Source organism: Bos taurus, chromosome 19 (genome assembly GCF_002263795.3).
Source record: "Bos taurus isolate L1 Dominette 01449 registration number 42190680 breed Hereford chromosome 19, ARS-UCD2.0, whole genome shotgun sequence".
Classification (NCBI taxonomy): domain Eukaryota; kingdom Metazoa; phylum Chordata; class Mammalia; order Artiodactyla; family Bovidae; genus Bos; species Bos taurus.
In genome coordinates, this window is record NC_037346.1 from 57,567,068 (window position 1) to 57,637,965 (window position 70,898).

Consider the following 70,898-nt stretch of genomic DNA (forward strand, 5'->3'; position numbering starts at 1 on the left):
GGCATTACTGACTCAGAGGACGTGAGTGTGAGCAAACTGGGAGATGGTGACGGACAGGGAAGCCTGGCATGCTGCAGTCCACAGGGTCGCAAAGAATCGGACACGACTGAGCGACTGAACAATGACAGCACTCTCAAGGTGGTTGAGAGGCTTACTTGGGCCCATGCATGTAAAACAGTGTGTCTCACACATTAACAAGCAGTGAATAAACGGATGGGTTCTGTGATCACAGCTCAGGTCCGCAGATGGTAGGGAGTGTCCACGTGCTGGGGAGAAGGGGCGGCTTTAGCTTTGGGTCTTTTCAAACGTGTGACAGGCGGAAGTACAGGAGATCTCTCCACCACCACGGAAGCTGGAGCTCTCCCAAGGCTCCTCCCTCGAGACCAGTGGCTTCCTCTGATCATTCCTAGAACCATGACCTTGGTTCCGGAAGTGGGAAGCTTAGGGTTATTAGAGGCCCTTCAGGAGCAGCTTCTGTAGGGGATGCCCTGAAACCCCACCTTCTGCGGCTGGTCTACTCCCCACCCCACCCCACAATCACCTCCAGAAGCTCCCCTTCCTGGTCAACACTAAAGGAATCAATACACACCAGCACATAAGACACAGCTCAGCCAGCCAGGAAGCCCTTATTTCCAGATGTGTGTCTTTGGAGAGCCATAGGGAGGTGGACCATATGTGGATCCAGCAGAGGAAGGGCTTCACTCAGTGATCCTCTATTCCAGTGCTGTCTGACGGGGTAGCCTAGGCCACAGGTGGCTACTGAGCGGTTGACCTTGAGCTGGGGATGTACCCCCATAGGGTCACAAAGAGTCAGACACGGCTGAAGTGACTTAGCACAGGGATGCACGCTACGTGTCAATTACACACCAGATTTCCATCACAGTCTAAAGCAGAGAATGCAAAAGAGCTCATGAATAATGCCTTCATAGTTATTACGCATCGGCACGATACTATGGTGCATATGTTCGGTAAAATAAAGCGTGCTATTAGACTTAATCTCACCTGCTTGTTTGTTGTTCACTTTTTCCATGCGGCTGGTGGGAAATTTTCAGCCACGTCGTTCTCCCCATCCCGAGTTTCTGACTTGATTAACGTTGTCCCTTCAGAAGCTGGGGACAGCTGGCTTCAGCAAAAATGACAGTGACATCGGTAAAGTCGTTCAGTCGTGTCCGACTCTTTGTGACCCGTGGATTGTAGCCCTCCAGGCTCCTCTGTCCGTGGGATTCTCCAGGCAAGAATACTGGACTGGGTTGCCATTCCCTTCTCCAGGGGATCTTCTTGGCCCACGGATTGAACCCGGGCCTCCTGCATTAGAGGCGGATTCTTTACTGTCTGAGTGACCAGGGAAGCCCTCAACTGAAATAGTTCCCCGCATTTAGCGATCCCACGGACAAGGCAGCTGAGCAGACGTTCTTGCCTGCCCACTGCTCAGGATCCAGGGTTCAGCCTTGCATATTTATAGGAGTCTCCCCAAAGTTGGCCAGAACTCCCCAGGACACCATGCCTCCAGTGCCAGACAGCCCCCTCCAGTCTTACTGTCACACTTCCGTGGTTCTGCTTAACCTGGAGCCCCTACCGAGAAGTTTTGCCCCTTATCTCCTCTCATGTGTGTCTTATTTCACCCTTGAAAATCTAGGTCAGAAGTCACCTCCTCCATGAAGCCTTCCCAGACTGCTTCAATGAATGAATCACACTGGACCATCGTAGAACCTTAGATAGAAAGCCCTATGTGGCAGGCCCACTTCTATCCATATCAATTCCCAGAAAAACCTTAGGAGGTAGCTACTCTGTTTTCTTTGTTAGGAAACTGAGGCACAGAGAGATGAGCATCTTGCCCCAGATGGCAGAGTTTATAGTAAAAGAAGCAGAATTCCAACCTAATTCCCTGGTTACACTCTGTCTAACATGCTTGATGGTCCTTATCACCATGAGCATAATTGCTGGTACCCCGAAAGACAGAGGGCCTTAAGAGCCAGAACCCCAGTTTATCCAACACTGTAATCTCCATGGCAACAAGCCAGGTCCTGATACGCAGTAGATGCCCGATAAATGTGGGCTGAATGAGATCAGCCTTGAGTTTAGCCTTTAAAGTCCCTGCCTAACTCGCTTTGAAATGGGGCTCCAGCTCCCACAGCTGCCGGGACCAGCCCACTGCCTCCCACCCCTCACCCCACCCCGCTCTGCCCCTCCCCAGCCCTGGCTGCCTCTTCCCTGCTTCCCTAGGGTCTTCTCCACCTGTTTAAAACTCAGCGACTGTCGCGTGACCTCTGTCAGCCGGGAATTAATTCCCCAGGTTACCACTGCATAAAAACTAAACTCTCCTTTTATGGTCTCTACACGCTGTGCCCTTTCCTTTTATACAGGTCCCTCTGCACTTCTGGGGAATAAATAAATACAGTGGAGCTTTTCTCAGCCTTGATCCGCTGTAACCCTCAGGGCTGGGTGAGGTCTGAGCTGCCTGGATCCCCAGACTCAGGCAGACGGAGGCTGGAAAGGTAGGTGCATCGGGACCACTCCGTGCCCGTGTTGTTCAGTCGCTCAGTCGTGTCCGACTCTTTGCAAGCCCATGGCCTTCAGCAGTCAGGCTCCCCTGTCCTTCACCATCTCCCAGAGCTTGCTCAAACTCATGTCCATTGAGTCAGTGATGCCACCCAGCCATTTCATCCTCTGTCGCCCCCTTCTCCTCCTGCCCTCCATCTTTCCCAGCATCACGGTCTTGTCCAGTGAGTTGACCCTTCGCATCAGGTGACCAAAGTACTGGAACTTCAGTATCAGTCCTTCCAACGAATATTCAGGTTGATTTCCCTTAGGATTGACTGCTCTTGATCTCCGTGCAGTCCAAGGGACTCTCAAGAGTCTTCCCCCGCACTAATTCAATTCAATCATCTGCAGCACCAATTCAAAAGCATCAGTTGAACCTGATGCATTTCACTCTGGGCTCCCTGGGTCTTCACCCCCAAGGCATGGCCCCCCTTGGTGGTCCTCAGCTTCCCCGCCTGCCACATGCTCCACTGGGAAGTGACTGGGGATCCACAACCATACCCTTCCTCGCAATCCTCCAACAAACCCCTCAACTGTGAAGCAGCAAGGAGCGGCTCAAAGGAACGCCTGCTACATCTCCGTCGTCGGTCGAGCCCAGTGCCAATGCAGGCCAGGCCAACGGTACCGGGTCTGTGGTCACCCTGGAGGATGAGGGTCCCTCCCGAGTTCAAGCCGGCACTAGGCAGACCCAGCACAATCTCCATCATGCTCATGCCCGCCAACCTGGGCGTCCCCAGGCAGGACCTGACTGGACTCCTGCGCCTGATAGCTTGGAACCAAAGGCCTGTAGTCACTGGTGATGCTCTTCCACTGGAAAAACAAAGTCTCTGCTTTCTTGTTTCCCGTGGAAAGATCTGTATGAGGGTCCAGTCAATAATCTGTTGGAAGGGGAGATGGGTCCTGTCCACCCTGTTTCTCAAAGAAACACCTCTCTCAACAGTAGACTTAAAAAAATTTTTTTTCAACTATAGTAAATGATTTGGAGAAGGAAATGGCAACCCACTCCAGTATTCTTACCTGGGCAATCCCATGGAGAGAGATGCCTGGCGGGCTACAGTCCATGGGGTTGCAAAGAGATGGATATGACTAAGCAACTGAGCATGCGTGCAAATGATTACCCTTCCCCCAAAAAGCAAAGGCCTTTCCCCCCTTCATTTCTGGCTTTCTTCTATCTCTGTGTGTCTGTTAGTTGCTCATTCATGTCCTACACTTTGCGACCACGTTGACTGTAGCCCGCCAGGCTCCTCTGTCCATGGAATTCTCCAGGCAAGAATATTGCAGTGGGTTGCCATGGCCTCCTCCAGGGGACCTTCCTGACCCAGAGATCCTGGGTTGTGTGGAGGAGTATGGTGTGGGGGTCCCCAGTTGATCCCCAGGGGTCGAACCCAGATCTCCTGCATCTCAGGCAGATTTTTCACTATCTGAGCCACCAGGGAAGCCCTCTTCTATCTTACTCCAAGGCAAAAAGCCACTTTAATGGGTTGCCTAGCACACACACCCACCTCAACCTGATGAACAAGGAACTCTCTGGTTTTCTGTACCTCCCTCAGAGCTAGAAATTTCTAGATCTCCAGCCTGGATCCCTTGGGTTGTCTGGGTTGGATCTGGTGACTGACAGGGGACAAATGATCATTTGCTTACATGGAAATTGTGGGGAGAAGGTAGTTAGAGCATGGACCCTGGACAAAGAGGCCAGATTAGGCAAATAAAACTAGTCATGTCTGACTCTTTGCGACCCCATGGACTGTAGCCCACCAGGCTCCTCTGTCAATGGGATTTTCCAGGCAATAGTACTGGCTGCTGCTGCTGCTAAGTTGCTTCAGTCGTGTCCGACTCTGTGCAACCCCAGAGACGGCAGCCCACCAGGCTTCCCCATCCCTGGGATTCTGATTTCCTTTAGGATGGACTGGTTGGATCCCCTTGCAGTCCAAGGAACCCTCAAGTGTGGGTTGCCATTTCCTTCTCCAATGCATGAAAGTGAAAAGTGAAAGTGAAGTCGCTCAGTTGTGTCTGACTCTTAGCGACCCCATGGACTGCAGCCTACGAGGCTCCTCCGTCCATGGGATTCTCCAGGCAAGAGTACTGGAGTGGGGTGCCATTGCCTTCTCCAGTGGATCTTCCCGACCCAGGGATCAAACCCAGGTCTCCTGCATTGTAGACAGACACTTTACCATCTGAGCCATCAGGGAAGTCCTAATAAAACTACAGAATGGAAAAAAAGAAAGCAAACTACAGAATGCCTTGTTAGATGAAACAACACAACTGAATTAAACAACAAACAGGCCTTTGGCTTAAGTATTTTGTTGTTATTGTTGTTTAGTCACTCAGTTGTATCTGACCCTTTGTGACCCCATAGGCTATAGCCCACCAGGCTCCTCTGTCCATGGGATTTCCCAGGCAAGAATACTGGAGTGGGGAGTCATTTCCTCCTCCAGGGGATCTTCCTGACCCAGGGATTGAATCTGTGTCTCCTGCTTTGGCAGGCGACTTCTTTACCACTGAGCCACCAGGAAATCAGGAAAGGAGTACATCAAGGCTGTATATTGTCACCCTGCTTATTTAACTTATATGCAGAGTGCATCATGAGAAATGCTAGACAGGATGAAGCACAAACTGGAATCAAGATTGCTGGGAGAAATATCATTAACCTCATATATGCAGATGATGCCACACTTACGGCAGAAAGTAAAGAAGAACTAAAGAGCCTCTTGATGAAAGTGAAAGCGGAGAGTGAAAAAACTGGCTTAAAACTCAACATTCAGAAAACTAAGATCATGGGATCTGGTTCCATCCCTTCATGGCAAATAGATAGGGAAACAGTGGAAACAGTGGCTGACTTTATTTTGGGGGTCTCCAAAATCACTGCAGATGGTGACTACAGCCATGAAATTAAAAGATGCTTGCTCCGTGGAACAAAACCTATGACCAACCTAGACAGCATATTAAAAAGCAGAGACATTACTTTGCCAACAAAGGTCAAAGCTTTGGTTTTTCCAGTGGTCACATATGGATGTGAGAGTTGGACTATAAAGAAAACAAAGTGCTGAAGAATTGATGCTTTTGAACTGTGGTGTTGGAGAAGATGCTTGAGGGTTCCTTGGACTGCAAGGGGATCCAACCAGTCCATCCTAAAGGAAATCAGTCCTAAATATTCATTGGAAGGACTGATGCTGAAGCTGAAACTCCAATACTTTGGCCACCTGATGCGAAGAACTGACTCATTTGAAAAGACCCTGATGCTGGGAAAGATGCAAGGCAAAAGGAGAAGAGGGCGGCAGAGGATTAGATGGTTGGATGGCATCACCGACTCGATGGACATGAGTGTGAGTAAGCTCCGGGAGTTGGTGATGGACAGGGAAGCCTGGCGTGCTGCAGTCCATGGGGTCACAGAATCAGACATGACTGAGCAATGGGACTGAACGGAACTGAAGTGAGCCACCAGGGAAGCCCCCTTGGAATAAGTATGCTGGAACCTCCTTCCATTACGCCCTTTTCCATCCTTTATGTGAAAGTCCAGTGCACTGGGGCATCCTGTCTTTGGGGCCATCCTAGCCTTAGCCTGCAGGCTCAGCTTCCAGAGTTGGTTGGGGGAATCTATGGATTGTCTGCCTGGAGGAGTGTTGAGCCCATAACTACTCCCGCCTGTGACTGTGTGAAGTCTTTGCAGGAAGACAGGGTAGCCTCATGTTCCAGGACTGGCTCTTCTGGGTGGTCCAACCTGCCCTCCCAACATAAGGATAGAGCCCCCCCACCACCCCCGCAACTCCCCCTTTCTGGCCTCTAAGCCTGCATGCTCGCCCTTGCCAACTTAAAAGGAGCTGTCCCCGCCCTAAATCCAGCTCTTCTTTCCCAGAGACCTTGGTGGGCTCAGATCTCCTGTGAAGAGTTAGTTGCCATGTGTGTGCTTGGCTTGGGCTGGCAGCGCTTGGGGAGGGTCGGCGTGTCACTTTCCAGCCTTTGAAGTCCGCTCCGCTCTCCCTCCACCGCCATCTCCATCAGCTCTGCTCGGCATGGCAGCTCACAGTCAGGGCATTTCTATATCTGGGTCTTCCCAAATGCTACACCTCCATCTCGCTCCTCCCCACCCTCCACAAAAAAAGTTCCTCGAGATGGGAGCAGCTTTATCCCAGATAATTGCTTAATTAGGAGAAAATGACTTAAATGGGTGTGGCGGCGGCGGCGGCAGCAGCAGCAGCCGCGGTTCCATTCCAACTATAAAAGCCTGTAACCCGGCTCCCTTGGAGAGGAGCTCGCTGCCCACACAGCACCCACGCCCGCTCTTCCGGCGCTGGGTGTCACCGACGCCGTCGGGGCCACGCGCACACTCATGGGCACGCATGCACGCCTACATACACATCGCTCTCAGCATCGTCTCAGCTGGGCTCTGCGAGACTCAGGCAGCTGGTGGTTTCATCGAAGGTGGAGGGCTGACACACCCTTCTGCCCAGGGTCACAGAGTAAAGCTTGCAGGTATGATGGGCCATATGGTCCCTGTTGCAACGTTTCAAGCCGGCCTTGGAGGGAGGAAGCAGGCAGGGGTCGTGCCTAAATGAATGGGTGGAAGCCCATATTCCAGTACAACTTCATACAAAAACAGGCGGCAAGGCAGATTTGGCTGTAGGCCAGCCCGCCAAAGGCTAACTGTTGGGGACACAGCTGGTGTGACAGGCTTAGGTGATGCTTGGTGCTGCGGGGCAAGGAGCCCACACCTCCCAGCCACCTGGGGCGCATTGAGTTCGATTCGGCTCAGCTGCTGGGCTGGCAGAGTCGCTCATGTGGGTTTTGAGACGGGACACCCCCATCTCCAGTCTTTGCTGGGTGATCGTGGGTCAGATACTTAGCTCTGAGTTTCCATTTTCTCATCTCCAGGATGATAACGATAACGATTTTTCCTCCCAGGGTCATGAGAACTCGGATGATGCATGTGAATCCGAGTTAGGTCTGGAGTAAGTGCTGAGTGGGTGTCAGCTTCTAGGGGTGGTGATCGTAGGGTGAGTTTCCGCCTTGGTGTTTTGGCTCTCAGAGGAGAGTCCTTGCCGGAGAGTTTTGGGATTTTTGTCCCTTTCCCCTGCAAAAAACCTTGTCATCTTTCTACCTTCCCTTCTAATTGTGTTTCTAGGGGCCCACTGAGCTCTTTGAAAGCTTCAAAGATGGACTTCCCTGGCGGTCCAGTGGTTAGGACTCAGCATTTCCTCTGCAGGAGGCCCAGGTTTGATCCCTGGTCAGGGAACTAAATAAGATCCCGCATGCCGCACGGTGCAGCCAATAACATAAAAAAAAATGTTAAAGAGAAACAAGTAGGAAGGCACAGGGTGGGCTCTGCAGAATGGCAGCCCCTCTACCCACTGCCAGCGGGACAGTGGGCTTCTAGAGCTCACTGCCACCCCCTGACGGCTTCCCTTGCCTTGCTGACCTGCCCCACTGGCCCCACACCTGTAACAGGCATCGTCCCATCAGTGGGGCTCCCCCCGTGGCTCAGCAGTAGAGAATCTGCCTGCATTGCAGGAGAGGCAGGACATGCGGGTTCAATCTCTGGATTGGGAAGGTCCCCTGGAGAAGAAAATGGCAACCCGCTCCACTATTCTTGTCGGGATAATTCCATGGACAGAGGAGGCTGGCAGGCTACAGTCCGTGGGGTCACAGAGAGTCAGACACAACTCGGGACAGAGGCCTGGGAACCAGACAGTTGGTGGAGCTGTGTGCTTGGGCCCCCTCAGCTGATGACTGCGAGCCACACCTTCCTGGGGTCTGTCTGCCCACCCACTCCCCGATGCAGCCCTCTTGTCTGCCCTGGGGCTGCTGGCAAAGACAATGGGAGGGACTGTGTGCTGCTCTGCCTGGCCCAGATTCCCCACCGGCCCCAGGAGACGCTTCCTCTTTGGCGCTGGGTCTGAGCAGGGCCCGTGTCCCTGGGGCTCTGGTCTCAGATGGAGGCTGTGTGCTTTGATGTTCTTGGGTCAGGGCTGCAGGTCAGGGCCCAGCAGCAGGAGCTTTCCCTGGGCTGCAGCCTCAGGGCATGCAGGCAATCAGGTTTTCTCCCACCTGTGCTATTTCTGGAGAAAGAACAGCAACCCACTCCAGTATTCTTGCCTGGAGAATCCCAGGGGCAGAGGAGCCTGGTGGGCTGCCATCTATGGGGTCGCACAGAGTCAGACACGACTGAAGCGACTTGGCAGCAGCAGCAGCGGCAGCAGTGCTATTTCCAGGCCTGATCTGCTTGGTCCTCTGCCCTTGCATCCTCCTGACCTTCAAATCCAGGCTCACCTGCAGCTGCAGCTACCTCCCAGACCCGAAGTCTGCCTGAAGGCAGAGGGGTTGAATGAGGCCCCCACTCAGTAATCTGGGCTGGCACTCTGACCTCGGCCCCTGTACCTGGCTTCTGCCGGGCACCAAGCCTCACATCCCGCCCCTGGCTTCCCTGCTCTGTATGTCTTTGCCTTTGTCCATCACCTGCTGCTTCAGCCAATTCAAGACTGTATCGCTATTCCGCCACCCACTCTCCACATCTGGGCCCTGCGTCTCCCTCCCCAGCGGGTAAGGCTACCCACCAATCCCTTCATCACCTTTCATTTGGTTACCATCTCTTTCCCCGGCCTCCTGGCTCTCTCTACCACAGAGCTTCTCCCAACATACCTCCTGGGCCAGCAGCACTGCCATCACTCCTTAGAAATGCAAATTCTCCAGACCCGTTGGACAGGGAGGGGAGCTCTGGGGGCATGGCCCGGCATCCTCTGTTCAGCAAGCCCCCAGATGATTCCCAGGGGCTCAGGTGGGAACCCCCGTGTCTAGCACGTCCTCCCTGCAGCTTCCAGGGTGTTCTTTCTGAAATCCAGACCACGTCCTCTCATTTTGCTGCTCAGCACCAGTGGCTAAGCTGTCCCGCGCCTTCAGAATTAATTTCCAATTAACTTGTTAAACACAGATTTCGAGACCCCTCGCCATCTTCCCCAAATTTCCCTTTCCATCCTTCCCCGCCCCTCAGCCCAGGCCTTACAGTACTGCTGCTCCCTTCGAGGGAGCCTTCTCAGGTGCTTCAGTGGGTAAAGAATCCACCTGCAATGCAGGAGACGCAGGAAAATGCAGGTTCGATTCCTGGCTCAGGAAGATCCCCTGGAGGGGGACATGGCAACCCACTCCAGGATTCTTGCCTGGAGAATCCTATAAACACAGGAGCCTAGCAGGCTACAGTCCACGGGGTCGCAAAGAGTCGAATGCAACTGAAGCGACTGAGCACAACACGGTCCTTTGAGGACCGAAAGGCTCAGATGCCGCCTCGGTGAAGCTCTGCCTGCCCTCCTCGTCCTCCTCAGTGCTCTGAGGCCCTGCCCACCGCTCTATCCTGGTGATAGCTCTCACGCGCTCTAAGTTCCTGGGGATGCTCGCTCTTCCCTACACACTGTGAGCCTCTGGGAGCATCAGTTACAGTCTCTTTCGACACCGTATTTCCAATGCCAGGCACCGGGCTGGAGATACATATGTATGGATGCCCGGTATGAATCTAACCCCTCCTGGGGTCTACCAGAGCCCCACCCACCACCCCCAGCCAGTCCCACCCACCCCACCATCTTGATCCATTGCCCACCCACCTGGACTCTCTGACCTCCTGGGACCTCGCCTGATCCCTCCTGTTCTCCTATGGGTCCATCTGGGTCAAGTCACTTCCAACCCAGTCATCCTGCCACCAATCAGGATGTAGGAAGAGCGAAGCCTCTTCCGGCGAGGGGAGGGGCCGTTGGACTACTATGGAGTCTGTTTCCCATCCTGGTGGGTGGGATGGAGGGGCGTCCACCTGCTGCTGCTGCTCAGGTCCTCAGTTGCATTTGCGACCCAGTGGTCTGTACCCCTCCAGGCTCCTCTGTTCGTGGGATTCTCCAGGCAAGAGTACTGGAGTGGGTTGCCATGCCCTCCACCAGGGGATCTTGCCGACCCAGGGATCGAACCTGGGTCTCCTACATTGCAGGCAGATTCTTTACCACTGAGCCATCAGGGAAGCCCCTTATCTATCTGAGATCACTTCACACGGTACAGTCAACCCTAACAGATGGAGGAATGTCAAGTCATGGGTGTCCCAGACCCGCAGCCCACCCTCTTGTTACTTGATGGAAGGACGGGGTTGGAGTGGTATTTATTTATTTAGCCTGAGTGTATTTTTCCACTAGATTTACCTTCCTAATTATGCCCGCTTACACCAATATTAAAATGTGCTTATAGTCCCTGTACACACAGCAACTCACATAATGGCTGGGAGGTCCAGAGGAAGGGTGGGTGGTTGAAAAATATGGAAATTAAGGCTCTGCCTCAACCTGCAAAATGAACAGTCCCCAGGTAGGCAGTGTGTGTAGTTGCAGTGGTTTTTCCTGTGGGGCCTCCTGGGGGAGATTTCCACCTGTCAGCGGAGACTCCGTCTTTACGTGCCTTTGGTGAATGGATGGGGTCAGACACCACGCGGGGGACTCTTGCCGGGGGCTCAGGCCCGGGTTGGGAGCCCCAGTGCATTTATGGTGGGGAAACTGCGGGCTACCTGGTTCCCTGGGCGGACCTGCCGTTTCAGAACTTGGTCCAGGCCCCGCTGAGCCCCAAAGCCCCTCCCGGGAGCATCACAGCCTGGCAGTCCCTCTCGCGCCCTTCAGAGCCCCGCATCCAGGATCCTTGGAGAAGAGAAGGTCCTGTCCTCTCTCTGTGACCTCCTTGGCTCAGTTGTGTTGCATTAAATCTCCATTATGATTAAGCACAGCCATGCCAAACCCAGGATGATAAACAGGAAAACAGAGCCGGCCTGGGTCCCCTCTGTAGGTGAGAGCAGTCTGTCTGGACTCAGAGTCCATTGCACGGACCTTGGGACACACCCAGGCTGCCTTCTCTGAGGTGGTGGAGACACCCCAGACCCCTTCCACTATGATGTGATGGAGACTAGCTGGGTCCTCTCTCCCTGAACCTGCACTCAGGTCGCCTAGCAACCTAGATGGGTGGTCAGCCTGGCCAATCACCTGTGGCTGCTGACATCCACCTGCTTCCCGAGGCTGGAGCAGCTGGAAACCAAGCATACGCCAGCCCCGCCCCCCCAGCCCCGTCCACTACCTCTCAAGGCCACCCACCCCTTCGAGGCCCCTCGAGAGGCAAGCACGGTGACCAGTCTTTCTCACCTCACCCTCTGCTCTTCACCCGAGGCCCATTCTGCGGCTTAATCTGTGACATTTAACATAAATAGTTTTCTATTCCCAGCTGACCTTTAATGGCTTTTATCATCAGCTGTGGTTCCTGGCAGCCGTACAAGCGCTGCCGCCTCGGCCTATTCTAGCAGAATGCCCGAGGAGGCCCCACAGTTTTCTCCATGTGAAGCCGGGGGGCCCCTCTAGATGTCCGCCCAGACTTGAGCCTGCCACTCTCTGCCTGGAAATACGGTCCCGTGTTTCAATTAGAATTAGCGGGGAAGTCAGTTATTAAGTGGTTAGTTATTATGATAATGGAGATGCCCCACATTAGTTGTGCAGGCCTCTCGTGTGCTTTCCCCTCGTGGCCACTTTTTAACCCCCAGCCCTGCCCTGATGCTCCTCCCTGGGAGGGAGGAGGCCAGGCAAGGCAGGGACTACATCCTGCCCACCCCTACACCCCTACTTACCCCCACCCCCTGCAACAGACGCCATCCCCAGGAAGTGACACGGGCAGTGACATTAATAAAACTGCCCCTCCCCCCAAATCACAAGTCACATCCTCAGGCCACCAGAAGCAGAGGCCATGGTCAAAACCAGTGTCCACCACCCACCACCACCCCGCCCTCAGCATCTTTCCTTCTGCTCATAAATGGATGTGCCGTCATCAGAGGACCCCTTCAGTAGAGGGCTGGGTTTGAGCCAAGGCCCCACAGACACTGAGGGTTCAGAGGAATGCCAAACGAGCCTTAGGCTGGAGGGCAGGGCAGCCGGATTCTAGTCTCATCCAGGTGATCCTGAGCAAGTCACAAGATTCGTCAGACCCCACCCCTCCATGTGTAATGAAAGTATGGGTCAGGAGTTTCTGACCATTGCCCTGCTCCAGCATACCTGAAAGATGTGCCATTCCCTGATCAGGGGTGATGGTCTGCTATGGACTGAATTGTGTCCCCCAAGATTCATGTTGAACTCCTAACCCTCAGTGTGACAGGATTTGGAGATGGGGCCTTTGGGAGGTAAGGGCTTCCCTGGTGGCTTAATGGTAAAGAATCTGCTTGTATTGCAGGAGGCCCAGATTTGATCCCTGGGTTGAGAAGATGCCCTGGAGAAGGAAGGGGCAACCAACTCCAGTATTCTTGCCTGGAGAATCCCACAGACAGAGGAACCTGGTGGGTTACAGTCCATGGAGTTACAGAAGAGTCAGACACAGCTAAACAACAGACAACAATCACCTTTAGGAGGTAACTGAGTTAGATGAGATCATGGGGGTGGGGCCTCCATGATGAGATTAGTGCCCTTTCGTGAAGAGATCCCAGGTCTCTCTTCCCTCAAAATGCTCCCTATCCCCACACATGGCTTCACAAATAAGAGGTCATGTGAGCACACAGTAAGAGGGTGGCCACCTGCACGCCCAGAGAAGAGGCCTCAGTAGGAAACTATGTTGCTGTCACCTTGATAATGGACTTCCAGCCTCCAGAACAGTGGAAAATAAATGTCTATCATTCAAGCTGCCAGTCTATGGTATTTTCTGACGGTAGCCTGAGCTGGCTAAGCTAGGACCCATTGCAGCAGAAATTCTCTACATCAGGCAGGCATATATGAGAGCTTGGCGGGGAGTAGGGGGACAGAGTCCTGCCACCCTGGCCCTTCCTCCTCTCCTGATGCCTGGTCCTCTCTGTCTGGAGAAGATGCTCTCAGAGTTGTCTTCCAGGCTTGCTCCCAAAATTCTTTCCTAACCATGTCTTCCTCCTCCATTCCCCAGGGAAGAGTATGGGCGGCAGGTCTGTAGCCAACTTTGCAGTCAGCAACTGAGCTCATAATCCTGGTCCCCGCCCTTCCCATCCGTGTGACCTGTGGCAAGTCACCACCGAGCCACCGAGCATCAGTTTTCTTATCTGATAACATCTGGTGAGGATAAACTAGCTCACACGAGAGAAGAGCTCCATGCGGGGACTTACAAGATGTGAGTGCTCAGGAAGAGGTCGTTATTATCAGTGTTATGCTTCCAAAAACCGGGGGACCGGTGGGGGGAGTCAGGGAGAAAAAAAGGAAAAACAAAAAGCACACAATGGTTTCTTTTTCTCCTTGAGATCTGGTGGGTATTTAAGGAGGGAGAAGAAAAGAAAGTCGGGGACCAAACAGGAGATGAGAAGGGGCAGAATGAAGTGAAGATAGAGAGAAAGGAACGTGGGGAAGAACCTCAAATAATGGGAGAAAACGAACTGGAGGAGAGAAAGTTTTCTGATCAGGAAGGGCTGTGCACAGCGAGGTCGGGAGGCAGTGGAGGGTGGTGGGGCATGGTGGGGTGATGGGGTCGTGGAGGCAGGGGTGCTTAAAGTGTTTTCTTCTGCTCAGCTGTGCCAACAAGAAAGAAAATGAATCTGAGGAGCCCAGGCAAGGCTGCCCAGATGCAGTACTGACACACAGCTGGTGAAGGCGGCCGCGGCAGGCACGGGCCCCTTGAAAATTCTCTTGCTAACCACTACCTTGGTATCCTGAGCGCCTCCACACAACGTCTGTCTTGTTCTTGGGGGAGGGACTGCTGAAGAGCCACTTGGCTTGATTTCTTTAATCTTCTGACACTGCCTGTCGCAGAGGAGAGTGTAATTGGGACGCACTGTACCTTCCCAGCAGCCAAGCCACGGAGAGCCTTGCAAGATGAGAGCCGGTGATGCCCCGGCTGCCGGAATGGGCCAGGCTCTTAATTGGCTTATTTGCTTTTCTTGGAATCTGCCTTGTTTTTTTTTTCTAGGGATGCAGCTAATGCCTGGATCTCTGTTGGGATTCTCTCTCTAGAAAGGACTAGGGACCCTGGAGCCGTGATGCTGCTCTGGGGGTAGGGTTGCAGGTGAAACCATCAGCAGCCCAAAACCTCAGCTGGAGAACTGTCTACTTGCCAAGAATGCACCCACCTGCTCCTTAGAGCTCCATCCTTGACCTCAAAGACCTGGCCTCTTGCAAGTCTGAGCTCCCATCCCAGGACCTGCCACTTGCTATAAAGAGTCGATTGAGGAGCGAGGTTCTATTTTTTTAAGAGGGAGGCGGGAGTCAGCCTCTTGCTTCCCATGCTAGGCTGGCCAAAGGGATGCAGCAGGGAGGGTAGGAGGATTTGGGAAGGGAGAGGGGCTTGGGGGTACATGTCTGCAGAGAGGAGGCAGAGAGAAACAGGGCTGTCTTTCTTTGGGTTGCGGCCACAGAATGCCATAGGCTGGGAGATGAAACTACAAACGTTGGCTCCTCACAGTTTTGGAGGCTGGGAAGCCCAAGGTCAAGGCCCAGACAGAGCCGGTGTCTGGTGAAGGGCCACTTCCTCGATTGCAGAAGGCTCTCTTCTTGCTGTGTCCTCACAGAGCAGGGAGCAGAGAAGGGAACAAGCTCTCTGTCTCTTCTTACAAGGGCACTAATCCCCACATGAGGACAGCACCCATGTGACCTAATGACCCCAAAGGTCCCCACCTCCTAATACCATAATACCACCACACTGAGGTTTAGGGTTCCAACACACGAAGCGTGAAGAGGACACAGTCAGTTCATAACACCTGCCCTGCCTCTCCCAGGGTCTGGAGGCCCCAGGGGCTCCTTGGCTTGTAGTTGCATCACTCCAGTCTCTGCCTGAAACTTCACACGGCCTCCTTCTCTGTGTCTGAATCTCAAAGCTGCCTCTCTTACAACATCTGTCATGGGATTTAGGGCCTGCCCTGAATCCTAATTTTGAGATCTCATTTTGAGATCTTTAGCTTAGTTATACCTTCAAAGGGGATTCCCAGGTGGTGCTAGTGGTAAAGATCCTGTCTGCCAATGCAGGAGACATAAGGAGATGCGGGTTCGATCCCTGGGTTGGGAAGATTGGCTGGAGGAGGAAATGACAACCCACTGAAGTATTCTTATCTGGAGAATCCCATGGACAAAGGAGCCTGGTGGGCTATAGCCCATGGAGTCACGAAGAGTTGGAAATGACTGAAGAAACTTAGCACATAGCTTCAAAGACCCTTTTCCAAATAAGATCTACAGATTCCAGGAGTTAGGATGTGAGTGAATCTTTTGAGGGCTATCATTCAAGCCATTAGTCTTTCCTGGTAGCTCAGAGGTTAAAGTGTCTGCCTGAAATGCGGAGACCTAGGTTTGATCCCTGGGTTGGGAAGATTCCCTGGAGAAGGAAATGGCAACCCACTCCAGTACTCTTGCCTGGAGAATTCCATGGACGGAGGAGCCTGGTGGGCTACAGTCCGCAGTGTCGAAAAGAGTCGGACACGACGAAGCGACTTCACTTTCACTTTCTTTCTTTCATTCAAGCCATTGCAATATCCGCTCAAATATTTAAAGACATGGTCTCGATGCATCTCCTCTTCTCCAGGTAAGATCTCATCCTGGCGTCCTCCAACATGTCTTCAGTGTAACCTGCCCGAAGCCCAGGTGACCCCACTGGGCAGAGGTCAGTCTTCTCCTGGGCAGCTTCTACCTCCCCTTCAATCGGACCTTCACAGTGACCTTGACATTCACTCTTTAGCCCCATTTAAGACGATGACCTTGGGACTGGCCTCGCAGTCCAGTGGTTAAGACTGCACTTTCAGGCAGTGTGGATTTGATATCAGGTCAGAGAACTAAGGTGCCACTTGGCCAGTAAAAAATAATAAAATAAAATGGTGAGCTTGTGGTTCAGGGAAAGTCCACCTGCCCAGGCTCCTCAGCTCAGAACTGGGGGCTCGGCCTAGAATTCCCGTCTATGCCTCCAAACAACCCTGCGCCTCCTTTGTCAAGCATGTTGGACTAATGTCCCCAGCCAGCGTGCCTGGTGAGTTGGTGGGGGTGGGGACAGTGAGCCACGAGCACTTTGTCCAGGTACCAGGAAGAAGAATCAATGAAAAACAGGCCTGGCGGGAAACTTGCCAAGAGGCTCGAGGAGACAAATAGCAGGTTCGCTGGCCACGACGGGCCAGGACAGCACGAGTCTGCTGGCTCCCGGGCGCTGCTAAATCACCGCCCTCCCCTGCGGCACACCTGCCATCTCCCTGCTCCCACCCCCTGAGTTTCTCTTTCCTGGGGGATGCTAACCATAGGTGCCCCATGTCTCAGTCTCCATGAACTCAGGCCTGGTGTAGCTCTGTGTTCTGTCTTCTCTAACCTGGTCTGGTCCATGCAACAGCCAAGAACTCTCTGGCTTACTCTTCCTGGCGGGCTCCCGGCTCTAATGGCTAGGTGCCTAGAGCATCCGGCAGGACAGGCTCATCTGAAACCCCTTGAGAAGCTCCAGGACAGCTCTCCATCCAAGCTGGCAAAGAGAATGTGGACCCCAGCATGTGCCAGCCTCATCAAAATTAATGCCACCTATGGTGCTTCCCAGGTGAGGCCAGTGGTAAAGAACCGGCCTGCCAATGCAGGAGATGCAAGAGACACAGCTTCGATTCCTGGGTGGGGAAGATTCCCTTGGAGGAGAGCTTGGCAACCCCTCCAGTATTCTTGCCTGGAGAATCCCACGGACAGAAGGGCCTTTCAGGCTACAGTCCATGCGGTCACACGGAGTCGGACATGCCTGAAACGACTTATCACGCACGTGGGTGCTCGGGCTCAGGGGTGGCAGGGCCTCTGAGCTGCTCTGAGATGGCGCTTGCCTCTGCTGCTAGCTGCAGCCATATCCATCTCAGGGCACAGGGGAGACCCAGCTGACCCTGGTCCTCACATCTGGTTCTTTAAGCCCATCTGGGCTCCTCCACTCCACTGTTTTCTGGCTGACCTCAAACCAGTGACAGAACCTCTGTGAGCACAGATGTCTTCTTCTGTTCAGTGGTAATAATAATGGGACCTCCATCCAGGCTTCCCTGGTGGCTCAGATGGTAAAGAATCTGCCTGCAATGCGGGAGACCCACGTTCGATTCCTAAGTTGGGAAGATCCCCTGGAGAAGGGAATGGCTACCCACTCCAGTATTCTTGCCTGGAGAATGCTATGGACAGAGGAGCCTGGTGGGTTACAGTCCATGGGGTCGCGAAGAGTCAGACACGACTGAGTGACTAACACTCTCCCTTTCTTAAAGGACAGTGTATCTGTTAGTGCCTCACACAAGCAGCTACTGTCAACGTCACTGCTGTGTGTTAGAAGGCGTAAGTGGGATGGCACCAGTCCCTTCTGCCAGGGCACCCACCTCTCTCCCCTACCCCCTTCAGTATTCCATCAATGACCAAGTTTCTGGTCCTAATGCCGAGATCCATTGCCATTGTTATGAGATGAATGGTGCCCCCCAACTTTGCATGGTGGAGTCCTAACCCCCAGGACCCCAGAATGTCACTGCATCTGGAGATAGGACCTTCAAGAGGTAACTGAGTCAAAACAAGGTCATACGGATGGGCCCTGACCCAGTAGGACTAGGGTCCTTTTCAGAAGAGGACATACCGACACACTCACACGGGGACAGACAGAAGGCGATCATCCACAAGCCAAGTGACAGACCTCTGAGAAGGAGGCAACTCTGCCTTCATCTTGGTCTCAGTTGTCCGGCCTCCAGAATTGTAAGAAAATACGTTTCTGCTGCCTAAGCTGCCCATCCCGGGGTTCTGGGAGCTACTGGACTGGCCACAAAGCTTGTCTGGGTTTTTCTGTGTCATCTCATATCCTGTGAAAAGCCCAAACGAGCTTTTTGGCCAACCCAATAATAAGGCTGGGGCTTCCCTGGTGGCTGAATGGTAAAGAATCTCCCTGCCAATGTAGGACATGCCGGTTCAATCCCTGGATCAGGAAGATCCCCTGGAGGAGGAAAAGGCAATCCGCTTCAGTATTCTTGCCTGGAGAATCCCATTAACAGAGGAGCCTGGTGGGCTACAGTCCATGGGGTCACAAAGAGGCAGATACAACGTAGCGACTGAACAACAACCACGATACGGCTGTGACCGCTGTGGGTTCCGGGAACGCTGATTCCGCAGAATGTCCTTTGGGGGCTGTGTCAACACGGGGCTCATTGTCAAACACATTGGGAACCATTGGGTTGAGTCAAACTACGTGTTTTTTGTTTTTTTTGTTTTTTTAAATGAGAGACTCCTTGCAGCTCTGACCATGCTCGGAGCCGCTGTGACTCTGTGTCACACAGGGGACAGGTTAGGTGGCATTTCCTAACTTACAGGACTGTCTTGAACATGAAACTCTCTCCTGCAAAGCAGCCAGGAGATCTGTGTTCTGTAGACCATCCGGACATTCTGTAAACTTCTGTCTTCAAGGATTATTCTGCATCAAGGGCTCTACTCGCTGCTCCCTCCTTCCCCTCCCCACCTTCACCCGCTGGGGGTTTGTCGGGGGGAAAGTCTCAAAGCCTGGACCAGCAGGGTAGGGGGTGGGGTAGGAGACCCTGGCCCCACACTCTCTGCCTGCTGCTGAGAGAGTCGCTTTCCAGATCAGACAAGCGACAGGGCCAGCCAGAGCTCCGTGTTTTATGACCCTATCGTGTGTGAGATCTTGCCCATTAGGGAGAAGCTGTCAACGCAAAACATGGATTTCAAGACATACTTTCTACTCCAGGATTATGAATAACCCCTCCGATCATTACAACCGGAACATTTTTTAAAAATCCAATTTGTTTCCCGCCTCAAAAACCATTTACTTTGCTCCCTGCTTTCCGTGTCCAGAAGGGAGGCTGGATCCTGGAGCTTCCCAGAATCCTGGCTCTGAAAACCTTGTACCCCCAGAAAGAGTGCAAGCCCCTCATCTGAAACCTGCATCTCCCCTAGAATTATCTGCCATCTATTTCCCGCAGCGCAGCTGTGTGTTTCCAAGGGAAGGCATCCTCTCTATAATCAGACAGAGCTGGCGAGAGCCCTGTGTGTGGATGGGGCCAGCATCCTCGAGGAAGGATGGAGTGGGACCCGGGGGGGCAAGAGTGGGACCACAGCATTGGGGAGAGGACATTCCCTCTTCCCAAAAGGGAGATTGGGAAAGGGGCTGATTTTGATTTGGCAAGTCCCAAAGCGAGGCATAAATCCAAGATTAGAAGAAAGTGAAAATATTAAGCAGGCAGAAGGGCATGAAAAATCTCCGTTTCTGGCTCTCCCTCCTCACCAGCCACTCCAGCCGGGGCTTCCAGAAGAAATGATGCCTCCTCCGCCTCCCCTGCTTCGCACGGCCTCACTGCTCTGCAGTAAAATCTGACACGAGAGATTCATCGGAACATGTGCCCCCGTCCGCCTCCCATCAGCCCGCCGTAGGGACAGGAGCTGTTCATCTTCCTTCAGGCTCAGCCTGCAGCATGGTGAGGGGCACCTTGCCCAGCTCTGTGATCAGAGGGGGCACTGAGGTCCCTCCCCACAGCTGGGCACCCTCCAGAGTCGTGGTTTGTCCACTGTCTCAGTCCAGGCTGGAGTGGTGTCTTCTCAGCAGGTCAGACAAACCTCCTGGGAGGCTGGAAATGGGGGTGGGGTCTGGACCATCCGGCTCATCACTCCCCAGACCTTCTTCCTGCCTGCCTAGCCCTGCAGCGTGCTCTGGAAATGGCCCTGCCCTGGAGAGAGTCAGTGTCTTGGGGGGAGAGGGACATGGCAGTAGCTGTTTACAAGGCCACTAGAGCGATCAGAGTGGGGACAGGCATGGCCGGGGGCCTAGAGGAGGTGGGGACTGACCACTGGAGGCCTCAGGGAAACATCCCAATAGAGGGCCCTTGAGCTGGACCCACAAGGATTGCAAGGAGATCAACCAGCAAGAAAGGACTGGCTTTCCCTGCGGGACTCACTGCTCCCTGAAAGGACCTCATTTGCGCCCTCTGACTTGTGGGTTGTCCTTCCATCCCCCTGGGTGTGTGTGCATGTTGAGGCTCTCCAGTCGTGTCCAGCTCTTTGCAACCCTACGGACTGTAGCCCTTCAGGCTCCTCTGTCCATGGGATTCTCCAGGCAAAAATGCTGGAGTGGGTGGTCATGCCTTTCTCCAGGGGATATTCCCGACCCAGGGATCGCACTCACATCTCTTACATCTCCTGCATTGGCAGGTGGGTTCTTTACTAAAATGCCTGAAATCTCCATCCTCGTAAAATAAACCCAGTGGAACCAAGGCCTTTGTCTATTTGGTTCCTCTGTGTGTGTGTGCTTAGCTCAGGGCCTGGCACATAGCAAGCCTTCAACAAATGTATCAATTGCTCTGGAACTCAGGCAGAGGAGACCTAAGGTGCTTGGCGAGGGGGCAGGCTGAAAGAGTCTGGTGGGGTGCCAAGTCCCCGCTCTGCGCCCCACCCCCCGTCCCCATCGATGCAGGTACCAGGTGGGCGTTGCCAAGGACTGTCTCCCTTCATGACTCCCAGACACACTGGTGCTGCCACGAGGGCCCCAGGCGAGGTCTGCCTTCCCGGCCAGATCGGGGCGGGGAGGGGGAACCCTGACTACCCCCACCCGCACCCTCTCCAACACCCATGTCATCCAGCCCAGCATCTCGGGTGCCTCTGGGCTTCCATTTCTGCCTCTATTGAGCCGCGGTCCCATTTAGCTCTCATTTGTAAGTGGGCCTCAGCCCAAGCAAAAGATTCAGCAGGAATCCGGCCGGGTTCCCAGACGCTTAATTGGAGCCGGGCTCTTCATTACCTGCACACCTGTTTCCCAGCGCCATATGGTCTGAGGTAAATAGACTGTAATTGTTTATCCAGAGTCGGTTCTGCCGCGAGGGAGGGAGCGGGTGCGGGGCCCGCAGCCCCCAGCCCTCCCGCCTCACCATCCTTCCCGCTGCCACCCCCTCCCTGGGCCGCTGAAGGACAGAGCCCCCCCAGCACAAGGTGAGATGTCTGCAGCCCTGGGAGCAGAGCCCCGTCCACATCCTGGCCCACTCGGGAGGGGCTTCTCCTCCGACTCCCAGGGCAGGGCCCCGCCCGGCCGCGTCAGCTGCCAGGAGCTTGGCCGCCGTGCCTCTCTGCCCTTGCCACGAGGCTGGGCAGGCGGGCACCTCTCAAGGCCTGGGCTCATTTATCTCTTTTCCCCGCGGAGGCTGAAGGATGTCTGAGAGGCCTGGGCCGGATCTCAGCCTGCCAGCCTTTAACTCAATGGCCTTGTGAGAGCCTGAATATTTCAGAGCCCCGGCTACCTTCAGCAGGAATAAAGGCAGTGAGTTCTACATCACAGGGGTGCTGATAACGGATGGAGCTCCCATTTAAGGGGTGTGTCCACGTGTCGGGACAGCTGCCAGGAGCTTTAGACATAGGACCTCGTTTAATCTTTGGAGCGGGGAATGTTATTAGTCACCCTTTACAGATGAACACGGGCTTCCCAGGTGGCTCAGTGCTGAAGAACCTGCCTGCCAATGCAGGAGACGCAGGTTCGATCCCAGGGTCGGGAAGATCCCCTGGAGAAGGAAATGGCAACCCACGCCAGTATTCTTGCCTGGGAAATCCCATGGACAGAGGAGCCTGGCAGGAGTCTGAAAGTCAGACACGACTTAGTGACTAAACAATAGCCGCAGGTGAGCACATTGCGGCTTAGGTGGGGTAAACCACTAACCCAGGGCCGCCCAGGCAGAGACCAGGGAGCTAGAATTCTACCCCAGCTCTGTCGACTCACCAGCTCCAGCCCCTGAGCATGAGGAGATGCTAGACTCACATGAGGAGATGACGCATGAAAGGGGCCTGGCCTGGAGGCGGGAGCACAGAGGGGCATCCACAAATGCCCACTCCCTCCTCTCTGCCCTTCCTTTCCTGAGCAGAGCTCTCCCCCAGCCCCGCTCCGCCTGCCCAGTGCAGCGCCCAGCTTCAGGCTGCTCACATGCCCTCCTCCAAAGAACGGTGTACGTAGGGTATCCCTGCCTCCTCCTCCCCAGCCAGCCCGCCAGGGAGAGGTGGTCCTCCCCCAAGGTACAGCTGAGCCCTGGTTGCTGGTGATGTGGGAAGGGCAGACGAAGGAGGCAGATGGCTGACAGGGCCCCAGACGGAGCCCGGCTCCGGACCTTGGAAGGAGTAGGAAGTTGATCTTAAGAAAGAACCGGGGCTGGCACTTCCCTGGCGGTCCAGCGGCTGGAACTCAGCATTCCCGATGCAGAGGGGCCCAGGTTCCATCCCTGGTCTGGGAACTGGATCCCACATGCCACAGCGAATTGTTTGTGCACTGCAGCGAAGACTGGAGGTCCCGTGTGCCGCAACTTAAGATGAAAGAACCAGGGCCCCTGAGCATCTGAGGGACTCTGGCTGAGGAGATGGCCTCAGGCAGGAAACCCGGTGCTGAGCATCTGGCAGGGGACCAGAGCAGAGCCACACCCACCGGGCCTCATTTCCAGGCACAACCCCACGAGGCTCCCTGAGTCCTTTCCCTTCCCTGCCCAGAGCTCCACCACTTGCCCCCCGCCCAGAGGCTCCAGGAGGATGGATGGTTTCCCCAAGCCCAAGAGAAAGGATGCTGTGTCCTCTTAATCTGCACTGAATTGCTCTTTAATATGATGAAGGGCTGCCAGCCCCTTCAGCCCTGATGGATCCCTTCTGCTTCAGAGACACCGGCTCCTGCCTGGAGCCTGCCTGGAGCCTGCCTGGGCTGGGGAGGCAGCTTCGTGGTGGGCTCAGATTCGGCTTCACCCGCCTGGTCAGTGGGCAGCAGCGGCCCCTGCCCCCAGGCCTTGGATCCATCGGGTCCCGCAGGAGGATCAGAGGAAGCATGGGGCCCGATTCCCGTCCTCCAAGACCCTCTCATCTCTCTGGAGAGATAGATGTCAATTTCCCCACTACACACACACTTTTCAGACCTTAAAAGCAACCCCCCCACCCCCGCAAGTCAAACATATGGCCGCCAGAAGCCTGCAAACCAGAGAGGCAGAAGAGAAGGCAGAGAAGGGATGCTGGAGGCGGGGAGATAATTAGGGAAGACTTCCTGCAGGAGGTGCCCCCAGGCAGCAGGAGATGTCTGGTTCCCTGAGGCTCCCTGATTGCTCTGTGGAAGCTAGGGGTTGAGACAGCAGCAAGAATTCTGTGAAGGAGAAAAAATATGTAAGAAAAAAATAAAAAGCTTTTCCTAGCAAGTTTTCCACCTGCCTATGGGGGATGCCCTTTGAAGAAGAACCTCAAGCCCCGAGCAGTAGTGCCTGACTCCCACATCTGCAGGAAAGGGAAGGAGTTTTAGAAAGATATTTACATTTTTGCATCCATTGGCCCCTCAGGGGATGCCCTGCGGCTCTGCCCTGGCCTGGTGAGTACAGGGATGTTTTCAACCACAGGCATCAGGCAGGAGGCTGTCTGAGGATCCAGTAAGGGGGGTGTCCTGCCTTCTGCATGGAAAGCGTGGAAAGTGTCCTGGAGGTGGGGAGTCCTTCACCCACTCCAGCAAATGTGAGCATCGGAAGAAATTCTTGTAAGTCATAATATTCCAAACAGGAAGTGAGGTCCTGGGTGGGGATGGGGGCAAGCGGTCAAGAGGGAGGGAAATGGACTTGTGCTGGTCTTCCCAGGTGGCGAGAGTGGCAAATGAACCCTCCTGCCAATGCAGGAGACATAAGAGATTCGAGTTTGATCCCTGGGTTGGGAAGATCCCCTGGAGGAGGGCATGGCAACCCATTCCAGTATTCTTGCCTGGAGAATCCCATGGACAGAGGAGCCTGGCGGGCTGAAGTCTATGGGGTCACGAAGAACTGGACACGACTGAAGTGACTTAGCATGCATGCATGCAACCCTTTGGAGAAGGAAATGGCAACCCACTCCAGTATTCTTGCCTGGGAAATCCCACAGATAGAGGAGTCTGGTGGGCTGCATTCCACGGGGTCACAAAGAATCGGACAGGACTGAGGCAACTTAGAACGCATGGAGTCTTGTGGCGGGAATAGGACCAGGCGCTCTGTGGACAGTACCTTATTCATCCTCAAAAATAATCATGCAGGGAGGTGCTGCCCCCACCTCATAGGTCAGGACACCGAGGGTCGCAGACAGTAAGCCACTTGCCAGGGTTTTACCTCCAGAGGCGCCAGGACTGGCATTTGAACCTAAACCACTCTCTACCTTTGCTTGAACCCGCCACTTGTGGCAGGATCCGGAAAGGGGCAGCAGCTGGGTGGGGGCCCTGGTATAGCACCGGCTACCACGATATCGGGTCAGGATCAACCTATAGCCTCACGGGGACCGTCACGGCTGGCAGGAGAGGAGGAGGGAAGAAGGCCCCTCTCCTGGGCCTTCGATCAAACTCCTTTCTCCAGACCCCGAAGCCCATCCATCAAGCCCTGCCAGCACCCTGCCATCTCCTGGGTACCCACTGGACCAGCATCTTTGAGTCCGCAGCTGGGGATTCTCTTAGCACACGCAGGATCCAAGGTCAAACGGCTGGGAGCTAATGCCCTTGGGAGTAGCCCAGCCAATATCAGCTCGGAATCCGAGGACAGAAGTTCTAGCTCCCTCGATCCTTGGGGCGGAATGACTTTGGGGTGCTCCTCACCATCTCCTCACTTCCGCCGTGGAGTTGAACGCCCTTTGTTCATGGCAGTGACCTTCCCGACAGCATAGCACCCAGTATCGGCTCCCGCCCCTCCTGGTCCTGGGGTCACCTCCCAGAGACGCTCCTCGAACTGAGTGTCCTGTCCCAGGCCAGCTTCTGGGCGACCCGCGCTAAGATCTCCCCTGAGTGTGTCCTTCCCCACCCCCAGCCTCCCGCCCACCCGGCTCCCATTTATCAGGAGAAAGAGGATTGGTTTTCTCCTTGAGGAGACATAACTAATAACCAGACACACAGACCAAAGACACAGGCATCAAATATTACACAGGCCCGAGCGAGATCCTTATCTGTATCGAAGCCCCGTGCTTTATCGTTCCGGCTACGGCCGCCCGGCCCTCTCATTGATGAAGTGCGTTATAAGTGCTAAGTAATAATAATACCGTAAAATGCCTGGGTGCTCAAGCATGGGCTCTGGGCTCCAGATAAAATGCCAGACAGATAGATTAGCAGGCGGAGGAAATGCTCTGGGAGCCGTCTCCCCACAGCTCCCCGGGCCTAATAGATGGGTCCAATCAGACCACTTCAATTACCACTTGGGGACTAATAGCCGAGAGTCTGATTGCATCCCCTGTCCGGGCGCGGTGTGACTGTGCCGAGCCGGTGACGGCGGGTGGTGGGGGGTTGTGGGGAGAGCCTGAGCGCCTGGAGGCTGGGAGGTGTGCTACCCTGTGGGCCGGGGGCGGAGTGGGAGCATCCTCTGGTTTGATCCGGGAGCACCCTCTTCCCAGATCCCGAAGCCCCCATCTGGTCCTTTCTGAGGACCCAAGGCCAGAGCACCACCAGCATCCTCTGCTGGCCTCCCTGGTCTCCTCCTCTCCGTGGGGCTCCGGGGGGAAAGGCAGGAAACCCTTTCAACCTCTTTGAAACTTTCCGTCAAGGGAGATGGGAGTTTCTGTCACCTCTAATGAAGGGAGAAGGCAGGGGCCTGGCCAGGGTCAGGCAGAACCAGGAGGACAAGCGGTTTGCTTCCCTGGGGAGGACAGTTTAGGAGAAGGTGGTGGCTTTGTCTCTGTGGAGAGCCACTGGAGCCACATCCAGGTGGAGGGGCACCCAGGGGGTGAGCTCGGAGCTGAGTCAGGAGGAGGGGGTGTGTGCCAGCAGGGTCAGAGGTCAGAGAAGGGCCCAGTGGGGTTTGGGCTCCAGGGGCCAGGACCTGGGCCCGGGCCGCGGGCTATGAATGGGCGGGAGGGCTCTGACTCGCGGGGACAGAGGGACAAGTGGAGATGCCCTAGGGAGTCCAGGGGGCCCAGGGCCTGGGTCCGAGCTCCTCCACCACCCTCTTCCTCTGCCCTGCCCCCTTCCCTGCAGGAAACATCGGAATGACCGCAACTGCACGTGTTTGAGAAACAGATGGGAACCTATAGTCTGTTTGTTGAACTGGAGACTCTCTTTTCCATATGAGGCCACTGACCTTCAGAATATCAGAAAAGAGAAGGAGCAGGAGGAGGAGAGGAAGGAAGACGGGGAGGCTCAGGGAGAGAAGGGAGGGGAGAAGGAGGACGAGGAGGAGGAAGCGGCGAAAACAATTTACACAAAATTTATGTTCGAGAGAGAAAATAAGAAAATGTTTGATTCCTTCCCAGTCCTGCAGAGAACAGAGCGGGGAATGTTGCTGAACACGTTTTTTTGTTGTTTTTTTTTTAAATAAATGAGAAACAGAATCGAAAATCTCATCCAGTCCACATAAGGACTAATATTGAAGTGCTCCCAACTGGGTTGTTGATCCTAAGAGACAGGCCGGGAGGAGACAGGAGTAGGAGGAGACGGGAAGGGTGCCCCATAGACCCCATCAAGGAGCACCAGGCTCCACGCACAACCGAGCCGGAAGAACTCGCCCCGAGTCCCCACGTGCAGGAGGAAGACGGGCACATTCCCCTGGAAGGAGACAGAACTCCTACACTCGCTTGTGAGTCAGAGATGAACCGATGGGAGACAGACTCACCAGGGGACCAGGGGACGTGACATGTCAGGGATGTGGATGGTGTGGAAGGTGTGGATGAGCTGGACGGGCTGGACGAGATGAGGGGACAGGCTCGAGCTGGAAGAGGACGCTGAGGGAAGGAGGAACCAGAGCTGGGTTGGCAAAGGCCAGGGGTACGGATGGAGAACGGGCATCTGGAGGAGGCGCTGTCTAGGAAAGAGACCGGCAGAGCCAGACAGCTAGCCCCTCAAGATGGACATGGAAGAAACGGGAAGGAAAGGTTTTACTCCCTCCTCCTTCCAGAGGGTCTGAGAGAGGGGAAGGGAGGTGTGGTGGGCTGGGCTGAGCAGACCCTTCCTGGCAGGGTGAACCTAGGCAGGGTGCGGGCTCTGGCATCACACGACAGTTTTCCAGCTCCTGCAGACCCTGCCCAAGTCCTAATTCCCCACCAGTCCTCTTCCGGTTTTCATTCCGACCCCAGGAGGAACCAAACTGGCATCTTGCTAGGAGGGCGGGCCGTCCCCTCTCCCCACCTGCCCTACTCTTCTCTCTCCACCCACTTGTTGCAGCCCACCAGCCCAGCCAGCTGTTGAGACGCTGGGGTTGATAACGGCTGCCCTGACAAAGCACCACGGGCTGGGCCACCTAAGACACCCTTCCTGTCCCCTCCTACTCCTGTCTCCTCCCAGCCTGTCTCTTAGGATCAACAACCCAGTTGGGAGCGCTTCAATATTAGTCCTTATGTGGACTGGATGAGATTTTCAATTCTCTGTTTCTCATTTATTTAAAAAAAAATGCATTGTAAGAAATGCATTTTCTCACAGTTCTGGAGGCTGGATGTCTAAGATCAAGGCGTCAGCAGCGCTGGTTTCCTCGAGGTCTCTGTCCTTGGCTTCTCCTTGTGTTTTCACAAGGTCTTCCCTAGCCCGCCAGGCTTCTCTGTCCATGGAACTGCCCAGGCAAGAATACTGGAGTGGGCTGCCGTTCCCTTTTCCAGGGGATCTTCCTGACCGCCCAGGGATTGAACCCATGTCCCTCGTGTTGGCAGGTGGGTTCTTTCCCACTGAGCCGCCTGGAAAGCCTCAAGGAGCCAGGACTGGGTGCAAACTCAGGCCACTCAGCCCTGACCTGGGGAGCCACTGCCCTCGGAAGCGATGCCCTGTGGGATGGCTGGGAACAAAGTTCTTAAATCGGAACCAGGATGTGACTGGGGTCTGCCAGGGTCTCTTGCCTCCTCTAGAAGGGGCTCCCAGGGCGCTGCTGGCTGGGGGAGCACTCACAGGGGCCCATCTGCATCCAGGGTAATGGTCATGACGGGAGGACCTGAGCCAGATGTCTGGTTCACTGTGTGACCTTCACCATGGGACTCAACTCACCTGTGGCTTGGTTTTCTCCTCTGCAAAATGGGGCAAGGAGAGCGCCGTGTCACCGAGAGGACCAAATGGGTCCCTACGTGAAAATCCCGCACAACCGCGCCTGGCCGGCGGCAGGACAGCTGCCTGCATGTTAACTATTAGATTGTACGGCAAGAGGGGTGCTGTCTCATTCTCTGAGCAGTTGGCGGAAGAGTCCTCTTAGAGACCTGCCTCTGTCAGGCTGCTCGAGATAGAAGCTGGGTCCTGGGAGCCTGGTGGGGGAATGGCCGCCTCGTAGAGACACAGGAGGAGCAGTCGGCTGCAAGGATGGAGGAGAAAGGCAGAGCCGGGGTCAGCGGGGTGGCATGACCGTGGGAGCCTGGAAGCTCAAGAGGCGCCCCTACAACCCCTCAAGTCTCACTAAACTCACAAGATGCCTGACGCCAGTGGATTGGGTTTAATATCCATTTCTGCGCAGATTATGTCCCCAGGGATGGCTGCAGGCACAACACTGAAGGTTTGAGCCAGCGTTTTCAGAATCTCTGAGGGGTTGGGGGTGAGGTATTCACCGTGGCGGCTTCCCCGGGACCTGTCCCCCGAGGGATGGCTCACATCTCAATTACACAGAAGAGACTCCAGCCCTGAGGGCCTGGCCTCCTGGGCTACTGCAAGGCCCACCGAAATTGCAAATGGAAAAGACAATTGGGTGTCAGAGATGGTTTGAGTCTCTGCTCAGACCCAGACAGGTGACTTTTACGGAATTCTGGTGCGAGAACCCCCGGGCTCCAGGACCGTTTCCCCAGAGGCAGTGCACTCCTCCCTACATGCCCCTCGCCTCCCCAGTCTGCCAGGCGATTGAAACCAGCCTGTGTCTCCGGGGCCCGGAATGGAATTTTATCAGGGATCCCTGGAACTGGAAAGCTTATTTGCAGCCTCCCGCCGGCGGCTCCAGATAAAGAATGCAGCCTCTGTGCTGCGGTGTCGAAAGCCGTGCCTGGTCCCCATCCATCATGCTGTCACAGCATCACCCCGGACAGCTCTGCTTCAAGCAGAATCAGGTGGAGGACTTTCTGCCCAAGAATAACAAACAGCAGCAAAGTCAGGTGAGGCAGTCTTTGCTCCCACCATCCCTGCACTACAGGGGAACGAACGTTATGGTTTCCCCGTGTCATCCCCCCAGCACCCCCCTCGCTCCACATCCCCAGAGGCTGGGTGGCAGGAGTCATCAACCCTCATCTGGTTCTAGAAGCCTCTAAATATCACTGTGGGTTTCTATCTTAGCGGGTAGGAGACAGAGATTGGGACAATGGAAATGCTTTGCATGCAGAGAGCTTTTGTAAAATTCATCCACGTGCCTTCTCCCATTGATCTTTTATGGCCACCCTTAATGGGGAGGTATTTTTTTTTAATCCTTTCACTTTCAGTGGCATAGCATGTGGGATCTTCCCCAGCCAAGAATTGAACCCATGCCTCCTACAGTGGAAGCATGGAGCCTTAACCACGGGACCTCCAGGGAAGTCCCTCAGGGAGGCACTGTGATTTGCCAGTTGACAGATGAGGCAAATGAAGCTCAGAGAAGATAAGTGACTTTTCCAAGGTCACACAGAGAGTCCCCAGGTGGGGAGGGGAGAGGTGGAGCTTGAATCCCATCCTTTTGACTTCAGATCACGTGCTCTTTACACTCTTTATGCTACAGCTGTCCTTTCCTCAATCCCGGTCTCTCTCATGCTGCCCTTGTTGCTGTTTGTCCTGCCAAACCTAGTCCCCAGACGTGGAGTGAGGTTCGCCCTCCCGGGTAGGGACACTAATCTGCAGCCCACCTGCCCTCCCTGCTCTGAGGCACACCTGGCTGGAACCAGGGAGGCAGGGGCCACGGAGCCAGCGGGGTAGGGGACAGTGGTCCAGTAACTCTCTTTGATCTGATGGATCCAGGAGCCCAAGCCAGCACTGTTTCCTTCTTGATGAACAGGCAGGGAGACTAGGAGGCTGGGACCTGGCTCCCGGCCCTCTTCCCACAGCGGGGATGTCATCACCCCCGACCAGGAGACTCAACACCTGAGGAAACTGTGACTCATCCATTTGAAATGGTACCAGCTGCTCCAATGGGAATCCTTTTGGTGGAGTGATGGGATGGACCCGGTTCCACACTTCATTCCAATGACAAGGAGCATCGTTTTTAAACCCAGATGGTACCATGGACCCCAACATGAGGGAGAAGAGGAGGAAAGAAGGAAACAGGAGCACCCCAGCATCCATCTATCATCACTGAGCAAGAGAGGGTACCAGACACATCACCTCCGAGAAGCACCCGTCTCATAACATCCGTACGGGGCCAAAGGGGCAACGGCAGGCAGCTGGAGCATGGAAAGGGAGGGAAGGACGGCAGAGAGGGAGGCCTGGAGCCCCTGGAGGAGAGTTAAAACACAGAGAGAAGCCACCTAGGAGTAAGAATAAGGAGCCTACACAGTGGCAGCTGCCTGGAACAGAAGAGTTAGTCTGTCGAGGAGGAGATGAGCACACAGAAGCTGAGCAGCTCCTGGGCACTTGGTGCCAGGCTGCAATGGTGGAGCCTGAGCCAGTTGGGAAATGGAGACACAGCGCAGAGAAGCCTTTCATTCACTCACTCACTCATTTATTCATGCATCCAGTGAAACAGTCGCAGAGTCCGACTCTGAAAGACGTGGGGCTGAACTCTGGAGATGTGCAGCTTAAGAGGTTCCATGGGGAACTGGGCCAGGGAGCAATGAGGGGTAGATCCTGATGCCATCAGCCTGCACGCTATTGCAGAGGAAGAGGATGTGGCTGAGGTTCCCCAGGGGCAGGTGTCGTTCAGTTACTCAGGTGTGTCCGACTCTCTGCGACCCCATGGACTACAGGACGCCAGGCTTCCATGCCCCTCAGTATCTCTCAGAGTTTGCTCTAACTCATGTCCATTGAGTCGGTGATGCCACCCAACCATCTGATCCTCTGTTGTCCTGCCTTCAATCTTTCCCAGCATCAGGATCTTTTCCAATCAATCAGCTCTTCACATCTGGTGGCCAAAGTATTGGAGCTTCAGCATCAGTCCTTCCAATAAATATTCAGGGTTGATTTCCTTTAGGATTGACTGGTTTGATCTCCTTGCAGTCCAAGGGACTCTCAAGAGTCTTCTGTAGCACCACAGTTCAAAAGCATCAAATCTTTGGGGCTCAGGTGGACTATGAGAAAAATAGAGAGCTCAGGCAGAATCCCAAGGAAATGCCACTTAAGGACAAGCATGAAAAGATGTCTTCCAAAAGGCGACCATCCACTTCCAAAAGGCGACATCATGAATGAATGAGCGAATGGAGAAACTAGGGCCAGACTGTATCCCAGGACCTGTGGAAGGAGAAAATAAAATCCAGCAAAAACCCAAAAACCCCTCTCATCCCAGACTGGCCCTGTATGAGGCTGGGCTCCTGGGGGAGCCCAAGGGGCATAATCATGGTATCCACCTCCAAGGAGATCACAAGAGGGCAGGAAGCCACAGGGTAAACAAGCAAAATTTAAATGACCCCCAAAGAGTTAGGGGCTTCCCTGGTGGTTCAGACTAGGTAAGGAATCCACCTGCAATGTGGGAGACCTGGGTTTGATCCCTGGGTTGGAAAGATTCCCCTGGACGAGGGCATGGCAACCCACTCCAGTATTCTTGCCTGGAGAATCCCTGTGGACAGAGGAGCCTGGCGGGCTGCAGTCCATGGGGTCGCAAAAAGTCAGACATGACTGAGTGACTAAGCCCAGCACACACAGCAAAGAGTTAACTCTCAGTGCAAGGCTAGAAGAGAGAAAAAAAAAAAAACAATGTCTCAAGGCTGCACAGTGCATGATTAATTAACAAATGAACTGCACAGGCTAAAATTGCATCAAAGTTCAGAGGAAAGAGGACGTGCTTAGGGCTTCAAATGTCAAGGTTGGATTTGCTGAGAGGTCAGATTTGACCTGGGTTTTGAAGGAGGGGTGGAATTTGTGCAAGAAAGGATGCCAGCTGAGGGCTGGTGAGGATCTCCCAGGCCACACGGGAAGTGTGGGAGAAGACCAGAGCTCAGCGTGCGCTTGAGGGGGTCACGGGGTGAGCGGTGGTGCTCAGGGGTATGGGCCTCACAGGCTGTGGTTGAAAGGGCTGCTCAAGGGCCTGGGGTCTGGCCAACACTCTTGGACTTGGGGTTCCTACTGGTGCTTTTGGACAAATGGAAAATTTCTAACCAAGAAGTGATCTAGGGAGGCAAGATCCATCATAAATCCACTGAGATCACTGGAAGGGGAGGTGAGGCGCTGTATGCAAATGGGGTGCTGGCAGCAGGAATGCAAAAGACGGGGGTGGATGGAAAGAAGATTCTGGGGGAGACGTGGATGCAGAGAAGGACCAGCAGTGCCCGCTGGATTCTGCTGGCTCTAGAACTAAGGCTGTCATAGAGAGCACCCCAAACGCTGCCCACACCTGTGGGGCACTTTGTTTGCTTTTATTTCATTTCATTTTACCTTATCTTTGATTTTTGGGCTTCCCCGGTGGCTCAGCGATAAAGAATCTGCCTGCCAGTGTAGGAGACGTCGGTTCAATCACTGGGTCGGAAGATCCCCTAGAGAAGGAAATGGCAACCCACTCCAGTATTCTTGCCTGGAGAATCCCACGGACAGAGGAGCCTGGCAGGCTACAGACAATGGGGTCGCAAAATGTCAAACATGACTTAGTGACTAAACAACAAAAACAAATCTTTGATTTCTGCCCCGGTGTGAACCATCAGGGCTGGTTCAGAGTTCTGCTCAGTAGCTGGGATCCGGGATGCTCTGGGGAGAGGCTCCAAGCCTCAGGAGCTTCATGAAGAAGGCTGGCACCCAGGGCCAGGTGGTTCCCATCCCCAACCTCTCCAGGTGACCCCCACGGAACCACCTCCGCTCAGAGCCCGCAGGGCACGAGCCTCCCACTCCTTATCACCACAGCACTTTTTGCACTAACCATACCGGAGCAGGGACGGAAAGAAATTTCATTCTCGTTTTCTCTCCCCACTCAAAGCAGTATCTTGCCCACAGCCCGATTTCCCAATCTCTCTTCTGGTGCCTTTTAATATTTATAGCTATGTGGACAGAATGTGGAGTGAGAGCCAGCTGGCCCCGGGAGCAGAGATTTAGGAGAGCCATCCCCCACCCGAGGACCCACAAATCCCCAGAAGCTGCCCTCAGGGCCGTTCCTAGGGGCCCACGTGAGAGGGTGCCTGGCAGGATCCAATCATTCATCCAAGGTCCCCCTCCATTCTCTCCACTTCCTGCAACTCCACCAGCCTACTCACTGCACTGCTTGATTGCCAGGACCAATTTGCCTTCCTTCATTAATCTTTTTCCCCTGTGGAAATATTGTTCAGTTGCTAAGTCATGTCTGACTCTTTGCAACCCCATGGACTGCAGCATGCCAGGCTTCCCTATCCTCTACTATCTCCTAGAATTTGCTTAAATTCATATCCATTGAGTCAGTGATGCCATCCAACCTCTTCATCCTCTGTCATCCCCTTTTCCTCCTGCCCTCAATCTTTCCCAGAATCAGGGTCTTTTCCAATGAGTCAGCTCTTCACATCAGGTGGCCAAAGCATCCGAGTTTCAGGAATGAATTCCAATGAATATTCAGGACTGATTTCCTTCAGGATTGACTGGTTTGATCTCCTTGCAGTCCAGGGGAAATCTCATGAGTATTCTCCAACATCACAGCTGGAGAAGGCTTCAACTGTGGCGCTTGAGTCTTCATGGACGATAAAGATGGACATATTCATTATCTATTGATGCATTTTACAAATGCCCCCAACTTAATTTTTAAACCAGCGCATTTCTCTGGGTCAGGGTGCGACTTAACTGGATCCTCTGTCTCTGGGTCTCACAAGGCTGTGGTCAAAGTGTCAGCCAGGGCTGGGGTCTTGGCTGGAGCAGGAGCCACCTCCAAGCTCACTCTGTGGCTGGCAGCAGGAATCAGCGGATGCAAGTTCTCAGGTTCTGAGAAGGGGCGTCTTGCACGGCCGCCCAGCCCCCAGCCCCACACATGCCCTCCTCCTGGTAAAGCCCCCACACCGTCTGACTGTCTCACTAGCAAACGAATGGATCACTGGGCTTGGGGTCCAAAACCCAACTGTAGGTCTGGCTGCTGCCCCTCAATCCAGCTTCCAGGTCTTACTCTAGTAGACGGGGTGGGGAAGCTCGGTGTGGGGTGGGGTTTGAGCTAAATGACTTCTAAATGCCCCCTGTGTTTCTCACCATAACTAACTCCAGCTTTGACTTTGCACCAGATGTTCTTCTGCAGCTGCTTCCTGAAGCCTCTGCTTCCCTCCCCCATGCTCTCACCCCCCACCCCGTCCCAAGTTCCCACACATTTGTCACTTGCACGTTGGCCATACATGCCACCCTCCCTGCCACCCAGAGAGGGAAGCTGCCATTCAGTGAGAGCAGGGCTGGGTGGGGCACCCATCACCTGCGGCCACCCAATGACCACTGCGCCCACACTGCCCCGTAGAATGTTCCATGATGATGGAACTGTTCACTCTGCAATCGCCACTGGCCACCTGTGGCTGCTGACCACTGAGACCCCTGAGACATGCCTTTGTCACTGAGTCACTGTATTTTGTCTCCACTGGTTTGTGCTGTTGCTGTTCAGTCACTCAGTCGCGTCCGACTCTTTGCAACCCTGTGGACTGCAGCATGCCAGGCTTCCCTGTCCTTCACCACCTGGTTTGTATTTAACTTTGAAAAATTTTTTTTCTTTCTGTATTTTTTTGGTTGCACTGGGTCTCACCGCTGGGCGTGGTCTTTCTCTAGTTGTGGCGAGCAGGGGCCATTCTACAGTTGGCATGTGCGGGCTTCTCACTGTGATGGCTTCTCTTGTTGCGGAGCGGAGGTTCTAGGGTCACAGGCTTCAGTAGCTGTGGCTCACGGGCTTAGCTGCTCTGCAGTGTGTGGGATCTTCCCAGACCAGGAACCCGCATTCCCTGCACTGGCAGGCAGATTCTTAATCTCTGGACCACCAGGGAAGTCCAGCCTTTAGCTTTAATGTTAATAGCCCTGGGCAGCTAGTGGCTGCTGCCTGCATGGGACAACGCAGCCCTCAAAGGTGGGGGCTAGAGCTTAGCCATCTGACTTGCACCTGAGATTCTGTCTCTCTTGAGTTCTGAAACCTCCATAGAAACTCTACACAGCCAGAGGAAACCGGAACCTCCCCAGGCCGAAGAGGACCAGGCCAAAGCAGCTTCTCAAACATGAATGTGGAAATGATCCATTAAAGCAGATTCCGATACATAGTCTGGGGCAGGCCTGGGGGGTCTGCGTTCCTAACAAGGTTTCCCGAATTGGATAGCCAAGCTCGAAGGTCTCCCCCTTTACAGCAGTCAAACAACCCACCTCCTTCAATCAGTCCACCTGCCAAACCACCTCCTTCTGCATTTTCCCGTGTCTCCCTTTTAAAGAAGAGAAGCCCAAACCCTCAGCACTCCACCCCTGGAGGCCTTGACCCAGGCGGAAACAGCTGGAGAAAGACCTCCAGGTCATGTATCCCTGGCTTGGCTCAGATTGGCAGCGTCAGCCGGGCTGTTTAATAACAGTGCCGGGTGGCCTCACCAGCTCAGCGTCAGCCAGGTGGTCCCACGGGGTCTCTGTCTTGCTTGCAGTCCTGGCTGTGAGAAGGAGTGTTCACAGGAGAGTGCTAGAGATTTCCATGGAAAGGTTTATCCAAAGTTTCCCAGCACACGGCTGTGGGCTCTGGAAACCACTGGCCTGGCTGCTGGATTGAATCCAACGGTCCCAGAGGCCAACCCCAGATCTTCCTGCAGCACACCAAGTGGCCACCTCTAGCATGTCACCAACATGTCTCAGCCTCACCACACCCTGTGCTTTGGGCACCGCCATCAGCTCCTCTTACAAACACAGAAGCCAAGGCACAGAGAGGCTGAGCGTCTGGCCTGAAGTCACACAGCAGAGCCCTGCTTCCATCCCACGCAGCTTGGCCCCAGAGGAGGCCAGTGTACCTGCTATGTGGTACCTCACCTGTTGAAAGGAGATCCGCAGGGTAACAGCCTGACTGCTGCCCAGGAAGATGGGGAAGATCCAAGGACACGCGACATGGAAAGCCTTGTGGTGTAGAAGCACTAAGGAAATCCTGGTACTGCTGGGCAGGCCTTGTTAGGCTCTGCAGGTTAGATGTTCCCAGGGAACAAGGGGACTCCCATCCCCCGACACCCACTGCCTCCCATATGATGCCCTCCAGAGGCGGCACCGCTGTGCTCTCTCTGAACAAATCCTCCAGCGTCTGCCTGTCCACACCTGTGTATTCCCCTCCCTCCCTCGGCCCCGGGGGCACCAGCGTCCAGACACACCTCTGTCCAAGAACTGCCCACGCTCTCCCTCCGGGTTCACCCGGTCCCAGTTGACGTGCAGGAATGGTTCCTTGGGCCACCCACATCCAATCTTGGGTCTTGGGCACCATCACCCTTCCCCCATCCCGTCTCACACAGGACTGATCCCACCTCCAGCTTCAGGAAGTTGCACACAGTGGACACAGGCTTTCTTCCTGAGTCACCATGTAACTCAATTCAGGCCAAAGACAATCAGGCTCGGAACTTGTCTTTTCTTGGTGGAGGAGAAAAAACTTTTTTCCCAAGGTGGGGAGCTGGGAGCCACCATCTTGCCTCAATTCCCTGAGCCAACACAGAAAGAAACAGAGCTAAGAAACGGGGACACACCAGCATGATATCATCCTGGTGACAGCATCCAGGTTCAGGTCTGGGTGTTTTAGTGAGAGGAACCAGGAAAAGACATCCCGTTCCCTCTCTTCTGGTTTCTCTTAAGTCCCAGTTTGGACCATAAAGTTGGACCATAAAGAAGGTTGGATCATAAAGAAGGCTGAGTGCAAAGAATGGATGCCTTTGAATTGTCCCTTGGACTGCAAGGAGATCCAACCAGTCCATCCTAAAGGAAACCAACCCTGAATATTCATTGGAAGGACTGATGCTGAAGCTGAAGCTCCGATACTTTGGCCACCTGATGTGAAGAGCTGACTCACTGGAAAAGAGCCTGATGCTGGGAAAGATTGAGGGCAGGAGGGGAAGATGGTGGCAGAGGATGAGATAGCTGGATGGTATCACAGACTCAATGGACATGAGTCTGAGCAAACTCTGGGAGATAGTGAAGGACAGGGAGGGCTTGGTGTGCTGCAGTTCATGGGGTCGGAAAGAGCTGGACATGACATAGCGACTGAACAAGTCCCAGGCAGCGCAGTGGTAAAGAACCCACCTACCAATGCAGGAGATGCAGGAGACAGGGGTTTGATTCCTGCGTAGGAAATGGCTCCCCACTCCAGTATTCTTGCCTGGGAAACTCCACGGACAGAGGAGCTTGGCAGGCTACAGTTCATGGAGTTGCAAAGAGTCGGACAGGACCGAGCAGCGCAGAACAACAAGCCATTACTAGGAGGGTTTCCTGTCACGTCTGATCAAGTTGTCTGATAGAACCTCTTTCTCCTCTCCCTGCTCTTCTGCCAGCTCCCACTCCCAGCCCCATGCCCAGCCGCCCACCCGCTTCTGCTGACCGGGGCTCCGTGGAGGGAGGCCTGAGCCAGCAGAGTTTGCCATAGTTCAACGGGCACTGAAAACGTGGGGCCCCAGGAGCTGCCCGCTGCCCTGCTGCTGTCCACTTGCTCTAGCCAGGTTCAGCCACTCGCCACCAGAAAGCTGATTTTGCACTTCTCTGCGGAAAAAAAAGCATGATGCCTGCCCTCTGCACAGATGCATGCCGCCCACCTGGCCAGCTCCCTTGTGCCCAATGCCCTGGCCTGCTGCATCTGGTCAGAGAGCAGTAACCCCAGAGGCCCTGGGCACCAAGCAGGTTAGTTCTTTCCTCTTGCTGGGACCTTAATGAAGGCAGAGCTGCTATACTGATCCAGCGATTGGACAGCTACCAAAAACCCTCGGGCTGGGAGTCAGGAGCCTGCTGTGTTCTGTGTCCGCGTGGTCGGAAAGACAAAGACCTGCCATGCTGCCGTGTACCCCAAGGCCCACCCTGCCTCCTCTCGACCTGGAAAATGAAGAACAGCCCCGGGTAAGGAAATCCACCCTCGCAGCAGCTTTCTTAGCTTCTTCAGTGCCGAAAACCCACTCATCAGGAAGTTTGTCTCTGCCCAAGGGTAACAGGTCCGGGGAGCCCCAAAGGCAGACAGTAGCCTTCAATCTTCATGTGTTACTTACCCACTGAGGACCTTATGAATTAACCTCTCTGTCCTCAGTGTTCGCATCTATAGAATGGGGCCATAGTAGCAGCTGCTCAGTAGGAGTGACTGCAAGACAGACCAAGGGGAAGGAAGGCAGCGTTGGGCCTCCTCCACGGGCAGGAGGAAGACGAGGGCTGTAATTTGTACGGTTATCAGGCATCCTCGTCTTCACGGTTGTCACTGGGCTGGACCTCCGTTTCACCCGCCTCCCATCTGAGTGCACGTGACTGTGGAGCCAGGCGGGTTTGGGAGGGAAAATCTGTTGAAAATTGGAATCCTAACGCGTTCCAGAGTATTGGCCGTCTGGGCAGAACAGCACGACCGCCGCCCGGCGCGGGTCAGGGCAGACTGGGGCACAGGTGTTCCGTGTTGGACGCTGGCTGCACGTGGATCTGTTGCAGAATCAGCACCCAGCGTCTCAGTTAAGAGGCAGCTTTAAGGGTACTGAGTTACCGGGGGCTCCTCCGGGGGCTGCCTGAGGGCGGCCTGACCCCCACCCAGTGCCTGAGCCCTGCCCCCCCGAGGGCTTTCCAGTGATCAGTTTCCATGCAGTGGCCCCCAGATTCCATGGGCTACACTCACTTGGTTCTGAGAGTCTTGGCTTTTCAACACGGCTTTAAGCTCTGCCATTGCTGGTGGAGCCCGTCCCTCTGTCCTGGATCTGGCCCTCTGTCCTGGGGGCCCCCTGCCAGCAGCAACAGCATCTGGGTCTCTTCTATCCGTGGTGACATTTTCCAGGATCAGAGCTGGAGCTGACCAGAGGGCTGCCCTTCTACCTCCCCTCACAGGAAACCTTCTCCCCTAGGAACTTCAGTTGAGCTCAAAGCTCTCCAGAGTCCCTTCCATTTGCAGCTGTTTGAATTTCATTAGCGCAGAAGATCTGAAAGTGGGCATATCCGGGAAGAAGCCGCTGGACGGAAGCGTCCCTGGGGATGGCTCAGAATCGGGGACTTTTGCTGAATGGACCAGCATTAGCAACTTGCCAGCCCTCCTCTCCCAGTGCTGAGCAGAATCTTGACTTTGAGAGAAGAAATAGAGCTACTCACTCAAGTGGCAATTGAAAAGCCCTTAAAGAGGCCCGAGGTTGTGCTCAGAGCCGGGCAAGGCTCAGTTAACTGCTCCAGCCTCCGGGAGCCTTGTCAGTTCAGCCAGGGTTTGCATCCATCTGTATCCATCCATCTGTCTCACACCTGAGAGCTGGCAAGAGGAGCCAGAGGGCACAGGGCAGCTGGGGGAGGCTGGGCTTTCTCTTATTGCCCCGGGGCACATGCAGCTATCTGGAGTAGGAACCTGCAACCCACTCCAGTATTCTTGCCTGGAAAATTCCAGGGACAGAGGAATCTGGTAGGCTGCAAAGAGTCGGACGTGACTGAGCGCTCATGCACATCCATGCATCACACACACACACACACACACACACACACACACAAATATGCATTTCCATACAATAGTATAGGACCTAAGGGCATGGCCGTCTCTGTTTGCTGGGACACCTTGCCTTTATAGCTTTCATTCACTGATGACTATGTGTCTTGGTGTGTGGTTCTGGTGCGATTATTAATAGTGGTCCCTCCCAGTCTGGATTTCCTGGTGGCTCAGATGATAAAAAGTCTGCCCACAATGCGGGAGACCTGAGTTCGATCCCTGGGTCCGGAAGATCCCCTGGAGAAGGAAACGGCAACCCACTCCATTATTCTTGCCTGGAAAATCCCATGGAGACAGAGGAGCCTGGTGAGCTATAGTCCACGGGGTCACAAAGAATCAAACATGACTAAGCGACTTCACTTTCACTCCCCGTTCAGATGACAACTTACAGGGTCACTCTCCAAAGTGGAGCTCAGGAGAGAAATAGAAGGAGGAGGAGCAGACTGGAGAGATGCTACTGAGAACCGAGACACGGGTCTCATCTTCTTCACTCTCTTTCCAGAACTTATAAGCTGGGTGGGGAGCCCAGGACCCCTTGGGGCGGGGCTGGCAAAACTTGCTTCTAGACCCTCCCAGCTGACTCAAGGATGGGGACGTCCCTGCCGGCCCAGTGGCTAAAGAATCCGCCTGCCGGTGCAGGGGACACGGGTTCAGTCTCTTGTCTGAGGAGATTCCACGTGCCAAGCTGCAGGGCATCTAAGGCCGTGTGCCGCAACTGCCGAAGTCCGTGCCCTAGAGCCCAGGGTCGGCGGAGGAGAAGCCGCTGCAGTGAGAAGCCGCTCACCGCAAAAGAGTAGCGCCCCTCGCCACAACTAGCGAAGGCCCGCGTGCAGCCATAAGACCCCGCTCAGCCAAAAATAAAAAAGGAAGAATGGACCTCGGGTCAGATTTGAGGTGGATCATGTGCTACTCTGACATAAAGCCTCGTGGTGTGGCGCAAACCCTCACCTTTTAAGCAAGCTGAGCGATCGATTCTGCTTTTATGATCATTAAGCATTTCTTATCAAAGTATCTGCATACCTTTATAAGTTCATCTGAGTCAGCAAACGGGTTTTTTTTTTTTTTAAGGGTAAGGATTTATTTATTTATTCTTGTTTCTTTACAGCTGCACAGTTTATTCTGCTGAATGAGTTTTAAACTGACACGGAAAATGAGTTTCATCTTCAGTGCCAGCTCTGGGCCTTAGCGTTAGTCCTGGCCCAGGTCGTAGTGTGAAGAAGAATTCTGAGGTCACATCCCAGGTGAAGGTCGGAATACCACAAGCTACACCCACTCGGGACACGGGAGATGGAGTGGCGACATCCCGTCTGCTATCAGCCACTCCTGTCTCAGAGAGTGTCAGGGGTCTCGGGGGCTCTTTCTGTACAGACGCTGAAGGATAATGGAGATTCTTTGAAAGGCCTACAGGAAGGCCTTCCTCCCCTCTTCTCTCTCCAACCTCAGTAAAGCCTTATTGCAAACAGACCGCGATGTCAGCTGCTTCTCCTGGGGAAGAAAACCGGACAAGTCCGGGACCAGGAGACCACTGCGTTAGGCAAGACGCTTTCTCAGATCAGCGTCAGGCCTTGGAGAAACTTCCTCCCTGAGCCCATCGCCATCGTGGCAGCGAGGCATCCTGGGCCTGGACATCTTGCGCATCCCTGTTTCCTCTAGGTCCCTCCAGACCTCCGCTGCCGCGCCCCTAAGGCAGGTCCCCAGGGAGCCTGGCAGGGGGCGGGGCTTCCCTCTCAGGGACTCTTACAGGCGGCCCACTCCTTAAAGGAACCGCACCCTTAGACAAAGAGGCAGCCACGCACGCCAATGCTTTCTGGGCTCTGCACACGGAGGTTGCTGCTCTTATGACAGGTGTTCTTGGAGGTCTGTTCGGCCCCTTGTGTCACAGCCACCCACCCAAGACAGGATGTTGTGTGTTTAGGGGGGAATCTAAGGAAGTATATTTGCCAACAGGCCCATCTGCTCAAACGAGAACCAGGCTCCCCTCCATGCCTTTCAAGGCCGGAGGCCCAAGGGATCAAAAGCGGATTCTAAACGGTTTCTCATGTGTCCTTTCAACCAGCTGCACGCGCGTCTCAGATGGGTTTGCACTATTGTGAGCCCTCTTTTGGATCACGGGGGTCCTGTCACTTGGCCTGGAATGGGGTGGCCCTCCGTGTTGGCGTGAGACAGAGTATTTCCTGCTGTGTCAGTAAACAAGCATGTCACAGCCCTCAGGGATTCCGGCCCTCCACATGTGAATTTCAGAGCCCAGGAAGAGCAATACCTGCTTCCCGGCTGCCACTGAGCTGCTGCCATCCCCACCGGTGAGCAAGGAACTAAGGATGTGAAAAATCAAATCTCAGGATGCTGACCCCAGAGAGCTGAGGTGCGTATGAAAGGAGTGACTTCAGTTGAGCCCAGACTCGCTTTTTCCCATAGAAAAAGCACTGAATTCCTTGAGATATCTGGTCTCCCCTAATTAACAATAATCTTCTGATGTTCAGACTCCCTGCCCCTTGTTGCAAGCTTCTGTATAACCCGACTCCTCCCCACACCCCCGCCTCCTCCAAACAGTTCGCTCAGGGTCACTTGAGATGCTGTCTTCGGGGCTTGAAGTCCTAAAAATTTGCATCAAATAAAACATAACTCTCAACTTTTCGGTTGTGAGTACTTTTTGAAAGTCAGCATTGGCCATCCCTGATAAACTCCATAAAGGATGTGGAGACAGGCTGTGAGGACGGAAGTAAATTATAAATACTTGCGAAGCTCATTCATAAGGGAAAATGAGAGCAGGGTGGGCCTTGAGGGTGTAGGAGAGCGTCACTGAGGCTCAGTTCTCCTATTTGTAAAATAAAAAGATTGATTCTGGAATCACACTATGGTCAATGTCAACATTACCCAGGACGCAACCCCATCACCTGAATTATGAGGCTACGGGGTGCTGGGGGCTTTCTGGTAGCTCAGTCAGTAAAGAATCCTGCAGTGCAGGAGACCCGAGTTTGATCCCTGGGTCAGGAAGATCCCCTGGAGAAGGAAACAGCAAACCACTCCAGCATCCTTGCCTAGAAAAATCCCATGGACAGAGGGTCCTGGTGGGCTACAGTCCATGGGGTCACAAAGAGTCAGGCATGACTGAGCGACTAACCCGTTCGCTTTCTTTCATGGGGTTCTGGACATCAAAAGTCCCACTTCACTAAAGGCAGCAGCCAAAGAATGACCCCCTTGCCATCTGGCTGATATGAAACCCGTCACTTTCTCTTAATACCATGCTGTGCGTGCTAAGTCACTTCCATCGTGTCTGACTCTTTGTGACCCTCTGGACTGTGGCCCGCCAGGCTCCTCTGTCCATGGGATTCTCCAGGCAAGAATCCTGGAGTGGGTTGCCATGCCCTCCTCCAGGGGATCTTCCCGACCCAGGGATCAAACCCACATCTCTTCTGTCTCCAGCACTGGCAGGCATCACCTGGGAAGCCCCATGCAATGTTACACCATGTCAAAATGAACCAGTTAAACCCAGCCCAAACGTCTGACTCAGAGAACAGAGGTCTACATGGCTTGGAGTCTCAACAGGGAGGCATGATCATGCTTTTGTGGGAGATGGAGAAGAGGGAGGAACTCTTTCCTGCGATGGTGGAGTCATGCCATGTAAAGGGCTGGTTTTATGAGCCTGGCTGGGTTTCAATCACATCACAGCTGGGCTGAGGGAATCCTGCTTACAGTGTGCTCACCCCAGCCCCAGGGCATCTCTCCCCTCTTCTGAGGCCCCAGAACATCCACAGACTCTTGGTGCCTCTTCGAACTGTCTTAAAAACAATCTGTAGGGCTTCCCTGACGGCTCAGTGGTAAGGAATCTGCCTGCCATTGAAGGAGAAGCAGCTTCCATCCCTGGGTTGGGAAGATCCCACAAGCCTCAGGACAACTAAGCCCGTCGCCACGACTGTTGAGCCTGTGCTCTAGAGCCCGCGCTCTGCAGCAAGAGAAGCCACCGCAGTTAAAACCTGCACGCTGCACATACAGAGTAGACCTGATCGTCAAAAGCAGAGGAAAGCCCGCACAGCAATGAAGACCCAGCCAGCCAAAAATAAATAAACAAGCACTAAGGCCCCCTCCCCTAGCCCTTGGCACTCATCGGTCTACTTTAAAAACAGAAAAGAAAAACCGTAAGGCCACAGATGCTGACACTTGCCATCACTGGTCTCAGTTTGGGTTCACCCAAGAGCTGCTCCTGAGAGGCAGATCTGGTACACCTATAGGTAGAGTGGGGGGTGGGCAGAGGGAGGGGAGCAGGGAGATGATACAGGGGAGGAGGGAGGGGAGGAGAGGAGGGAGGTGATACAGGGGAGGAGGGAGGGGGAGGGAGGGGATGCAGGGGAGGAGGGAGGGGAGGAGGGAGATGATTCAGGGGAGGAGGGAGGGGAGGAGGGAGGGGAGGGGAGGCGAGGAGGGGAGGGGAGGGGAGGAGGGAGGTGATACAGGGGAGGAGGGAGGGGAGGAGAGGAGGGAGGTGATACAGGGGAGGAGGGAGGGGGAGGGAGGGGATGCAGGGGAGGAGGGAGGGGAGGAGGGAGATGATTCAGGGGAGGAGGGAGGGGAGGAGGGAGGGGAGGGGAGGCGAGGAGGGGAGGGGAGGCGAGGAGGGGAGGGGAGGGGAGGAGGGAGGTGATACAGGGGAGGAGGGAGGGGGAGGGAGGGGATGCAGGGGAGGAGGGAGGGGAGGAGGGAGATGATTCAGGGGAGGAGGGAGGGGAGGAGGGAGGGGAGGAAGGAGGAGGTGTAGGGGAGGGCAGGAGGGAGGGGAGGCAGGGGAGGAGGGAGGGAGGAGAGGAGGGAGGTGATACAGGGGAGGAGGAAGGGGATGCAGAAGAAGGGATGAGGGAGGGGAGGAGGGAGATGATTTAGGGGAGGAGGGAGAGGATGCAGAGGAGGAGGGAGGGGATGCAGGGGAGGGGAGGAGGAAGAGGAGGGAAAGGGAGGAGGGAGGGGAGGGGAAGGGAGGAGGGAGGTGATTCATGGGAGGGGAGGGAAGTGGAGGGGTTGGGAGCCCACCAGAGGAGCAGGTCATCACAATTGCTCCTCCGGGGGCAACTGGAACTTCTCCTGGGCAGATCTCCAGGAGACCTGTAAGGGTGGACGCCTCCGAGTCACCCCCGCCCAGGGGCAAGGCAACTGGTCACTTCTACATTCCCTCCTCTCGGCCGCTGCTGCTGCTGCTGCTGCTAAGTCGCTTCAGTCGTGTCCGACTCTGTGCGACCCCATAGACAGCAGCCCACCAGGCTCCCCTGTCCCTGGGATTCTCCAGGCTAGAACTGGAGTGGGTTGCCATTCCCTTCTCCAATGTGTGAAAGTGAAGTCGCTCAGTCATGTCTGACTCTTAGCGACCCCATGGACTACAGCCCACCAGGCTCCCCTGTCCATGGGATTTTCCAGGCAAGAGTACCGGAGTGGGGTGCCATTGCCTTCTTCTGGCAAAGCAAGCTTTCAGGACGTCAGGAAAAGCCTGTGAGCAAAGAGATGGCCCTCCTGGGGGACAGACGGTAGCAGGAGACCCTGGAAGCAGTGAGGCCAAGGGGTCCACTGGGCACCTGCCGTGTCACCTCACCTTCTCCCGTGGGTGTCTGTCCGTTTCCCAGGGACACCGGGGACCGAAGATTTGCTTCAGTCCTCTTGTTCCACCCTGGAGCCTCTGCACCCACTTCTTCCTGCCGCCACCTGGACCATAGAGCCCATAACCTGCCGCTAGAAACAACTTGAATGTCCTTAAATCCAGAGCCCAGAGGCGAGAGCCCCTGGGGCTGGAGACAGTTAGGAGTGATTACAAAAGGGCTGCTGTCTCCGCTTTCTGGAGGCAGATGTTTCGGTCACGCGGTCTGATGAGTCCAGATGTGTTTGCTCAGGAAGCAGAGCCAGGGTTCCCTGGGGATGGGGGATGAAAGAGCAGAGACCCAGCAGCTGGTCCACACCAGAGGCTGGTGCAGCCATGCTGGGGGCCCCGGGGGTTTCTGTGGAGGAAGAGCCCGAGCTGCAGGGCGAGGCAATAAGGCAGCAGTGCCCGCAGGTGCCCGGACCCCACCATGGGGTCCGGGCAGCAGGACCAGAAGGTCACCTCGGGCTCTGGGCTGGAGCCCACTATCCTGGGGTTCACAGCAGATGGAGGTGTCGGGAGAGGGGAGCAAGAGAATAGCGATTCAGCGTGCGTGTGCGCTCACTCGGTCATGTCCGACTCCATGCGGCCCTATGGACTGTAACCTGCCAGGCTCCTCTGCCCATGGCCTTCTCCAGAGCATTCTGCAAATGATGCCTCAACCAGGGAAGGCAGGCAGATTCAGGAGGTTGACCAAAAAGACAAAGTGATGCATCAGAGCCCTGGGTCAGGGGGCTGGCACATGGGGAGCCACTGGGACGGAGCTGTGGATTAGAAGAGACATTTCCCCAGAGGTTCTCCTCCAGCTTCCTCCACCTCAGTAAACAGCAACTGTGCCCCACCCTGCCCTCAGTACCTAAGAAAGAAACAGGGAAGCAGCCTGCACACCTCTCGTTTCCCCCCACCCCTCATCCTGAATGCTCTGCTTTCAAGGTGCCTCCATGACAACGTCCTCTGTTGTCACCCCGGTCCATGCTGCCATCAACATAGCCCCTGCTCAGTATCGCCAAATGAATGAATGAATGAGTGAATGAAGAAGATCAAAAGCAGGTGGTGGATCCCAGACCAGCCTCCTAGAACCAGCTGGGCACTCGCTACCCACCAAAGCTGGGTAGGATGGGATGATGCAGGGGAAAGACGCACCCCTGACCAGATAACAGGAGAGGCAGGCGCCCACATCGAGGATGTAGGTGGGTACTTCAAATAGCCTCATCAGAACACAGACATGACCAAGGGCAGCTTCCCAGAACCAAGAGCATCTTGGAAGCCCCGCAGGTGACAGGCACGCCAAACCCATCCAGAAGGGCTTCCTGAGCCCTGGCTGGTCCAGTGCAGACAGAGCCCTAACTCTGCTCAATTGCGATCTGTGTTTATGAGCCTATAATCAAATGGAAACTGTAAGTTTCTCATGAGAATCATCTGTCAAAATTGTGCAGTGTCCAGACCCCGAGCTGGGAGACTGGGTTATAAATACCAAGGTTTCTCCAGCTCTGCTCTCTCTCCAGGGACTCGTGGGTCATTTTTCAACCCAGCATTAATCCGAGAAACTCGATCTTCCATCAAACATTGTGTCTAACAGGCTGGGTATTTGGGATACTGATTGTCCCCCGTGGATCAGAGGTAAGAGCGATCACAGGCGATGAATCCAAAGGCCAGGCTCACCTCTCCCAGGCACACAAGCTCGCGCGGCCACCCGCATCCTGAACCCAACCGGGTGGCTGCCTCGCTCTGAAACACACATCCGCAGACAGCCAGCAAAAGCACCTCTCCCAGAACCATCTTTTTAAAATGGTCTTCCTTATGACAATGCAGTAAACGTGGAAAGCCAAAAAGCATGAGGAAAAGAAAAATTGCCCGCAAATCCATCACCTGGAGGGAAACATTTTTGGTTCACAGGCTTTTCGGACTTCTTTCTGTCTCCCCTGCCTCAACATTTTTCATTATTGGGATACATTGTACATCTTGCTTTCCGGCTGGTTCTCCCGGCCCGGCCCACTAACGGTCACATAATGACCTTCTGCCCCATCATTCTCTTTCCTCCAGCACAGCTTTTAATCACCACATTAATTTTTTCGGTCAGTCTCTTTTATTGAACACTAGTTTGCTTCCAATCTGCCCACAGTATAAAAGATGCTGTGAAGAACATATTGTACATAAATCTTTGAACAAATCACATTATTTCCTTAAGATAAATTTGTAGGAGTACAATTTTGCTGAGTCAAACATGTACATTTTTTAAAAAGGCTTTTGATACATTCTCTCTTGGGCTTCCTGGATGGCTCAGGGGTAAAGAATCCGCCTGCCAATGCAGGAGACCCAGGTTCAATCCCTGGGTCAGGAAGATCCCCTGGAGAAGGAAATGGCAACCGCTCCAGTGTTCTTGCCTGAGAATTCCCATGGATGGAAGAGCCTGGTGGGCTCCAGTCGATGGGGTCTCAAAGAGTCAGACACAGCTGAGCGACTAAACAACAACATTCTCTCTGATTGTGCTGTGTCTTTAGGACTCACCAAATAATTTTGGAATAACCTGGACCAGAATCGACTCTGGGATAACAACAGAGCAGGGGAAGTGAGTTACTGTCCGTCACAGACGTAGGGGAATGATTCATCTCTCTGCTTACACCGGCTGTTTCCAGAACCATCATTTATTTCCTTTGGCTACAGCAGAGCTGAGACACGGTGATAGTGGAGAGAGTGATTTCTCTTAGAAAATTAACTGAGCCTCCAAACTCCTTCTGACTTGCTGGAGCTTTAGAATTTATTTGAAAGGTAACATCAGACCCGCCCTTTTTCTCTCTAAACCTGTGAGCTGAACAGGATTCCTTAATTGGATGATCTAGGGAGGGCTGGTCTGGGCAAGTGTGAAGGAAGGATGAACTGGCTTTGCTGGGGGAAGAACCCCATAGAAGGGTTAAGAAGAACAATTAGATGGGCAAGGGTCTGGAATTCCCTGGGGACCACGGAAGCCTCCTTTGTGTTGCTCAGCTATGTGTAAACTTGTGTACACGTGCTGGTGACTGGAAGCTTAGGTCCTGCATGGGTGGCCCATTTAAATGCACCTAACGAGTCAAGGTTGGGAGCAGGCAAAGCAAGACTGGTGACCTCACCATGCCCTTCACTGTTTCATATCCGTCCACCCAGTCCTTGTCCAGAACTTTCCCTGGAGAGCTACACCTCTGGGCAGCCAGGAATAGGAACAACCTTCCAGAAAATCTTTAACAGGAACAGCACTGTCTTTGGGGTCCTCCCACCTCCCTTTGTTGCTGTTCTGTGGCTCCATAGCGTCCAACTCTTTGCGACCCCATGGACGGCAGCACGCCAGGCTTCCCTGTCCTTCACTATCTCCCAGAGTTTACCCAAACTCATGTCTATTGAGTCAGTGATGCCATCCAACCATCTCATCCTCTGTCGCTCCCTTCTCCTCCTGCCTTCAATCTTTCCCAGAATCAGGGTCTTTTCCAATGAGTCAGCTCTTTGCATCAGGTGGCCAAAGGATTGGAGCTTCAGTTTCAGCATCTGTCCTTCCTATGAATATTCAGGGTTGAGTGACTGGTTTGGTCAACTTGCAGTCCAAGAGACTCTCGAGTCATCTCCAGGGGACTTTCTTCCTTCCTTGACTCCCCAGCCTCCAGCCAAGCCACCAGCTACTGCCTCTGATGGGCAGCTGGCAAAGCGAAAAGAACACAGACTCTCAAGCTGGAGAGACCCGCGCCTGCAATCCCAGCTTCACTGTGCAATCTCAGGCCAGTTACTAAACCTCTCTGATCCTCAGTTTCTTCATCTCCACAAGTGGGGGGGCGGGGCAGGGGAATGCTCGCCTCAGTTCTTAAGGCTGTCTCAGGGTGAAACAAAACACCTAATAAGTGTGGAAATGTCTGCTGCGCTCCTTGGCACATAGCAGATGTTCACGGAACATTATTTAACACTTTTAAAAAATCTCCAAATCCAGGGCTGCCATTCCCAGGAGGGCTCTGAACCCGGTACCATGGCTCCAGCTCTGGCCTGTCGACTCGCATCGCCTTAGAGGTGGTCAGATCTGCTAAAAGATGCTAAAGGCTGATGATCCTTCTAGGAATCCGTCTTAAGTAAATAATCACAGATTTGCTACAAAATTGTTCTTGACAACATTGTCTGTTGAAAACCAGGCACAATGTAAATATTACAATGCAGCAGACCAAATAAAATATAAAACATCCATGTTGTCAGATACGATTTGACATAAATTTTGTTCAGTCTTTGAAGGTAAAAATGGTAATCCCGTTTTGGGTACCGATTTGTATTTCTGTAATTATTTAATGAATTTCTGGGCATTTTTCCCCTTTGTTCCTTGGTTCATTGTGTTTCTTTTCACAGACGCTGCTTGCCTATGTCCTGTATACCTCTTTTCATGTGTTACTTTAATTTTTTGTCTCATGGATTGCCCCAGCTCTCTATACGTTAATAAATTGCTCTCTTGTCCTTTGCCTTGTGCTGTAAATGTTTTCCCCTGTTTGTCCCTTGTGTTTTGACCTCAATATGTTCCCTGTTTTCTTTTCCTCACCCTAAACTTTGGCTTCTCTGTGCTACATTCATCAATCTTGTCCTAAATGACTTCGGAGCTCATGTCTTGTTTTGAAAACTGGTTTCTAACACTAAAGTTATAAATCTATTTACCCAAATTTCATCCATAACTTTCACTGTTTCTTTTTTTTCTGTAACATTGAAATCTTTGCTCCATCTGGAATATATTTTGGTGTAAAGAGGTGAGAATCCAGCTTTACTTTTCCCCCCAAAGGTTCGCTTGTTATCCCAAACCATTTATAGGATAATCCTCCTTACAGACAAATACTTTAAATAAATCCTCTTTCGAGGGGGTCACAGAAGCCTTTGAGAATCTGACGAGTGCTATGAACTTTCTCCCTAGGAAAAGAAAATGTACATAAATATGCACTGAATTTCACAAACAATTTCTACAGAGCCCATGGACCTTTCAAAGCATATTCACTGACTCCCTAGGCATCTGTAATGGCTGAAAATCCCTTACTTCAGATGAAAGAAGCAGTGTTTACATGGTGAAGGCCCCTCAGCTGATCCTCAGGGCTGGGGGACAACCCAGGATGCCACCAGTCCCTGTCCTTGGAATTCAGAACATTTCACGTTCTCTTCTTCCAGCTTAGAGCATCCATCAGATGCCATAAACACCTCCCTCTTGAACCCAAGACTGCAAGGACATTAAACCAATCTTAAAGGAAATCAGCCCTGAATATTCATTGGAAGGTCTGTTGCTGAAGCGCCAATACTTTGGCCGCCTGATGCGAAGAACTGACTCACTGGAAAAGACCCTGATGCTGGGAAAGATCGAGGGCAGAAGGAGAAGGGGGCAGCAGAGGATGAGATGCTTGGATGGCATCACTGACTCAATGGATACGAATCTGAGCAAATTCCAGGAAATAGTGGAGGACAGAGGAGCCGGGCATGCTGCAGTTCATGGGGTCACAAAGCGTCAGACACGACTTGGCTACTGAACAGCAACCTGAACCCAAGGGCGGGAACATGTAACAGGCTTCACGTGGCTCGGTTTCCCTTGATTTAACTTTAAAGTCTCAACCCATGTCAGACTCTCCTTTTTTTACCCCAAATCTGTCTTCCCCTCCCAGAGCCTGCTCTGCAGGTCACGTTTTGTCTTTGCTCACAGACACCCTAAATTCTCTCCCACCCTCCCTAGAAAGCCCATGCCATTCCTCTTTTGGCCAGAAGGGGTCGCTGCTTCTGTGTCCCCCAACCATCCTGGGCAACTGGACTTCCGTCCGTCCCACCTCCATCCAGGCAGCAGGGCACCCGCCCTTCCACACTCCACAAGCTGCCGTGCCACCTCCAGAGAGACTCAGCTCTGAACTTCCTCCCGCAAGGATGCCAAGGGGCTCCCTGCCAACAGTGTTCTCATCTTCCCAAGTCATTGCCCTCTGCGAGGTCGTGGCCACTGTCTGCAAATGGAGTTTGGCCATATTCGTGGCTATTAAAAAGCATGTTTAAATAATATTATGTGATCATCTTTTATGCCATCACAATTACCACTTAAAAGAGGCAGGGGAAATGAGCCTAGCTTGTCCTCTCTCCAACACCTTCTTCATTCTAAAGTGTTAGTCACTCAGTCGAGTCTAACTCTTTGTGACCCCATGGACTGTAGCCCTCCAGGCTCCTCTGTCCCTGGGATTCTCCAGACAAGAATACTGGTGAAGGTTCCCCTTCTTCAGGGGATCTTCCCCACCCAGGGGTAGGTCCCGAGTCTCCTGCATTGCAGGCACATTCTTTACCATCTGAGCCACCAGTTCTTCATTCAAAGAGGTACCCAAACCAAGAAGGGTTGAAACCGGCTTCTCTTCTTCTGCGGGAAGGACAGGCCTGGGTGAGGCTGTGCAGACGCACGGCAAGCACTTCAGCAATCCCAAGGCCTGTGCCTGTGGCAGGCATAACTAATGGAGCCCCTATCTTCCCCCCAACCTCTGAGTCCAGATGCAACCCCACACCCTTTCCAACAATCACTCCCAAAGTCATATGAGAATTCATGCTAGAATCTGATATGAAACTAATTTGCTGTCTGAGGTCCAGATGAACCTTTCAGAATCTGAAAGCAACTGTGCAACAATTTGTGGTTTTCAAACCACTAATTTGGGCATAAAGCACAGAATAGCAGGTAATAGTCTATGCAAAACACTGTGAACTATTGAGACATTGGATCTAGATATGTAAAGCCGTGCTAAATCATATCCTGTTTAACATGAGAGTCTGGTACTGATGATAGGATGATGTGTCAAAAGACCAAAAAGAAAACTGAGAAACAGGGTTTATAATTGAAAAAAATATATGCACAAATGCATTCTATCTACAAATCGAGAAGAGATAGTCGTTACTCTATTTGACCAATAGCACGAGCCCTTTCGTTCAGCCTGCAGCCCCCGAAACTGTTCAGAGCAGAGACTGGGAACCACAGCCACGTGGAGGATATAGCAGGGAATTATGAGTCCGTGGGTAGGATTCTGGTCCCAGTCCTGCCAAGAATACTATCTGAACTTGGGCAAGATGTTTCAGTTTCCTCATCTGTAAAATGGAGACCATAGTGTCTACCTTGCTTGGTTATTGTGAATGTTAAGAGCAACAACATACACAGAAGTGCTGAGTCCTGAATCACTGCTTTCCGGACCTGAGGCGGCACCTGACCCTGAGCTGTAGCAGCGAAGACCAGTCACCCCCTAGTGCAAACGAGGGAGCCTGGTGGGTATGTGCCAGGCTGACTGGAGCCCCCGCTGGTGTCCTCTCTCTGTCAGTGGAAGCCAGGAGCATAGCCCTGCACACCGCCCAGGGATGGGGTGTCTGCTCAGAAAGGGTCCCATTCGTCTTCTTAACCTTAACATCTTTGCAAGTCGTCTCTATCATCTCCTTTCTTTATATCAACACAGCAAGCAGGCTTGGGGGCCATTAGGAGGTGAGGACCCAAGAGTATCACAGATGCCTGGGAAATAGAGAAACATTTCTTGGGGAGCCTGTGGATCAACATTCATATGCATCTCATGTGATTCACATTCCAGCCTTCCTCACAGAGAACTTGAGTACACTCACCACCACCAGTAGCCAGTGGGACCTGAGGGGAAACTTTAGGGGCTTCTGGAAAAGGTTTCACTCCCTAATCCAATGACATGTGGGATTAGAAACTGCTGTTGGATATGGCTGTGTGCGAGGTCAAGAGGTTGGGAGCTATGGCAGCCACTTTGCAACCATGAGGGCACAAGGGCAGAGCACAAAGCTGGAAAACACCTCTGCCTCTGATCCCATCACTGTATCATGGCATAACTCTGGAACTACTTTGCCTGCAGACTTCATGTTAAGTGAGAAAATAACTGGCTTGTAGGTCACGGACAGTTGAGTCTTCTGAGGTGGAGTTGCCAGTATCTGTGCTGATGAGTTACAAGGCAGGACTTGCCATGGTGGTGGGTCATCACTGTATCCCCAGGGCCCTGCAGAATGCGTGACATGCGGTAAGTGTGTGAGTCACTGGTGGCTCAGACGGTAAAGAATCGCCTGCAGTGCAGGAGACCCAGGTTTCGGTCCTTGGGTTGGGAAGGTCCCCTGGAGGAGGGCATGGCAGCCCACTCCAGTGTTGTAGCCTGGAGAATCCCTTGGACAGAGGAGCCTGGCGGGCTACCGTCCATGGGGTCGCAAAGCGTCGGACATGTAGTAGGTGTTTGCTAAGCGCTTGTTGACAGAATCAGTAAAGATCAGAGGGACCCATTCCACGTGGGTGAATGCCTGCGTCACCCCACCTTTCTCCCTTCCCTTCTCCTGGCGGCTCTCAGAAGCTGCCTCTCCCTGCGGGGGGACCAGGTCGGGGACTGCCAGAGCCATCTTTGGGGGCGGTGAACACAGGAAGGCTGGGCTGCTTCACACATACAGATGACTCATAAAGACGGCTTTTTACCCCCTTCAAATGGTGATGTTCCTGTAATAAAGAATTTAATAACCCGCTGTGCCTGTGCAGGGAGAAAACTCATTTGTTTAATAGGCAGCAGTTTGGTTTTGTCATGTTCATTTAGTTTTTAATGACACACAGTTGTGCCAATATTGATTTTAGCTTATAGGGACTCAAAAATTTACTGTCTAGATGGATTCAGGACGCAACCGTTTTGGTTTTCTTTCTTTTTTTTTTTTTTGATCTTTGCCTGCTCTGAAGACACATGGCCCCCCTCCCACCCCGACCTGTGAGGGGCCTGGCAGGCTAGGGCCAGGGATGCTGGTTCAGATTTGATACCGTCCTCGTCTCATCCGGACGCCCTGCCTTTCCCACGTTCTGCCTGCCTCACCTCTCGCCCTCATCAGACGGGAGGGAGGCGGCGGCTGGGGGAGGTGATGTGTTTTTCATCTTGGAAAGCAGAGCAGGACTGTGTCAAGGAAACAGGAGTTAGCTTTCCAGGCACACACACACTCACACACACACACAGCCATGAGGTGTGTGTGTGTGCACGCGCGCACGTGCCCTAGCATGTGCACGTCCACCCACTCACACTCAAGCCCCAAGAGCGCATTCCCAACAAGGGCTGGGACCCTGCTGGTTATTCCACGAGTAACTCCACATGTCACTTGGAGCCACCCGGCTGGGGCATCTCTCTTTAAACATTACTTACGGCTGTGTTTCTGCTTTTATCTTTCAGCAGGGACAGGATCTAAACAGCGAGAGGGATCATGGCGAGGAGCCGAACCTACTCTGTTTTCTGAACAGTCAATTACCCATCAAGACAGACAGCAGACCCTCGGTATCTGTGGGCCTGACACTTGTCATCTCAGTTCTGTCGTAGCTCCAGTTACCCGAGAAAACAGCTCGAAGGAAGAGGGCTGGGAAAACACGGTCAGCGTTTATGCTGCACAGACCGTGCGTGGGGTACCTAGCCTATCACCGTGGACAGGGATTATCTTGTCTCATGTCCATGTCCTCCCTTTAAGGTTGAGAGCTGGGCATGTTTATCCCTATTGTAGAGGACATTGTTGCTTGCAGAGGTCAAGTGCAGGGACCAAGGTCACAGAGAGGAAATGATGCCAAACACAGGTGCCTGGCCACTCCCTGCATTTTCAACGAAACTGAGTTGGAGCTCAACCCAGTGCTGTTGACGACACTGTACACCAGTCTCTGCCTGGCAGGTGAGCCCAGCAGACCAGGCAGTCGAGCACCTCTGGGGGAGTGAGCAGGCAGGCGGGCCCGCGGCGAGCCCACAGCCACGCACACGGCGTCGGTTTTCCTGCTATGGCTTCTCACGACCAGACTCTCCCCAGGGAACCCTGGCACGTTTGCTCGGTGACTGCCTTCCTGAACCCTTGTGTTGCCATGAAAATAAGGCAGACAGTAGGGAGAAAAGAGAGAGCTCTGTATATAGCACATGCTGATAATGAATCGTATTAAATATAATTTCATGTCATTGGCCTGTTTAAGCTATTTATGTAAGTTTTAGCAAGGGCTTTCTTCGTGATGGGAAACTCATCTTAGAAGTGATTCTTAGATTCACGGCGTTTGAAAGGACCTATAAATCATCTATGCAAGGCCGGTCGCCAGAGAGGTGAAGTGACCAACCCAAGGTCGTGCGATTAAATTTGGAGTGGCGTCCTTTACCAGAAGAGGTGGGCTTTAGGGCCCTCAGCAGGAAAGCGACCCCCCCACCCAGGCACCTGGGTTCTGCCGGATGATGGGGATTTGCACGCATCGTTTCAATGGACAGCACTCACCGTGGTCACTGGCCAGCCTGTGAGCTGTCACGGGTGCTGCTTCCAGGCATGGCTGTGGCCGAATTCCCATCATGCCGAGACTCTGCCCGGGTTCCTCTCTGATGTCCCCTGCTCCCCATCCTGTAGCATCCGTGGCCTTCTTGCAGCATCTCCTTGCTGCCCCAGGGACTTTGCTCAGGCCAGAATATTCCTCCTCCTGGCCCCATGAAATCCCTCCTTCTTTTAGTTCCCAGTCAACCCTTTCCCAGGGCATCTTCCCTGCCCTCCCTAGGCCAAGGCACCCTCGGAGGTTTTCGAGGTAGCACTGACCTCAAGCATAATTTCATGCTAATTTGGAGGAGACTTTAACACCTGGACTGTAACATCTGTCTCCTACTGGGCTGTAATTTCCACGAGAGCACGTCCCAGTCAGTGAGTGCTGTGTAACAAATGGCCCTCCGGTTCCGTGGTTGAAAACAACCACTGCATTTCATCGTGACTCGTGGGTCAGAAATCTGGAGAACGCTCAGCCAGGTAGCTCGCACTTGGGTCTCTTAGGCGGCAGCAATCCCTTGTCGGCCAGGGAGCGTGGTCATGTGAAAGCTTAACTAGGTTGGACGTCCGAGGTTCGGATGCGTTCACGTGCCTCCCACTTGACTGCTGCTGGAAGCTCAGATGGGCTGTTGACCAGAGCGTCTTCACGCGGCCTCCCTGACACAGTAGGCTGAGGGCACCTGAGCTCCATGAGGCCCACAGATTGCTGTATGGCTGTTTCCAGTCCACTCTTGGAAGCCGTTCAGTGTCATTTGACTTCAGCTGCATTCTACCACTTACAAATGAGTCACTGAGACCAGATTCGAGGAGAGGGGCGTGGACCCCGCCTCTTGATGTGGGGATGGCAGGATGACACAGAAGAAGAGCTTATAGGATGGGAGAGATTTTTGCCGCCACTTTTGATAAATGCAATCTGACACACGGCCAGAACAATGCCATTTCCCCTCTTCCGTTGATGCCTGGTACTTAGCACAAGAATTCAAAAATGATTTGGTAAATAAGTGAATAGACAGATGGATGTATAAATACATATAGTACTATGGTCTGAAAATTTATGTCCCTCCAGAAATCATACATTTAAAATCTAATGCCCAAGGGGCTGGTATTGGAAGATGGGGCTTTTGGGAAGTGATTAGGGTCATGAAGGCAGAACCCTCATGAATGGGATGAGCGCCCTGATAAAAAGAGGCTCAGGAGTGATCCACAGGCCTTTCCACCAGGTGGAAATGTGTGAAGTCTGCAGCCTGGAAGATGGCCCTCACCTGCCATGCTGGCACCCTGATTTTGGACTGTTAGTCTCCAGAAGCATAAGGAATAAAGTTCTGCTCAAGTCACTGCGTGTGTAGTGTTTTGTTATAGAGGCTCCAAAGGACTAAGACATATGTATACATGAAATCAGGAAGGAAAGGATGGAAGGAGGGAAGGGAGGAGGGGAAGAGGAAGCGGGGAAAGGATACTCCAGAAGCGCAGATAAGGAAGGAGGTGTACTTAAGCACAAGAGCACGGAGACTCCTGGGCCTGAAGGAGCACTGACTCTCTGGAATGGACTTCCCATCGTCTTATTCAAGAGGAGGCTCCTCTCTGCCCCACCCACACACCCAAGGACGACTCCTTGTTGACTGCGAGTTTGAACCCAGAAAGGGAAACTCATTTCAACATCATCAGAGCAAAGAGCACAGCAGATCCGCTGTGACACAAACCCCCAACAACAGCGAGACACCCCAACAAGCTGCCAGTGCCTTTAAGGGCCCAGGAGAAGTATAAGGTGATTATCTAAGTGTCCTGAGTCTGCACCTGTCACCACTGAGAGGCGGCAGCCTTTGATGCTGCATCACGCAGCCTGAGGCCAGCGGTTCGATAACGTGGGCTTCTTTGATTTACTTGCCTTGGTGGGTGGCAGGTTAATAAAACCTCAGCCAGCTTGGTAAATGGCCCGTCCTGGTTCTCGGGACCCGGGGAGTTCATGTGGACATCTCAGAGGGCAGTTGGGGGCCGGCCATGTCTCTCCTAGAAGCTCCTGGACCCGCCTCATCGACCCAGAGTCCTCGCAGCTCCTGGGCACCATTACTCCGGCCAGAGCACTGCTCGGTTGAAGACCCGGCCTGGCCTCCCGGGTCATCAGGACGAGACAACCCCTCTGAGCCCCCAGGTCAGCAGCCCCATGGCTGTTGCTCAAGCAGGCCCAGCCTCCACTAAGCTCCCCCCAGGGCCCCCGAGTCCACTCTGCCTCCCATGGTACAAAGTGACAATTGACAGAAAATTATATTTGCAGGCCCTTATTGAATATAATTACCCACCAGGAATTTTCCTGAATCCATCAACCAGAGTAGAACTCAGCTGTGAATGTGCAGGACTCCCAACGCTCAGGAAGACGCCCTGTCGGCCGTCAAGAGTTGTTCTTTAAAAAGGCCCCCAGCCTGGAAAAGGGAACATCGGAATCACACATTTCCCATCTCATATGTGTTTTACCTACTTTTAATAGAGTATTTAAGAACCAATTCTTATCTGCTGACTATCATTATTATTATTAGGTACTATTATTTCACCTCTATTTTCAATCCTAAAAGAAATTAGTCCTGAATATTCATTGGAAGGACTGATGCTGAAGCTGAAACTCCAATACTTTGGCCACCTGATGCTAAGAACTGACTCATTGGAAAAGACCCTGATGCTGGGAAAGATTGAAGGCAGAAGGAGAAGGGGATGACAGAGGATGAGATGGTTGGATGGCATCATCAAGTCAATGGATGTGAGTTTGAGCAAGATCCAGGCATTGGCAACAGACAGGGAAGCCTGGCGTGCTGTAGTCCGTGGGGTGGCAAAGAGATGGACATGACTGAGCGACTGAACTGAACTGATTTCCTCTCTACTAGAATCTTATGAGGGGCTGAGTGTCATCTTTCATGGATAGATGAAGACACCGAGGGTCAGAGAGCTAAACGACAAACGCAACACAGCGGGCGAATGGCGGGGACGGGGCTGAAGCCCAGGTCTGTGACTCAGAAGCTGGGTCTCCTCCCACTTTATGCAGCGGCCTCCTGCCGAGAGGGTTTGCCCTGCCCCTGGGGACAGGTGTGTCCCCCGGGCACCAAGGTCGGCCGGACAATTCCCCGGCAGTGGACCAGGCTCACTGGTGGGTGAAGGGTGGTACAGGGTCCACGTTCATGCCCAGCCCATCGCCCACACTGGGGCTGTTGTCGCTGAGCCGTCCAGTCGACTGTGACCCCTGGACGGCGGCACGCCAGGCCTCCCCGTCCATCACCACCTCCTGGAGTTTGCCCACGTTCATATCCATTTTCCTCGGTGATGCCGTCCCACCGTCCTCATCCTGGGGCTCAGGGCCTCCAAATTCTGTTTCTCAGGACTGAGAGGGAAGTAGTCCTCAACCTTCCCAGAGGCCACCCAGGTCAGGACTGATCTGGGGGACAGAGAGCCTGAGCTTTCAGGACCTGCCGGTGTCTGCTGATGAGGTGGGGCTGGGGGCTGCCTGGTGCCAGGGACCATCCATTCCAGGTGCTTCGTGAGCGTCCGTGCCCCGCATCCTCGTGACCGCCAGGAGAGGTAGGTATTGACACCGGCCAGGGTTCTCGACCTTCCGTAATCAATAGCAATGGACTAGAGGCTAGACAAGAAATTTGGTCAGGGTTCTTTAGGGGCCCCAGGGGCTAATTTGTTAAAAAAAAGGGGGGGACCCAGCCCCTCCCCGGCAAGTCAGCAGTGGGTTATGAGCCCTCCTGTCTGGGCAGGACGCTGCCCAGAGGGAAAACCAAACCGAGAAACAGATAAACCAGGCTGTGCATCTTCAAAAGTCACACGGCAGCACTGACTCTGAAGCCAACTTCTTCCAGGGCTGCCCCTTCCCCGTGATTCCAGCCGCCGCCACCCTCTCCACCTGACGAGGGTCAGTGAAACAGGTGCTCCGTCTTTGCACGCCCTGGGTTGGGAGCACAGGGCATGTGGAAACTGAGAAATCCATTTCCAGCCTTGAGAACTTCCTCGGGGAACTTCCTTCTCTCTAGAAGTGTGAGTGCTGCGGAGAGAGGAGGGGCTGAGCCCTCACCGGGACCTTGGCCCTGAGCCGAGGCCACTGGGCTTGGTGATCAGCCGAACGTAAGCTCCTCTGACCTTCAAATACCCCAGAGTCCCAGGATTCACGGGGAGGGGAGACCAAGGTCCCCCAAACCCAGGACATGTGGTGTGTGTATGTGTGCACATGTTTGTGGCTGTGCGTGCCTGATGTATGTGTGACTTGTGTGTGTGTGTGTTGTGACTGTATATGTACCTATGATTGTGTGCGTGCAAGTGTGGCTGCGTGTGTGATTCTGTGTACATGTGTGTGTGGCTGTGTGCTTGTATGTGTGTGTACATATACACGATGTGTGTGCATGCATGTGCGTGTGGATGTGAGTGTGTGAGCATGTATTTGATTGTATGTGCACATATTGATACATGGTGTACATGCATACATGTATGGCTGTGTGTGTGATTGTGTGTTCATGTATGTGTGTGAGTGGCTGTGGGTCGCAGTGGGCAGCCGGGGCAGACGAGGGTCAGGCTGGTGAATCCTGAGATTCTCGGCTCCCTGGAGCATGTGGGCAGGGCTCCAAGCCTGTCTGCCTGCCTTGACCATGGGGACTACAGTAGCGGGATAGGAGCCTTGGTGGGGGGCAACAGGTGTTGGAGCAAAGACAGTCGGGGGGGCGGGGTCCTAGCCTCAGCTGCCCTCACGGGACTCTCTGATGTGTGAACTGAGCCACAGACAGGGGCTCTGGGCCACCCTGAAGGGGGTCGAGGGGAGAACAAGAATCCAGAGAGCCTCAGGGAGAGCCCTTCACATCAAGCTCCTGAGGGCACCTGAGGTCTGATGGGGAGACCCAGTTCCGACACCCACAGCTTCAGCGAGAGATGCTCATGGGTTCGTTCCGGCCGTGGGAGGGGGTCCGTGTGTCCCTCGGCTGTGAGAGGGGGCAGCAAGGAGCAGCTGGAGAACGTCTCCAGCGGTCAGGCTCCACCAGCAACCAGCCCCCTCCTCCTAGAAGGGGACTCTCCCCCAGCCCAGACCTGCTCTGGGAGCTGCACAAAATCATAGACTTAGATTAGATGACTTCAGACTTCCTCGTCCCTCCCTGGGTCCATGCTTGGACACTGGTTGGGGGTCCCGCAGACGGCGGGAAACCGGAGGGAGAGGCGGGGGTCTGCGCTGTGGACACAGCTTTGGGACCTCTCTGTTCACTAGGGGACGGAGCAGCTGCTGCGGATGGGGGCTTCTCGTCTGCCCGCCTCCTAGGGCCAGAGAGCCCTGTCGGCACACCCCAGGGGCCAGGCGCGTCCAGGTTCCACGCAGAGGGTGCCCTCCTGCATCTCCACCTCCAGAAAGAGAGGAGGAGGAGCCCAGGCTGGCTCTGCCCCTCCTCACATCCGTGGGCATCACCGGGGTTTACTGTCACCTGTCTAGCGTGGACTGCACAGCTGGCACCATACGAGATGCACAGAAGACAGAGGCCCACTCTGCGGGCTTCACCGTCCAGCCAGACAGACCAGCAGCTCCAGCAGCAAACGCTTGTGAGACTTGGGCGGAATCTGCCAGGTGGGCCCCTCGGTGTTCTTTCCACAAACTCTGTGAGAAGCTTGAAGAGAAACCCCACTCCGACACCCAGTTCTCTCCCTGCACCATCTTGAACCGAGAGCAATTTAGCGAGGGGGCAAACAACCCCTCAAGGACAGGTGGGAAAGCGGGGTCTCAGGCAGAGAAAGAATGTAATAACCAGCCGTGGCCCCCGGAAGGACAGCGTGATCCTCCACCACGGGCAGGACAGGACAAGAGAAGGAAGCGACAGGGGGCGGGGACTCAGGTCAGGCCCAGCAGAGGGCTTAAGTGGGCTTGGAACCGCACATCCTGCCACACCCAGCTCACCAGCCAGGTAAGGATTGTGTCTTCATCTTCGTTTTCCATGGTGGGATGAGGGTAGACGCTAGAACGGTCGCTCCAGACAATGAACAGACCACAGATGGATTATTGAGATGGCAGTGAGTGATGGAATAATAGTCTACATTTCCATGTTTCAGCTCTATGGCCACCCCTTCCCCTCCCTGCTCCCCAGCTTGTCAGAGGAGGGAAATCAGACAGTGACTTGAACAGGATGCCCCCAAGGGTCAGACGCTGTCCTGATGACTTTCTATGGGTGAACTCATTTGCTCCTCACAGGAAGTGCAAGAGGCAGCGGTTGTTTTGTCCTCAGGGATGGATGAGGAAAATCGAAGCATCAAGATGTTGAGTCATTCAACCAGGATGACCTACCTGGCTGTTAAGCGGAGACCGCGGAGGTTTCAGGATGTAACCTACTGGTCCTTGGGTGGAGGCTGAATGAGACCAGCTCTGTAAAGGGCGTAACCAGTGTCCCACCCTGGGGCTTGTCATGGAGCCCCAGGACAGATGGATGGGCTTGGGATTTTGTGGTCCAGGGAGCTCCTGGCTCACCTAAAGTCACTGGGGGCAGTCTCCTGTACAGCTGATCGAACAGCGGGACAGCCATGCTTCTCAGCTGACTTTCGATCCTGTGTGTGTGTGTGTGTGTGTGTGTAGTTTTGAATGAATCATTTTTCCCATGGTGGAGGGTGAGATAAGACTTGAACTGACCAGAGTGTACGTGATGGTCCCCCGGCTAATGCTCCCCAACTGCTGCTGAGGTGCGATCAGGCCCCAGCCAAGGCAGGGAGACAGACGCGTCAGCACAGGACCCAGAGGCGGCGTTGGACTCCTAGCCCTTCGTATCCCCTGGTTTCACAAAGTACAAAAATAGGCAAGCTCGAGACGGCTCAGATGCCTGGCTCAGACAGTCTCAGCCAAGGCAGAGAAGGGGAGGAGGGAGAGGCGGAACACGAGGGAAAGGAGAAAGAAAGGAAAATCCACCACTTAAGGTCAAAGCAGTGAGAATAACACGAAAGCGCTGCCAACGGAGCGGAAGCAAGACGGCTTCCAGGTTGGAAATGTGACAACTGAGCTGCTGTTGCCTCTGAGATGGTGTCACGGCCATGGCTGCTCTGAAGACTCGGACGCCGGCTAGAGGGCTCGGTGGGGGAGGTTTGCTGGGCTGGGGGGCTGGGATGGACGATGCCAGGGTCCTCCCAAGGAGGTGTGGGCTACTCGCCACGGCAGCCCCAGGACCACAGAGGATGCTGGCACTCTGGGGCCCTTCCACTCTTGAAGGCTGATGGCGCCGAGCTCTGATGGATGGCGTTGATGGGATGCATGCAAATATATGCAAATGAGGCCTCCGAGAACCCGGTGATGCTTTTCTATTTGTTTATTTAGTTGAGACGGAAGAAATATCTGCTCATTGTAAACGAATCAGGAAAGACGGAGATGCACAAAGAAGGAAATCAAAACCCCTTGTTAGCCCACCACTCAGGAAGAAAAAACAAAACCCGCTGCTAACATTTTGGTGTATATTCTCCCAGACAATCTTCTTCCCATACAAATATAGTTGAAGGGTTTTTTTTTTTTTCTATCTAAAATAGATTCTTACTTTACATACTGTTTTGAAACCTTCTTTTTGGCATCGAAAATATGTTATAAATGTGCTCATGGCACTGTAATTTAACAAACTCCCTATTGTTGGAAATACAGATTGTGTTAGACCCTGTGACTCAAGGGCTGAAGGCAGGCTGAGCGTTCAGAGATGTAGGGGAACCCTGACCTTTAGGGAACTGGGTGTGTGGCAAGGGACTGGGGTGCACAGAAGCAGCTCAGACCGTAGGGTTGGGGAAACAGAATTAGCTTTTTTTTTTCTCTTGGGGGCTCAGGGGAAAATATGCTGCCCCCAAATCAGGCCTGAAGACCAGAAGCAAGTAACCCAGACCCCTTTTGCCATCCTTGCAAGCAAGTCTGTGGGAGCACCAGGCAGCTGGAGGCCAGGCAGCTTCCCAAGGACAAGGAGAAAGGGGGCCCATCCTGGTGACTGGCCATCAAGTCAAGAGCATCAAGAATTCAGCATCCCCAGCACATAGGTCCGTCTGTCGGCTCTTTAAGGAAGGACAAGCAGAAGCAGGGGTCATCCCCAGTCAGATGGGAAGACCCACTGAAGGGCCAGAGAGCATACCCCCGGCAACTTGAGGACGAGAAGGTTCCATGTCAGCTGTCCAGATAAGAGGGTTGCCCCATTGACTTTAGTTGAGCACCCACCGTGTACCAGACCCCTCTGCATATCAGTTCAGTTCAGTCGCTCAGTCGTGTCTGACTCTTTGTGACCCCATGGACTGCAGCACACCAGGCCTCCCTGTCCATCACCAACTCCTCATTTAATCCCCAGAGCATGGGTGTGAGGAAGCTGCCCCGCGGATGGGGACCTGAGGACCAGAGAGGGGGCTCGACTGGCCCAGAGTCACACAGCTCACTGGGGGGCAGAGCTCAAGTGCAAAGTTGGCTGCTCCAGGACCCGTGCGGGGTCCGCAGGAAGGAACACACAAACCTACAAACGGAAGGAGGCAGGAGGAGAGGCTACTGGGAAGGGGCGATGGGAGGCCGGCCTCGCAAAAGAGGAAGAGGCACGGAAGAAGAGAGAAATAGGCGGATGTGAGTGAGGCAGGAGGCAGACGGGCACCGCCCCCCACCCCCGGGTAAAGCAATTGGAGATTCATGACCGGAAATCAAAGACAAAAACAGCAGGACAATTAAGGGAGGAGGCTGGGCCCTGCTCAGACCACATATTTCTCGTTCCTGAAGTCGGGAGACCTCCCCGACCACACAGGCACAGAAAAGGCTCTTTGGAGGCCAAAGGGGAGTCATGTCAAGGGATGCCTTCCCAGATACCTTTAGGGTAGGATCCATCTTGGCTAAGAGACTCGTGCGCACGCATGGGAGGATCCTGACATGCACCAAATATGAACTGTGAACCAGGCAAGTCAGAATGATCGGCCAAAGGAAACCAGGAAGAAGTGCCCCATAAAAGTTACTCAGACTGCCACGAGATTGACTCAGCAGCCCAGGGACTTGCCCTCTGAGTCTGCCGGTGTGTCTACCCACCCGTACTGCACTCTTTCTCCTCTTCATGACTACTTTACTTGCTTCACTACTTTCCATGTGAAAAGTCTTTGTGGAAAGTCTTTCTATGTGGAAAGTCTTTTCCGCAAAGCCGGAGGGCCAGGGCCCATGTCTCTGACCACTGGTCTAGTAGCTAGGATCTGGCGCTCTCACCCCGTCCCCCAGGCCACCGGAGATCCTGAGAAGAGGGAGGGGAACAGGGGTGTGAAGGCCACAAACCGCCCAGACGGGAGGGAAGGCAGTGGTGGGCGGAGCTGACGCTGAAGGAAGGGCTGAGGCTGGAGCGAGAGCACGCGTCGAGAGCTTGGAAGCAGCAGAGACAAGGCTGCCCCGGGAGCCCCAGAGGGCAGGTCAGGGTGAGATGGGAAGTAAGTGAGGGGGAGCCGTGGTGCCCGCCCTCCCCGTGGCGGGGGCCCAGGGGTCAGCACTCAGAGCAAAGGCAAAGAGTGAGCCGGCTTCCAGAGCAGGCTCCCCGCAGCCCCACCCCACCCCCAGTCACAGCTCACGGCCCCAAGTGAAAGCTACTTTGGGCAAGATTTATTAGGCTTCTCCCTTGGCTTCGTTTGTTTTGTTCGGTATTTGCTGGTGGCTCCAGCCTGGCATTAATGGCCTGTTTGGAGTCCACGGGCCTCCTGTGTCCTCTCTGTGGCCGGAGGGGGCATCAGGCTTTCCATGTGCCCACGTGGCTGGCTTTTTAATTACGCTGCGTGGGCAGAGCTGGGGCCCTGGGCAGAGCACAGAGCCACAGCCAATATTTATCATCAGAGTGAGTATTTTCACTACGCATAACCCTGGCAAATGAGAAATTGGATCCAGAGGATTGGGGTTGTTAATTGAAACATAACACTGAGCAAAGATACGATGTGGGTGGAGCCGCAAAGGGGGAGAGAAGTGCCAGCTGGCCTCCTCCTTCAGTGGGGACGGGATGTGCCCTGGGAAGCCAGAGGACACTGTGATGCTTTCTGAGTTCTGGGGATGGGGAATGGGTTTGGGCGGACTTATGGGCTGCACGGGGCTTCCCTGGTGGCTCAGTGGTAAAGAACCCACCAGCATCAATGCAGGAGATGCGGGTTCAACCCCTGGGTTGGGACGATCCCCTGGAGAAGGAAATGGCAACCCACTCCAGTATCCTTGCCTGGGAAAATAAGAGTCGGACACGACTTAGCAACTGAACACCAGCAACAACGCCTTGTCAGAGTTCAGCAGCACTGATCCGCTGAGCCAGACATTCATGATCATCATGGCGGGCAGCACCAATAAGGTCACTGGTGGTTTTCACGAGCCTCTCTGGGCATCAGGCTTCCTGTTCCCCAAGCTGTGCTTCCTTCCGAGTTCCCAGTGCTCAGCCCGGCTCCTGAGCCAGCACCAGTCATTCCCTGGGCTGTCTCCCTCCCCACTCCCAAGAAAGGGCAAGGATGAGGCCCCGTCTTGCTCCGCTTTGGGTCCCCAGGCTCAGCCGAAGGCATGGTGCCCAGTGGTGGCTTAGTCGCTCAGTTGTGTCTGAGTCTTTGCGACCCCACGCAGCCCGCCAGGCTCCACGGGATTCTCCAGGCAAGAATACTGGAGCTGGTTGCCATTTCCTCCTCCAGGGGATCCTCCCTGCCCAGGGACTGAACCCACATCTCCTGCCCAGCAGGCAGATTCTTTACCACCGAGCCACTTGGAAATGCATGCTCGTTACATAAATGAAGGCCTGCAGATCCAGCTTCACCAATCAGGCCGTGAGAGCCGGGCTCACCCATCAATGAGACAGTCCTGAGAAAAGCTGCGAGGGGTTTACAGCTGGGATGCTAAATCAACTGAGTGTTCCTAATGATCTTAATGGGTCTTTTTATTTGTAATTAACTAATTAATCTGATTTGAATGCACTCTACCACTGTAGATACCTCCTCATCATTTCATAGCTCTGATGAGTCTTATGAATCACTGCAACCACCCTGCTCAGCTGGTGTATGACTGTCATTGACGATTTGAATGCAAATGTCCAGATTCCATTACAGACACCTAGGCTTTTTAAAAACATTTCTTAGTGAAGTATAGTTGATTTACAAAGTTCTGTTAGTTTCAGGTGTATGGCACCGTGGTTCCGGTTATAGACATGTGCTTTTTCAGATTCTTTTCCATCTCGGTTATTGCAAAAGCTGAGTATAGTCCCCTGTGCTGTACAATAGGCCCTTGCTGGTTATCTATTCTGTATATAGTGCTGTATACACACTGCTGTATGTCCCGGTTTATCTCTCTCCCTCATCTTTCCCCTTTGGGAGAAGGCGATGGCACCCCACTCCAGTACTCTTGACTGAAAATCCCACGGACGGAGGAGCCTGGTGGGCTGCAGTCCATGGGGTCGCTGAGAGTTGGACACGACTGAGCGACTTCACTTTCCCTTTTCACTTTCATGCATTGGAGAAGGAAATGGCACCCCACTCCAGTGTGCTTGCCTGGAGAATCCCAGGGACAGAGGAGCCTGGTGGGCTGCCATCTATGGGGTTGCACAGAGTCGGACACGACTGACTTAGCAGCAGCAGCAGCAGCAGCAGCAACCATAAGTTTGTTTTCTGTGTCTGTGAGTCTGTTTCTGTTTTGTAAATAAGTTCATTTGTATCATTTTCGTAGATTTTCTCGTGTAGGTGATATCCTATGATATCTGTTCTTGTCTGACTGACTTCACTGAGTTTGATCATCTCTAGGTCCCTCCGAGTTGCTGCAAAGGGCGCTGTTTCAGTCTTTTCACGGCTGAGTACTATTCCATCGTGTGATTGTACCACCTCTTTGTCCGTTCATCCATCAGTGGACATCTGGGTTGCTTCCTCGTCATGTTTCGTAAATAACGCTGCAGTGAGCATTGGGGTGCGTGGATCTTTTCAAATTGCGGTTTTCTTTGGATGTATGCCCAGGAGTGGGATTGCAGGATCATATGGTAGTTCTATTTTTAGTTTTTTTTAAGGAAACTCCATACTGTTCTCCACAGTACAGATGCCTAGAATTGGCACTGATAACCTGCTAATAGCCACCGGACTACCCTAATATGAAGGTCGATATTCAAATTCCACTGTCTGGAACTTCACTGAAAAGCCACTCTCCGTGGGGTACGATGACAACGAAGGTCTGTATTTGGGGGATCCTGAGATATACCAGGTAAGTTCTCTCTGGGGTCTCTCTCCCATCTGCTTTATTCTCCACCCTCTCTGCTCAGGGTGAGGGCGAGCCTCCTCACCAATGCTGGGGCTGCTGGCATCCTCGCCAGGGGTCTCCCTGCCCCCAGCCCCCCTCCTCCTCAAACACGAGACTTGGAAGTCCAGCTTTGCTTACCCTCTTCTTTTTCTTCCCTGCCGCTCATTCCTCCAACCATGCACCCTGGCTTCAGCCAAAGTGCTCCCAAGAAAATGTCTGCTAAGTTCAAGAGTGACGGCTCTGTGCGCATCCCACGGGGGTTTCTCAGTCCTTGACGCGCTTATCTTTCCGGCAGCGCTTTAGCCTGTCGACCGTGAAAGCCTCTGCAATCGCCCACCTCACTCCTCTCTCAGTGAACTCCCGTGCATCCCTCAGGTCTCTATTCAAGCGTCACTTCCTCAGGGAAGCCCTCCTGGACTACCATTTGTAGGTCAAGTTCCACTGTACAGGCTCCCATGTGTTGAAGCATGTAAATGTCTGTGAAGTAAATAGAATGAATGGAGAGATCAGTGTGTCCCTCTCTCAGAGCCTTTCATTCACACGTTAACACATGTCTCCCCCACTTGACTGTGGGAGCCTGGAGAGCAGGACCCACAGCTGGTTTTCCTTCTGCTGTTTCTCCAGTGTGCACCCCAGGGCTTGACGCTGGGAGGAACCCCTCCAATATGTGTTGCACGGATGAAGACCTGGGATCCACACCCAGGTCGCCAGTTCCAACGCCCATGCACTCAGCAAACTGATTGACTGACGGTAGGTGACCCTAGCAGCCTATATTAAATCAGCCTTCAGAAATTTTAATGTGCACAAGAGTCATCCGGAGATCTTGTTCAAATATAGACTCTGATTGGCAGGTCTGGAGTGAGGCCTGAGAGTCTGTATTTCTAGCCGGTCCCCAGAAGATGTCTGAGATGCGGGTGCCTGAGTCCTAATCTGAGCGGCAGGGGCTGGTGCAGAGTGCTAACCTATAGGCAGGGAACTGGGGGTCTTCTCAGAATTGCGGCAAGGAGCCGGGGGCAGAGAAGCTGACTATGAATCCACAAGGTGCCAAACGTCGCCTGAATCAGAATCAATTACATGCCTCTTAGATATATGTATCAGTATTCCTCATGCTGGCGAGGATGAATAAAATACATTAAAAGCGTTACTGAATTCACGGTAAGTTTTCATTGTTATGCATTTTCTCAGCTGATAGATGCTAAACGTATGGGGGATGGTGGGAAGAAGATCTAAGAGACCTTTGAACATAAAAGAAAGGGGCGGCAGGGGGCTGGGAGGGATCTTAAGACCCGTCTGGAAGACTTGGTGGCCTTCTGTCCTGCTCTCTTGGGAGCTGGTTGGCAGGAAACAGGTGTTAAACCTAGAAAAGCATCCTGCGGGAGGGAAGGAAGGAGAGAGGGAGGGAGGCGAGGAGGAGGAGGCATGGGCACGGGCTTAGGGCCTGGAGAGAGAGGCTGAGGAGCAGCTTCTCCTGGAGCAGGGCAAAGGATGCTGTCACTTCAAGATGCTCTCCAGGTTGGCATGGCAACAGTTATCATTCATGTAAATAGCTGACCCACATTTAATTAACAAAAAGAAAACAAAGGGATGGGAAGGAGATGCAGATAGACTGGGCTGGCCCCTTGCCTAGCACAGCAAGGACTGGTGGGTCTGTGCCTGGACAGTGGATGCTGGTGAAAAACGAGACACTTGACATACAAGAGCTCCAGTCAGGGAGCCCTTTCTTTCTGGTTGGAGGAGAGCTTCCTTCTGCAGAGTCAAGCCAGGCAGGGCACAGGGCAGGGCGGGGGCTCAGTCATGAAAACACCAGCAATGCCATGGTGACAATGAACACGTGCCAGTCTATTCAGTCCTGGCCAGAACACTGAGGTACATGCTAACATTACCCGCACTTTAAAGATGAGAATACTGAGGCTGGGAGAAACTAAATGACTCATCCAGGGTCATGGGCTTGTGCAGCTGTGGTCATCTCTACATCAGACTTCCATCCCTGGATGGAGGTAGGAGCGCTGCTGCCGCTACGTCGCTTCAGTCGCGTCCGACTCTGTGCGACCCCATAGACGGAGGCCCACCAGGCTCCCCCGTCCCTGGGGTTCTCCAGGCAAGAACATTGGAGTGGGCTGCCATTGTCTTCTCCAGGAGATAGGAGTGAAGAGAGAACTAGTTAGTAGAGAACCCCAGAAGCAGTATATGGTGCGTGGAGTTAATAACAAGTGCCGTGAATGAAGCACTAAAACTGAAGAAGGAAGCTGGAGAGTGCTTCTGTTGCATGAGATGACCAGGGAGAACCTCGCTGATACGGTAACATTGGAGCAGATATCTGAAGATGAAAAAGGCGGTGGAGTGGGTGCCTAGGGCAGAGGTTGGCATGACAGATGCGGAGTGAGAACGTTTGTATGGAAGGGGTGGGGGGCGGAGCCACGGCAGGGACATGTGAAGTGTGGAGGTGGATATTACTCAGGGCTGTGTTTCTTAAACCTTTTCTCCATCATCTACTGGAAAAAACACTTGCATGCGCACGCACACACACACACACACACAGAGACACACACACACACACACACAGAGACACACACACACACACACAAGCACATACTCAAACAGAACGTTTCATGAAGCAGCACTTGCCATGTGTTACGCTGCCCAGTAGTTTTTCTTCTTTACTCTTCTGTTCCACTGTGTTCCCTTTCTCGTAATAAAAATGCTGATGGTGATCCACTAGATTGACTTCATGACCCGTTAATAGA

General features: G+C 53.7%; 2 long non-coding RNA genes across 2 annotated transcripts; one reads left to right on the forward strand and one right to left on the reverse strand.

Moving 5' to 3' along the window:
• Positions 1 to 31,739: 31,739 nt before the first annotated feature.
• On the reverse strand, positions 31,740 to 45,892 carry LOC132343126 (uncharacterized). The gene is made up of 3 exons (XR_009491816.1): positions 45,624 to 45,892; positions 32,872 to 33,041; positions 31,740 to 32,167 (listed from the first exon to the last, which is right to left on the reverse strand). It is a non-coding gene; the product is annotated as an uncharacterized lncRNA (long non-coding RNA).
• A 21,722-nt stretch (positions 45,893 to 67,614) lies between these two features.
• On the forward strand, positions 67,615 to 69,303 carry LOC132342990 (uncharacterized). The gene is made up of 2 exons (XR_009491620.1): positions 67,615 to 68,118; positions 68,779 to 69,303. It is a non-coding gene; the product is annotated as an uncharacterized lncRNA (long non-coding RNA).
• Positions 69,304 to 70,898: the final 1,595 nt, after the last annotated feature.